The 72,089-nt window shown below is 44.2% G+C and overlaps 2 protein-coding genes across 2 annotated transcripts; both read left to right on the top strand.

Moving 5' to 3' along the window:
* The first annotated feature begins 32,602 nt into the window (after positions 1-32,602).
* On the top strand, positions 32,603-56,518 carry LOC311242701 (uncharacterized protein). The gene is made up of 5 exons (XM_084331704.1): positions 32,603-32,804; positions 42,601-42,701; positions 47,653-47,758; positions 53,017-53,037; positions 56,138-56,518. Exons 1-5 carry the CDS (start codon positions 32,729-32,731, stop codon positions 56,140-56,142), a joined length of 309 nt encoding a protein of 102 aa, XP_084187830.1. The 5' UTR covers positions 32,603-32,728; the 3' UTR covers positions 56,143-56,518.
* A 367-nt stretch (positions 56,519-56,885) lies between these two features.
* LOC311242989 (uncharacterized protein) lies at positions 56,886-64,885 on the top strand (the record flags this gene model as incomplete). Its single annotated transcript, XM_084332051.1, has 5 exons — positions 56,886-56,919; positions 57,302-57,820; positions 61,756-62,708; positions 63,059-63,106; positions 63,255-64,885. 4 exons carry the CDS (start codon positions 56,886-56,888, stop codon positions 63,092-63,094), a joined length of 1,542 nt encoding a protein of 513 aa, XP_084188177.1. The 3' UTR covers positions 63,095-63,106; positions 63,255-64,885.
* Positions 64,886-72,089: the final 7,204 nt, after the last annotated feature.

Below are 72,089 nucleotides of genomic sequence, written 5' to 3'. Positions count from 1 at the left end.
CATTCTCTTCGGATCAAACTACAAACTCAGCAAGACAAACGGCTTCTCTGTTACAGTGGGTGACCAATATTGTCACAAGGAAAGATGAAATTACATACCTAGGTTCCATCCTAGAGGCAAATCTTTCCTGTGACAAAATGGCAACCAATGTAATAAAAAAGTCAACCAACGAAGTAGATTCCTGTACCGGATCTCCTCTCTGGTAAACAAGAATACCCTAAAGACTCTAGCAGGAGCACTCATTCAAGGGTACTACGACTATGCTTGCACCTCATGGTACCAGAGCACCTCAAATGCACTAAAAACAAGATTACAAACATCACAAAACAAACTGGTCAGACTACTGCTTGACCTTACTCCTAAAACCCACCTCACCCATGCCCATTTTGACAACCTAGGATGGCTTAGAGTAGAGAACACAGAGTAGAGCAACTTGCAATGGGCCTGGTCTACAAGATACACTACACCACCAAGGTACCCATGTACATGTCGAGGTACTTCCCAAAGGTCAGTGAATACCATGACCACAACACCAGAGGGACAAATCAGATTTGGCTCAAACAAGGGACTAAACACATTTCGCAATTATGCCACATCAATGTGGAACGCCCTACCCACAGCGTAATTTTTTTTGAATCCCTACCCACCTTCAAAACCGCTCTCAAAGAGCACCTATGGGAGGCTGCAATTCGAAACTGCCCCCGGAACAAACCCCCCCCCCCCCCAATGTACAGTTTCTTCCCCCTCAAATGTATATACTCTCTTTTAGAAACTCTGTCTCTTAAACAGTACTGTATATCTTGTATGCAGTGATGCCAGTAACTAGTTACTAAGTAACTAGTTACTCTAATCTGATTGCTTTTTCAGTAAATACTAATCTAACTTACTTACTTTTTACAAGCCAGTAATCTGATTACAGTTACTTTTCCAAGTGGCTGTGTGTTACTATTTAGTTACTATCTCATAATGCTGATGATAAGAGAGCCAGGGGTACAGTCAGCTAGACTGGAGATGGGATGTGCGCTCGTGCACGCACGCACACAGCCACACACGCATGTTTACGTTTATAGCTGATTTTAGAATGGCTTCAGCATGAAGTTAAATAAACTATCCAGTTTGTTTTATAGTGTAATTTGGTAAGATTCATGTTACGCGCGACTTGCGGAGTACGCACTGAGTCCGTTGTCTCAGAATGGATTTGGTAGAGAGAGACATTTTTTTTGTTGTCATTCTTATGTTGTGGCAGCAGCAGGGGGGACGACGACAACTTCGTAACCTTGTTACTTTCAAAGTAACTAAGTTACTCTGATAATCAAGTAATCAGTAAAGTAACTAGATTACTTTTTAAAGGAGTAATCAGTAATCAGTAATCAGATTATTTTTACAAGTAATCTGTGGCATCACTGCTTGTATGTCATAAATGTCTGGATGTAACAGTACTGTTTATCTGTATGTCGTATGTCATAAATGTTACAGGTCTGCATCCCCTTAACAATTGTGTGTATTCAGCAGTACTGTATTGTACCCATTCTGCAATCTGTTAATAAAGTTTTCTATCAATCAAACTGCGTGCCTATCAGTTTTGAATCTGCATGAATTAGTACATTTTTTTTAAATTTTGTGTTTTGCAGTTGGGACCAGATCTGCCTTCACAGCTTCCAAGCCAGACACGACAAACCCCAACTGGTTGCGGGTGGGCCTGGCTGTTGGGAGCACCGCTGTCGTCTGGGGACTGGTAAAAACAGACACAGCATAAACATGTTGCTACCTTGCAAACTCAACAAACGGATCAAAGCGGCCAGCTAAACTAAACTAATCTCCCACCATCAACAATGTCTGTACGATGAGCCGGTGCAGCTAAGCAGCACATTCAGCACATAGCCGTGTAAACAAACTCTGTGCTTTAACACTTTGAATGCCCATCACATGATTTTTTTTTATTTATTAGCGATCTGAATTCATATTTCATCAACCGAGTCTACGTTGGTAAATCAGCCACCCCAGGCGCTCAGATGTGAAAAAAGCGCCCCCTATCGTCTCCCAGATGGTAATGCACCCTTTTGGATTGAACTCAATGAAAATAGATGAGAAAAAAAACCTCCGGAATCCAAATTTTACTTCTCACGTATGTAACCGGAGCCGATCAGATTTATTTTGGACCCTCAGCACAGCGTGTAATATGTGTTTTACAGTATACATTTACATTTACATTTACATTTAGTCATTTAGCTGACGCTTTTATCCAAAGCGACTTACAAGTTCTGTACGACAAGACAGCAAGAAGGGTACAACTCTATCAGCTGAGTAACAATGTTCATCAAGTGTTGCGTGTTACAGTGTAGGTTAGTTTATTAGGACAAGTGCATGACAGTAAGGTTAGTCAGGGTTAGATTTTTTTTTTTTTTTTTTTTTTTTTTTTTTTTTTTTTTTTTTTTTTTTTTTTTTTTTTTTTTTTTAATCATTTCAGATAATGGTTGAAGAAGTGAGTCTTTAGTCGACGGCGAAAGATTGGACGGGATTCGGCTGTCCTAACTGGGATGGGTAGTTCATTCCACCATTGTGGGGCAAGGACTGAGAATAGGCGGCTTCTCTTTGATGACCCTCCGGGAGCTTGGATAGGAGTAGGTCTGAGGCGGCCAGAAGATGCAGAGCGTAGGGGTCTTGAGGGTGTGTAGTTAGAGACCATTGACCGGAGGTAGGCGGGAGCGGTTCCCTTTGCTGCACGGTATGCTAGGTCGAGGGCCTTGAAGCGGATACGTGCAGCAATGGGGAGCGGTGGATCAATAAAAGGATTGATTTTTGGAATGGCGATCAGGAATTGGAATAATCCATTTGGATACCATCTGATCTCAGGTAAGGAATCTATTTTACTAGTCTTAGGATAATCAGACCCGTTTTCACGGAGATATAAGCTTTTCCCCTATATGTGATATGGCTGTTTTGACTGTGCGAGTGATCAGGAACTAAGAGAATCGATTTACATCTTGCGGCACCAGCGTGCATACGTACACATATACTATCGATAATCTAGCGTTTATTTGAAAATGATTAATAAATAGGCCGAAAAATGACCGTTCTAGAATATTACAGTATCAGGGCGTTTATCAGGGATTCTTTTTTTCCCCCTTGAAAACGAGGGCTTTTCAAAATGCTATAAAACTGAAATGAACCGATAAAAAAACAATCTGCTTCGACAATGTTGACTGGAAATGAGTCATTGATAAGCGACGGGCAGATAAGACACATAGCCATAGTTTAAAACATAGATTAGGCGATATTAACATTAACATTGAAGTGGATGGTGGGCATTCAAGCACTAAATGTGCGCCCCCTGCTGGGCACTGAAAGTGTTAAGGACTGTATACAGAGTTGTGGTTCGGTTACCTTACAATTAGTTGTGACATTTCAAAACTCACCAGAGGGCACTTTATCTAATTAAATGTTCTCAAACATTCCACAGACGGTCCAAAAGTCGTTTTTAATCCACAATGAATTGTTTGTTCACCACCTCTGCATTTCCATGACTACGCACTTTTAATGTGCACAACTGCATAGATGCTTCAAAACATTCTATTGGTGGCAGTTAAATGTTCCAAAGCATCTAGTCTGATGGAAATACAAATGAAGAATGTCATTCTCAGAACCAAAGAGATTGTAAAAAAAATTCTCTAAAAATACCCTGTTTTAAAGTGACCTAGCTTGATATAAAAACCTGTTGAATTGCTTAGCTTAGATTTAAAAAGACCCTGTTAAAGTGCACGCTTTAGCTTGATTTAGAAAGACCCTGCTAAAGTGCTTTAGCTTAATTTCGGTGCATTCATTTGGAAAATAAAACTCAAATAAACGTAAATGTTAAATTGTCCTTTTTTTATGGAAGGTAATTGTTTAGATGCACTGATTAATTAATAAAATAACTGTTGGATGAATAAATTACAATTTTTTTAGCAGCTCTAGAAAAGTAATGAACGTTTTGGAATCTAATCTGAAAAATACGGGTGGAAACCCAGTTTAAAACCGATTGATTAAGAGGGGGGGGGGGGGGGGGGCAGCTCTACTGAAAACACTGCCAGACTGCTTGAATGCAGCTCAGGGAAAATGTGTTGAGCTCTCCACTATTGTGTCATTTGAGACACAGGGTTGTGGATGACAAAATGTGGAGATATTTTGAATGTCATGTGTCCTTCTCCCTTCCATAGCTTTTAAAGCAGCACAGCACAGATGTCCAAGAGTACAAAGTGAGGAATGGCCTGGAATAATCCATCCGCAACAGTTCGGTGAGTGTCCCTAAAATATGTTGATGACATGACAAATTAAGGTTTTGGATTCTTCAATTTTGACCGTTTGTGAGCAAGTGCAGAATTCCTGGAAAAGTCCTGGAAAATTATTTCTCAGAGTTGTAGGATTCTTCATCTCAAGAGTTCAAATATTACAGCTTCCTGTGATTTTAATATTGCACCAGGCCATATTGTGAAATGTTTATGAATTGTTCCAGCCCTACCCTAAATAGAATTTACTATGTTTCTGGGCGTATTTTTGTCAATGAAGTGGTGAAAGTGAAAACAAAATAATAAATGTATCCTTTAATTTCTTGTCCGATGCAGGATGTCCTGTATCCATCTGGGAGGTCTGCCTTGTTGATCTGAAGAATGCACTCGTTTCCCCACCAATATAAACATTTACACTGATTTCCTTAATTCCTGGCATTGCACGTGAATCTGTATTGTAATAAAGATTCTATTATGTATTGTATATGTGTCATGTAACTTAATTGCCTTCACAGAAACGCAGTCATTTTGATTTTAAAACACAGGGTAGTCATACTTTTTATTTTTGTATGGATCCTGAAGGTGATAAACTTCTATTTAGTAGTATTCAGCAGCAGCTGTATGAAGCATTGTATCAGCAGGAGCTGTATGGAGCATTGCAACATTGAATTAGCAGCAGCTGTATTAAGCATTGGAACATTGAATTAGCAGCAGCTGTATTAATTGAACCTTTATTTAACCAGGCAGGTCAATTAAGAACAAATTCTTATTTTGATGGACGGCCTGGCGAGAGGAAAAAAGGTCCCCTCGAAGGGTAACGCGAAGGGGACAAAAATAAATAAATAGAAAAGAGACTGATATATTATTGTTATTATTGTGTTGTGAGTTGTGTTGTTTCATGTTCGAAAAATGGAAAATAAAAAAGTTTATCACAAAATAAAAAAAGAGACAGATGGTACATGCATCACAGAGGTATGGGGAATAATAAAAATAACCAAATACAATCACAAAGAGGCATACATGAAGCAGAACAGTCAAATTACAGTTAAAAGGCTGGGTGACAGTTGCAGGTGTGTGTAAACTAAACAACTCTGCGATAAGAGTCCTTAAAAGTAGTGAGGGGGACCAACCATCTCGTTCCAACTGCTGGGAGTAGCAAATTGGAAGGAGGATTGACCGAAGGAAGTGTTAACATGGGGAACATCGAGCGAGATATGGTAAGCAGCTCTGGTGTTATAGGCCCTATAACACCAGAGCTGCTTACCATATCTCGCTAGATGTTCCCCATGTATAGGGAGTAGATGACCATTTGAACAAGTATCAAATCAGGAGGGGTCAGACTAAGGAAGATTTAGTAAACGAGTGCAAGCCAATGGATTTCTCGTTGAGTGTAAAGATGGCCAATTTACAGATGTGTACAAGTCGCAGTGATGTGTTGAAGGGGGCATTTGTAGCAAACCTAATTGCTCAGTGATGCAAACATTAAGATGATCAAGGACACGCTTGCTTGCATGCATGTAAATTATCGCCATAGTCATACAATGGGAGAATGGATATTTGGACTAGGAAGCGTATAGCAGTGTGAGTAAAGCAGGAGCGATTCCTGTACAGGAAGCCAAGTCTTGCTTTTATTTTTGATTGAAGATATAACATGCTGAGAAAAACAAAGTGTATTATCTAACCAGATACCCAGGTATTTATAAGAGGTGACTGTATCCAGAACTGAGCCATTAGTAGTTGAGATATTTCCAGGAGGGACACCCATTTCCAAACCACATAACTTTTGTTTTAGATGTGTTCAAAACGAGGTTATAGAGAAGGCAGTCTGTATATTATTGAAGCTGTCTTGAAGAGAGCGCAGAACAGCATCAGGATAAGGTCCAACTGAATACAAAACTGTCACCTGCATACAAATGAATACTTGAATTTTCTAATATAACAATGTTAATTATGTACAGTATAAAGACAACAATGACAGATAAGGGCTGCGACAAGTGGTGTTCTGATTTAACACAGTGGATTCTACCAGACAAATAGTTGGAGAAGGAATGGTGGTTAACACCAATGTTACCAAGAATCGAGTGGTCAACTGTATCAAATGCTTTTGCAAGATCAATAAAAATTGAGAACCTTAAGAGTTGCAGTGACACACAGCCATGCCCAGACCGGAAGCCAGATTGCATACTGGATATAATACTGTGAGAGTCAAGATAAGATGTAAGTTGCCTATTTATGAGATATATGGATATACAGGGCAAGATATAAATAGGCCTATAACAATTAGGATCAGTCCGATCACCCCCTTTAAACAAAGGTAAAACAATAGCAGCTTTCCAAGAGCAAGGGAGCAAGCAGTTTGAAGGGAGATAAGAAATTGGGGCTGCAATTATGGGAGCAGCAGCCTTGAAGAAGTAAGTTTCTTTATTAGTTGTCATACAGAAGTACAGAATACTTTTATATAAAATGCTTCTTTCTGTTTTGCTCCAGAGATTGTGCTAGATAAAAATAGATAAGTATAAAAAGTATAATAAGTATAAAATAGAAGTCAAGTACGTAGACAAAAAGTGTTCAATATATACATATATAATATATATAATGTACAATGCAGAGTAGAAAAGTAACTGAGTTACAATACAATATACTATATACTATACAGTACAATGCAGAAATGGGATGGGGTACAATTTAGGTACAATTTACAGTAAGGTGTAATGAGGTATAGGTTGTAGTGCAAATTCTTTGCCAATCAAATCAAATTTATTTATAGGGCCCGACAACATACGTTAATATCCCCATGGGCCGTACAGGTCTTCTTTAAACAAGTCAAGAAGAAAACATAACAATAAGTCAAGAACAGAACAAGAACACCATAAGGTCCAAACATTTTTAGATGAATGCAAATAAATGAAAGAATGCAAGCACTCCCAGACATACCCCACGCGAAGGTAAGGGAAAAACTCACTAAAACCTAACAATAGGGAAAAAAGCTCCACAGGCAGTGTGGAGGAGAGAAACCTTAGAAGGGCCATTCAAGGGGGGATCTCCCTTCTTAGATGTTGGTGATAGTAGTGTTGCAGACGGACAGTTGGTAAGCATGCACTCATGTGTGTAGTGAAACACAGATGAGTGCATGCAATAGCAACTGAACATTTTGAAAGATTAAAGATAGAGCTAATAGCGATAGCAACTGAACATTTTGAAAGATTAAAGATAGAGCTGATAGCGGATCTATTTGAGGCACAGGGGCGGCGCAAAGAGGGTCACATCCTCCCCGTCTTAGTCACAGGACATTCAACACTCCGGTCATTGCTCAGGGACAGCCGGAGACAGGGAGATAGGGGGCGGCGCAGAGAGGGTCGCGAACTCCCCGACATCATTGCGGGACATCCGGCACTCCGGTCACCACTACGAGACCTCCGGAGACAGGGGGGCACGCAGAGGGGGTCGCAACCTCCCGGCCTTCATCACGGGACGTCCAACACTCCGGTCAACAGTTCCATCGTTCCAACCGCTCTCGGTTGCGGCCAGTCTGAACTCCAGCGCGTAGTCGGTGACACTGCCACTGCCCTGCCGGAAGGTACCCAACCGAGCTCCTGGGTCCTGGCCACGAGCTGGGTGGTGGAAAACCCTTCGGAGCTCTGCCACGAAGTCTGGGTAGGAGAAACAAAAATCAGCACTCATAGACCAGGAAGCAGTAACCCACTGTGCTGCTCGGCCTGTGAGCAGGTTAGTCATGTAAGCTACTCGGGCTCCCTCTGACGTAAATCGGCTGGGTTGATGAAGGAAAACCAACTCACATTGCATGATGAATGTGGTTTGGAGAGACGGGGCTCCCGAGGTGCGAGGTCGGGAGGTGCGGGGTCTGTCGCGGCGGCGGGTGGTGATCTGGCTGGGACTCCTGGCACAGGTGGGGTTAAAAGCAGGATGTTAAATGCTGCACTGAGAGCCTGTAGCTGGTGCAGGATATCAGCCTGCTGATTACCCTGGGTTGTCTGCTGGGTGGCCAGAGTGTTAAGAGACTCCTGAATAGGCTGGACCTGGGCCCGGAGGTCCTGCACAGCAGCCGCAGCCGCACCTAACTGTTGGGTGTGGTCATTGGTTAACTCGATCTGGACCGCCAACGCTGCCCTAACTCTGTCTGTGTCGGCTGGGGTCGACATGGTCGGGTCGTAATGTTATGGTTTGTAAACAACCCCAACAGCACGGCACAGACAGGTAGTTCAGAGTTAGCCAAAAACCAGGGCGTATTTATTTACAAAACAGAAATGAGCGAAAACAACAAAAAGCACAAGGGGAGAAATGTTCTTGGCAGAGTTGTCTGCGGCTCTGCAGCTCGTCTTCAGAGCAGAGACGGCACTGTGGCGTTGCGCCTCTGACTCTGCGGCTCTGCAGCTACTTGACGATCCACTCGGGAAAACAGAGAGAGAGATAATGTCAACAAGACGAGCGAACGGAATAAAAGGCAGTCCAGTATTGTTTAGCTGAGTCAGTAACAACAACAAGCGGCTCCTCTTCAGTGTTACCCAAACACACAAAAAACAGAAAGGTCCCGAGTCCAGGAAAATGCGAGAAAAACAGAGTATCCAAAAAAAGTACGTTCCAAAACTCACCAATGCGCAATTGCGCAAAGCGGTCTATGAGGCAGAGATCCAACGGATGGCAGAGAAAAGCAACAGCGGCGACTTCCATAGACGTCCTGGAGAAAAACAGACGAGGTACAACACAAGAGGAAACAAGCAGCAGCCAGTGGTAATCCAAAACGACCCGACACAGAAAGTTAGGAACACCAGAGTATATAAGGGCTCCACCGAGCTGATTAGAACTCACTTCAGGTGCGCGAAGGTAATTGGTACCTTGAAGCGTGCGGAATCGGACCAATCCTCACACCAGATCTAATAGCATAGCATAATAAGATAAACAGATTACAGGAACACAGGTCACTATTATCTTGGCCCTGCATAATATTTGCCTCTTGTTATCAAGCTTTAGAGCATCTGGTAGGCTTCTATTTGGTATGTGACAGCATTACACGCTGATTGTGGATTAAATGGGTCTAACTATGCTCTGTATTGCAGGCTACTTCTAATTTACAAAACATTAGGAACACCTTTCTATTGACTGAACAGGTGAAGTGAAAGTTATCATCTATTGGTTTCACTGGTTACTTGGACAAACTAGAGATTGTTGCGGAAAGGAGGATGAGAAAAGTTGGATGCTAATCCTGGAGAAGAACCCCTCTCACCCCCTCTATGAGGAGCTAGCTAAGATGAGGAGCATGTTCAGCCATGGACTCATCCCCTCTATGAGGAACTAGTTAAGATGACGAGCATGTTCAGCAATAGATTCATCCCCCCACGAAACACCATAAATCACCTTGGTCAGTCCTTTATGCCAGTAGCCATCAGTCTTCACAACCATGGGCACGGACGGACCTGGCAACGGCTAAGAATGAATGGCTGGATAACTTGAGAACTAACTGTTTGACTCTTAACTACGGAACCCTGCACAGACTCACTAATAACACATTGTGTTATTATTATCAGTAGAGTATACATATGAGTATGTCTCAGCTGCCCGGTTGACCAGACCCTCACCATTATTTTTCATTAATATTTATTTTTCATTAATATTTTATCTTGTTTTTTACCTTCTATTCTGATATTTTTATTCTCTATATTTGATGAGAGCCGATGGGATGTCTCTTATCTATCTCAGATCACCTACTCGAGATAGAACCCTTTGGCCGCCCGATATCCCCCAGCGAGGTGCTAAACTCACTAAGTTCTCGGGTCAATTACTATTTCTGTCAAGCTTACTTCATAGTCACTAGTTTAGTTATATCCAGTTGATATGAAATGTAAGCATAGAAGAGTTGTTAACCTCTTCTTTGTTTGTAATAAACCGAATGTATGTCGGGGAGAACTCTTATTGCCTATAATAACAATAATATTATTATTATCATTACCATCATTATTATCATCATTTTACGAAATGCCTGTAATGCTGCTTCTCTGAAAGCCTGATGATATTACGTCACCATCATCACCGCCACTATCCTCATTTGTGAGGAAAGGCCTGTAATACTGCTAATTTGAAAGCCTGATTGTATTACTTCACTTTTAATAAGTTTTACTACTGCCAATAGTGTAATATTAGCGTACTAACACTTAATAATTTTTTGCAAGTCCCAGTACCCCTTATCAATTCGACAGATCCATCGATCCGTGGCACCGATCGTCCGGTCCTGCAGTGACTGGATTCTCAGTTTCCCACAAACCCGACGGAGCCCGTCGAACACAGAGATACCGGAACCCGCAAACAACAAACATTGCCATATGTATATATATATCCTTTATATAACTTTAGCTGAAAAGCATTAACCAGCTATTGATTCAATCTGTATTTCAGGCTACCGGAACATAGTCACCTCAGATGAAAGCAGGGTGCGGCCAGCATCGTGGCCCATTGCGGATAGAAAGCAGTCCACGAATTCAATAAGTATTTAAACAAAGTTATTTTAATTAGAAAAAAAGCAAGTTTACAAAAGAGACTGTATTGGAAATGTCCAATTCAGTTAAAAAAATTATAAAACAAAACAACATCTCTTCTCTAGTATAGCATAGCCTATACGCCTGGTGTCTGAAGTCAAAAAGTGAAAATCTGACAAGCTGAAAATCTGAGCTGGGATCCAGCGAGTTGGTCCTTATATACGGGCTCAGGACCTCTTTGCTATTGGTCAAAATACAGTGATGTCATAATGATGTCATTCTACCAGCCAATAAACGCATAACACATAAAGATGAACTCTCCTCCCCTTCTAGTTGTATCTTTGCCATTGGCTCCCGTCTACTCCACTGGGTTGTAACTTAAAAAGTAATTGTAACAGTTTTACTGGAACAGAGTACGATATTGTGGAAACTCCCTATCTGTTTCTAGCAGGCTAGCAGAGGCCCCCAAGGTCGTACACATTCCTAAGGGAGTCCAGCAGTATTGAATCAAGCAATTGCCCTGTGTAATATATAATACATGGTCCTTCTATCATGAATAGCCTATAAGATAAGATAAGATAAGATATTCCTTTATTGATCCCCTTGGGGAAATTCAGGCATCATAGCAGCATGGGGGGGAGGGGGGGAGGGGTACAGGTAGTAAAACAACACAGTATACAGGTAGTAAAAGACAACACAGGCAGTGTAAACAATTTGATCAATATGGTCAATATAATTTACTATCTGACTAGCTGAGGAATATTCACATTATTCACAGTGTCACATGAGGTGCAGTATGCAAGAGGTAGTGTTATAATAATTTACTATCTACTGAGTATACATTAATCAAAGTACCAGGGTAGTCTACTTTGTCCCCCTTGGGTTCCTATAAGTCCCAGGTCAATGTCTGGTAGCAGTCGCTGTCGCTGCCCCCTGTTGTGGGGCCTGGAGGCTGCTAGTCGCTGCCCACTGTTGTGGAGCCTGATGGCCGCTGGTATGAAGGACTGTCCGAGGCGGTTAGTTGAGTGTCGGGGGGGGATGAGTCTGTGGCTGAACGAGCTTCTCATCTTGACTAGCTCGTCGTAGAGGGGGTGGTAGGGGTTCTCCATGATGGCATCCAGCTTCCTTATCATCCCCCTCTCTACCATCACCTCAAGTCTAGGTAGCTCGACTCCCACCACGGAGCTAGCCTTCCTCACCAGCTTGTTGAGCTTGTTGGTGTCCCTTGAGTTGATGTAGCCTCCCCAGCATGCCACAGCATAGAAGAGGATGCTGGCCACAACAGACTGGTAAAAAGACTGCAGCAGTTTGTTGCACACATTGAAGGACCTGAGTCTCCTCAGGAAGAACAGCCTGCTCTGTCCCTTCCTGTAGAGGGCCTCTGTGTTGTCCGACCAGTCCAGTTTATTGTTCAGGTGTACCCCAAGGAACTTGTATGAGTCCACCATCTCCACCTCCACCCCTCGGATGGAGATGGGAATCGGGGGGGGTCTCTTCTTGCCCCTCCGGAAGTCCACCACCAGCTCCTTGGTCTTACTGGTGTTGAGTTTGAGGTGGTTGCTGTCGCTCCACCCCACGAAGCTCTCCACCAGGGCTCTGTACTCCTCCTCATCATCGTCGGTGATGTAGCTTACGATGGAGGAGTCGTCTGAGAACTTCTGCAGGTGGCACCCGCTGGAGTTGCGGCAGAAGTCTGAGGTGTAGAGGGTGAAGAGGAAGGGTGACAGCACAGTTCCCTGGGGGGCGCCGGTGTTGCTCACCAGTACGTCAGACTGACTGTCCTTTAGTCTGACGTACTGTGGCCTCTCAGTGAGGTAGTCCTTGATCCAGGCCACCAAGCCGTGCTCCAGCTGCATCGCAGAGAGCTTCTCCGCTAGCAGTATACGCTAGCAGTATACGCTTATATATATATATACAGATATATACAGATATATATATATACCTGTACTATTCAATACTCATATACTTAAACACTGATTGACATGCCCAAACATAATACATGTATCCTGTAGTCTACAGTGTACAATAATTCTCTGCCTCATAACTGCAAGGGTTAACTCTGCAGGCTCCTCTGGTCAGAGCTGTTAACCAAGGCCACATTCCTACACAGCACAGAGGCCTACTCGTCCTGTTATCAAGCTTATAATACATAGTTATATTTAATCCTTTATAATGCTTAATATATTACATCATACAAGTGACAGAGAGAACAGGATGTCATTATAAAAAGTGTCACTCGCTGTACCTGTACCTCCCCATGCTGCTATGACACCTGCATTTTCCCAAGGGGATTAATAAAGGAACATCTGATCTTAAACCCACTTCACCAATTTTGGAAGGGTGTGTGTAGATGACTAAAAGACTTGAGACAATTGACACAAACTCAGTATTAAGAAGGAATATTGTTCCTCATATTCTACACTGAGCGTATAATATATATATATATTATATATAATATATATATATATGTAGCAGGGTGGATTATCCCTGCTTCGTGGGAACGGGTGTGCACAGTCACTGGGTAGCGAGACACAGTAGAGCTCCGTCTGACTGCACCCTCGTCTTTGGGCCTGGAGGGTCAAACTGGAGGCTGGCAGTGGGAGTGGATGGGGCCCGGGATTTACCAACCTGGTCTGGTACTCTGGTCTTCCTCGCCCTTCCGGGGCGGTCAGCAGTACTCCCCAACTCGCTCTCACTTCCCCCAATACCTCCGTTAACCCTCCCACACCTAGTGACTGAATTGTAAATAAGTAACTTAGTTCCTCCCACAAGCAGTACCCTCCCTCTGTGACATTAGAGACCTTAATAGCTGAAAGGGGGAAGTGGGGTAGGAAAGGGTTAATTGTGTTAACATTACCCGCACCAAAAGGGTTAATATTAGGCTCAGGAATTGACACGCACACAAGACTCCCATCTACATTCTTTATCGTTATTGAATCAGTTCAGCTACAAATATTTAATAGCAATGGGTCAAATGGAAGGTAATTCTATTATTACTTCAATTGTAATTCAATATCTTGCAACCACTTATATCGTACACCCACACCGTATAGAACCAGGTATTGCCGACCCAAATATAATAGACCCAGATATTGTAGACTTAAATGTGTTTGACTCATTACCCACGTCTGGGCTAGTACCAACCGTGGGGATATTCAACACGCTACTACGCTTATATTTCTACTATAACCCGTAATATACTCAAGTCCATTACATTCACCCGCGTGTTCCACTACAGGGCTCTACAACGACACGACCATTCAGGTTTGCGTCCAACGTCGAAGAGGCTGGTTCTCTCCACTTCCGTTTCAGTTGACTTGCTTCTCCTGGGCGCCTCCCTCTTGCGCTCCGCCTGCCACCGCCGCCCCCTGCTGGCACCGCCAACTAGCCCCACAGGAAGAACTGGGTGAATTGAATATGATTCAGTTTAGTGTTTATAATCCATATTCCAGCCGGTGAGAGAAGGAGAAACTCGCGTCATTGTTCAGGAGAATATCAAGGGAAACTGGTTAACATGTCTTTGTGCACAAAGGGGAGATAAAAGGCAAGTCAGCACTTCTGAATAATAGTTGAATATTCAGGGTGCTACATATACATAAGTTGAAGCCACGTTATATATATATGGTGTCAACTTACATTTGGCTTGTTTCCATTGGTTCATAGAGAACAGTTTTCCAGGAAGAGGGGGTGGAGGGTTGAGGGTTGCTTGCTACAATGTAAGTGACAAGACAGCTGCTCATGCTATATACATCATGACAGTAGGAAAGGAGTTGCTAATTGGATCCTGGTGTAATTCAACATTTCTACCAGCCTTGCTGTGTCTGCATGGGGAACCCAGTCCACCCTGGTAGTCTGGTACCCTATCACCTCACTCTTGGGGTCACCTACAAGAACCTAGAAGACCCCCACCCCCCATATGGAACACCATACCCCAGATGTATAGGCCTACAACTATTATATAAACATGCCTATTTTATCAATAAAAAGCATTAATATATAGTTCCATAAATAGTTGAACTTCACCATAAGCCTAGGCCTAACCTATCACCATAGGCATAGCAACAAACTGAGGATGGAAAATATTTATTTAAAATGTAATTATAATGTCCCTAAATGATAACACGTAGAGGAAAAAATAGATAGTTTGCCCAAGTATTTATTTCGACCTTGCCGCCGTGTGAAGCGTGCATGACGTTTCATCCACCCCACCTACCCAACCTCCTCCAATGTACAGTTTATAAGTTCCCCCTCAAATGTATATACTCTCTTTTTTAGACTCTTTTTGTATCACAAACAGTACTGTATTTGTAGATCTGGTATGTCATAAATGTCTAGATGTAGCAGTACTGTCTATCTGTATGTCATGTATGTTAATTACGATGAATTGAAAATGGGGGACCCTGATTATGAGGGCAGACGTTCCACTCTACTGGTTAAAGTTGCTTACTCGTGAGTAGTACGTTCATTGATAAAGAAAAATAATGTCCACAGCCGCTCCGAGCCTCCAGTGTAAAACAAAGATATCCAAATGGTTTATTTCTCTTCCACAGCAAAGTCTTTCTTTACAGAAGTGATCCTAAAGCTATTTTCCTAAATATTCACGTCACTACTACAAGGTAAGAAAACTGTATTTTCCCAGTCTCCAAAATCACTGCAGACTCGACACATGACAAAATTCCTCCACACCTGAAAGCCGTAAATCAACTTGCCGGCTCTTTCCACAGCAAAACGGTAGGCAAGGCACCCGGGTCTAGAAATGCAGGCTTCAATCTATGTTGTTTAGTCTATCTGTTCAGTACTGCTCAGCACTGTTTCAAGATGCACACTGACCTCTTCTTCTTCTTATCTTCTTATTTGAATTTCCGGCAGAGTAGACGCATCGAGGCGTATTACTGCCCTCCGCTGAGAGAATTGTTGAATATATATAGATACACAAATGTTCTAGAATGTTTGGTTATATTATCGTATAGCTTACGCTCTGCTCGTAGTGGAACCCTATCCCTTTCAATCTAATTCTGAATAAAATTTCTCCACATGTACACATCCATCCGCCTGGCCACACCCACATCCGCTCCTCTACATAAGCGGGGACGTGGCCATACTAACAGCTCCTTCCCTATTTTCACCACCGACAAGTGTCTGTATACACCACTTGAGTTTAGTGCCGAAATAGTTGTTGGAAAGGAGCTACGTGGACATTGTATCTTATTTTTCTCTCTCTCACCAATTTACGAGAAAAACTAAGACATAATGTTTGCACCTTCGGAGGGTTTGGACGCTCACAACGTCACCCTTCACCAGCGCTTCTCCATTGCCGCGTCCTCTGCGTCGTGGGGCGTCTCTGGCTCCGCGGTCCTGGCAGTGGTGAGTTTGCCTCTCCGAGGGGCCGTTGAGCCTCCATCTCCCGTGAGATGGTCTGGTTCCGGCCCTGGTTCCCCCGCCAGTGGGCAGTCGGCCAATAGGCCGACAGCTCCTCTGGTGGCCGGGGATTTGCGACGCAGACTCTTCGCTTCTGCTCGCTCTCGTCTAAGGTGGCGAGCTGCAGGGGCGAACGGCCAGGCTTTGACGTTGTGCTGGAGCCGGACGAGAGTTCTCCGTTTCCGATGGAGACTGAGGATCATATGGAGGGGGCGAGAGCTCTCTTGTTCGAAGCCCCGGTGGAGACGTATCACTCTCCCCCTCGGGGAGTGGCAGGGAGTGTTGCGTCTCCTTGGGGTCCCTTGTACTCCGGTGTTGGGTTAGAACCTCCGACCCTGAGACAAGATGCCCAGCTATCTGCCGCGTCGGATGGTGGCGCCCGTGGCAGCCTCCCGTACGTGAGGGACGTGAGTGACGTGGAGGGAGGTACGCAAGGGGAGTTGCTTGCCTTGTTCCCCGAGCTCGCGGCGGCCTCTGCCTGCACCTGTTCCTGATGACATGATAGGTCATCTCTGGCAACGTCGTCCTGTGAGAGAGACGGGCGTTGTCTGCCCATTCTTCCCATCAATGGAGGCCTACGTGAAACAGGGACAGGTAATCTCCCGCATTATTGGCCTTAACCCCGCCTACGTGCCAGTCACGCGGGTGGCGGGTTTGGTCCAGGGGCTAAAGGACGGGGTGCCTCGGCTTGATAGCCCGATGGCATCCATACTTTGTCCCGAAATGGTGTGGGAGCCGTTGCGAAAGTTGGTTCCCCAAGGGAAATCGGCTAGGCAGATGGCTAATTGGAGTGACCAGGTGTACATCGCCGCGACTCAGGGCCTAGCTGCGACTTCCAACATCGCGCAGCTAGCGTGCTACATGTCGGGGATGATGGCGGGCGGGTCGGTATTGGATGACCATCAACAATATCTTCACGCCCAGGCGGCTGGAGCCATCCTGCACCTAACCCAGCTGCAGGCGATAGCCGCGGGGAAGGAGCGTGCCCTGGCCACTCTATCCCAGCGCCACCTTTGGCTGGAGCAGGCGTGGGTGCCGGAGCAGAAGAGGATTCCGCTGCTCACGGCCCGCCTCTCCGATGCTGGGCTGTTCGGGTCAGCCATGCAGCAGATGACGGCAGCCTGCAGAGAGATGGAGGAGGAGCGCTCTGTGCTCCAACCCCATTTCCCCCGACCCGATGCCACCGGTGATGTCCGGAAAAAGCAACGCCGGCAGAGGACCGCGACCGTTGCCTCCGCCACCACCGCCGCCGCTAATGGACCCTCGGCGAAGAAGGCCAGGAGTGGAGGGAGTGCCTCGTCCGCTGCAGCCAGCCGCCCCACGCCCGGAGGTAACGGTAGGGATCGACGTGACCAGGCTCCCCAGAACCGTTCCTCCGGGCCGGCTCCCCGTGGGGGCAAGCACCGCTCTGCACGCGTCAGGCGCCGCTAGTGACTCCCCTGTTTACCCCTGTCCCCTCCCCCCCAACATATAATTTTGTTATTAAATAAAAGGTCCCTCCTGGTGAGGGACTGTTTTTTGTTACAAAATGTGTGTTTATTCACCTAGCTGTGGGGTTGTGTGTTTGCTTAGAGAGTAGGACAGTTTTCTTGAAAATTGTTTCTGGTTGCTATATATATGTGTGCTTAGCAAGGCCTGTGGCTAGCACTCGGTCGAAAGACTTGTCTTCCCTCATCATGAAGAAGACTGTGTTCTTCTTGCAGTAGTAAGAGTGAACTTTAACTTTTTTATCTGAGGGGGTTGTGTGTATTCTGTTACGTTTGGGAAACATGGCATCGAGTCCACAACCAGGTTGGAGTGTTAGCCTACAGAAGTAATCATATATGTAGCTTGTACCGAGGTCTTTGACCCTCTCTTTAAACGTCTGTGTATTCTCTTTACTTGGTAGTACATAAACACGGGTGACGTGTTCGCACATGAGCCTAAAGCCTTGTATAAAAACTAGGGATGTCCGATATTATCGGCCGACCGATATTATCGGCCGATATCGGCAGTAAAATGTGATATCGGAAAATATCGGTATCGGTAAAAAAACAAAAAAAAACAATAAAATTTTTTTTTTTTCTTTTTTTTTTTTTACATTTATTTAACCTTTATTTACCCAGGCAAGCAAGTAAGAACCAATTCTTATTTTATTTATTGTCAAAAGTATGCATGTTGGTTTAATTCAACAACAAGAGATATGTAATGTTAATTTTTACTTTTTTAATTATCATATTTTGCACAGATAATGCTTACATTTAGAAAGCCTTTTGAATGCATCCAGTGAAATTATTAGTTACCTGAAATTATTCCGTTTTTTTGGGGGGAAACCCTGCATATATCGGTATCGGTTGATATCGGTATCGGTATCGGTATCGAAATTAAGAGTTGGACAATATCGGAATATCGGTATCGGTAAAAAAGCCAATATCGAGCATCCCTAATAAAAACCCATTTTCGCGGGGGCGTGGCTAGGCGAGCAATGGAGTAGTACGCTTTTCTGTTTTCGCTCCCGTCGAGCCTCTACTTTTTGTTGTTTTATCTTAATTTAATAAGCTTACGGATTTACATAACTTAGTGAATCTTACTCAGGGTACATTTGTTCAAACCGTTGGTAATTTTTTACACGGACAGATGGCATCAAACCTTCGCAAATTTGGATACGTCCCGACTACAAGTAAGCCTGAGAAAGCCTCGGGTTCCGCCTCTGGGCCACCACCGACCACACCGTCAAAGATGGCCGACGTGGATACCACAGCCTTAAAGACGGAGATTCTCCTCGCGCTGAAATCCGAAATCGCAGTGATAATACAATCGGAATTGAAAGGTGCACTTTCCAAGGAGTTCGACCTTATCAGAAACGATTTGAAAGCGATAAAGGAGGAAATGCGAAGCTGTGTAGCGACACTGCGTGTGGACATGAACAAGATGGAGGTTGCGGTTAAGGACGTGGAGGGTGGTCTCTCGAGGTGGTCGGACAAGGTGGCAACGCTACAAGTCACAGTCGACGACCTAAAGACGGAGATGACTGGTCTCAGGGGAAAGTGTGACGATATGGAAGGAAGGATGAGGAGATGTAACGTGAGGATACCTGGAGTAGCTGAGACGGACGGCTCAAGCTCTACTGCATCGGTCTCAAAGCTGCTGAAAGACGTGCTGCAAATGGACCATGAAGTGCTGGTGGACCGCTCGCATAGAGCACTGGGGCCGAAGAGGCCAGACGGGAAGCCCCGTGCTATCGTGGCTAAACTCCACTATTACCAGGATTGTGTCGAGGTGTTGAGACGGGCGCGCACTGAGGCTCCATTGCAGGTCAACGGAAAGTCTATTGCAATCTTCCCTGACTATGCCACAGGCGTTGCGAAGGCCAGGGCTGCGTTTACGGAGGTGAGGAAGCTATTACGCGGCCGTGAAGGCATTCTTTTTCCAGCCCGACTTCGCATCACGCACAGGGGAAAAGAGAAAGAGTTCACCGATGCAGAGGAGGCAATGAGCTATGTCAGAAAGAACATTGTGCACCCAGCGGCGGGGGAGACCACATAGAAAGAGAGATGTGTCGGTGTGTACGTGCTGCTTATGATATGCAGGCGATGTGAACAATGTATCATATTAACTACAACAGGACAATATGTATATAGAGGCTACTGTAATGTCTACTGTGTGATCATTTATGTGTAGCATCGTCTGCCTAGCATTGAGAGGACACCACTGGACACTATTTACAAAGCTAAGTGACTCACCAACCTCCAGCAAACATGTTGCCCTATACTTATGATGTACAGACGATGTGAACAGTGTATAATTTTGGCCCCAATAGGACAATGTGTGTATACACATACAGACATATAAATATGTACACACATGCTCACACCTAAGATGGCGCACGCGCCCGCATACCTAATGGAGCTAGAGATTCTAGGCGTACTACACACACGTGGGCGCGCACTACGCGCATGCACAGACACACATTAAGACACGCAAACACATTTACACATTATACAGACACGGGGGCACGGACCCACACACTCACGCATACACACCCATACGTTTACACCTTGGCTGTGTTCAATACATCCATATACACAGACACATGGGATCACGTGCACGCAAATGCACGAACACTGAAGGGCATATGCCCAGGTACACACCCATTTGTAGACGCACGTACACACGCACACTCCCACACCTCTTCCAATTCAATTTATTTTATTCTATATCACCCAATCAGGCACCATTTTTTGTGTTTAACGGGGCATGTTAGTCAAGGGACGTGAGCGGATCGGTGCGGCCGAGAAATCCGCTCTTCGCTCTTTAAAGCTTGGTCCGCTCCGCTAATCGCTCATGTTGACCCCGCCCCCAAGTCGCTCTCCGCTCGCTCCCCGCTCACCTTGAATCGAGCGCTCCCCGCTCCCCGCGCCAGATCGCTCGGCAGTTTTTTTCTTTTTCTTTTAGGAGCATGGTGTAAATTAGCTCAAACTACAACAGTCTACACCCCCTGGGCCCCTTAACAATTGTTTGTATTGAGCCGCATTGTAATTGTAGCCATTCTGCAATGTTAAATAACGTTGTTTATCCATTCAAGTTCAAGTTCTCAAGTTCTTTAATAGTTGTCATACAGAAGTACAGAATACTTTCATACAAAATGCTTCTTACTGTTACGCTCCAGAGACTGTGCTAGACAAGATAGTATCAAATAACATAATAACATAATATAGCATGAATTTAGAAGAAGAAAATGAGGTCACAGTGTTCGGTATAGACATATGTACAATGTTCTGAGTTACCATATAATATACATTCACTAGCTCTATTAAGCGATGATAGGCTAGCCGAGCCACAATGCTATGGTCGCTGCCATTAACGTTAGCATGTAAGCTAACGTCAACAACAATGGCGTCAAAGGAGTGAGTGAAGGAGGAGGAGTGAAGCCTGAACAGGATATCACAGGTTCACCCTTCTCATTGGTTGAAAATGGCCTTCATGTTTGTACATCGCCATCTGTTGCTTTGGCATTGTACTGCATGTATATTACATCAACAGTGTTAAACCACTGTGAGCGGCCTGGAGTGGATTGGAGCGGAGGAGAACTCTCGCTCCGGACGTCGCGCCAACTCATTTTAAAACCCACTCCTCGCTCACGTCAAAACCGGCCGCTCCGCGCCCCGCGCCGCTCACGCTCCGATCCGCTCACATGCACTGATGTTGGTTGCCCTTGCTCGGGAGTAAGATGTTTTTGCCTTATTTCAGGGCCTGCTTGATGTGAGGTTGTTAATGTTAATGTATTATTGTTATACTTACCGTTCACCGCTGCCACCTATATTACCCTACCTGGTTGGGTGTATCCCAATGGACAGCTGAAGACCTTATATAATACCAAGATCTGAGTAAGTTTTTTTTTATTTTTATTAAATTTTTACTCTTATTTTTATTTTATTTCTCTTTATTATTTTCTTTTACCTAAGGGGCTCGACGGGGCCTGAGCGGCTTGGCTCCATAGGTAGAACACCACCAACATAAACACATTATGTGTGGATCAGTTTCTGAAGGGTATATTGGGCACCTTGTTTTTTATAGGTGTCAGGGGGGGGGGGGGGGTTACCGGACTTGTACATTCAACATGCTTAACTGATCAGACGTCTGTTTTGCTTTTAACCTGCAGTTGTGCTGAGCTCTCTATAGGTTCCAGATGCATGGCCTCTCTCATCTACTATGATCGACACAGGTGATACCATGGGGCTGGAAGGGTGCTCTGTCAATTTCGTGAGTTGGAATGTTAAATCACTCAACCACCCAGTAAAGCGTAAGAAGGTACTTACACATTTAAAACAACTCAATGCAGACATAGCGTTTTTACAGGAGACGCATTTAAAAACTGCGGACCATGCTCGACTGGGGGGAGGATGGGTGGGACAGATGTATCACTCCAACTTCCACACAAAGGCCAGAGGAGCAGCCATTCTGATAGATAAAAACACGCCATTTACTATGTCAAGTGTAGAGGCCGATCCTGCAGGGCGCTATATTATAGTGGTGGGGAAACTGCATTCATTTCCGGTCATTTTGGCTAATGTCTACGCACCAAACTGGGACAACCCTACGTTCTTCACCAGCCTTTTTTCCCGCCTACCCGATATGACCTCGCACCATCTCATCCTTGGCGGCGACATGAATTGTGCACTCTCCCCGGTGCTGGACCGTAGCTCGCCCAGGAAGGCCCCCCAGTCTAGCTCGTCCCGTGCAATCCGGCGCTTTCTTAAATCATATGGGGTAGCTGACGTGTGGCGGTTTCGTAATCCTACATCCAGAGGATACTCCTTTTTTCCCCCGGTCCATAATACCTTCTCGCGCATAGACAGCTTTCTCCTGGATAAGAGACTCCTTCCCCTTGTAACCAAATGCGAATACGGAGCGATAGTTATCTCGGACCATGGTCCCTTAGTTATGAAAATGAGTATCCCGAATACACGGCTCGGCCACCGCCAGTGGAGCCAGACGGTTACCCTACAGACTTCTACAAACAATTCTCAACCCAGCTGTCCCCACTGCTGCTAGCCGTATTTGACGAATCGTTCTCGACAAATTATCTTCCTCCGACCATGCGCCAAGCGGTTATCTCCTTAATCCTTAAGAGAGACAAGAACCCCCTGGAATGCGGCTCGTTCCGTCCAATTTCCCTCCTTAACGCCGATGTCAAGGTTCTCGCTAAGGTTCTGGCCAGTCGTCTAGAGGGGGTTCTCCCCTCGATTATCTCGCCGGACCAAACAGGCTTCATCAAGAATCGGTACTCTTTCTTTAATATCAGACGCCTCCTAAATATCCTGTATAGCCCCTCTCCACCCGGAACACCTGAGGTGGTCCTCTCCCTCGATGCGGAAAAAGCGTTTGATCGGGTGGAGTGGGACTATTTTTTCCACGCTCTGGAGAGGTTTGGGTTTGGCCCTAAGCTCATAGCTTGGATTAAAATTCTATATACGTCTCCGATGGCTGCCGTTCGCACCAACAAAAATCTATCCACCTACTTTGAACTCCATAGGGGTACTAGACAGGGATGTCCTTTATCTCCACTCCTTTTCGCGATCGCAATGGAGCCCCTTGTACTGGCTCTGAGGCAGAATACCGATATCAAAGGGATCATGCGCACGGGCTCGGAGCATAAAGTCTCGCTCTACGCGGACGACATGTTGCTGTACATATCACAACCCCAAACGAGTCTTCCTCGGTTGATGACCCTACTTGCGGACTTCGGCAAAATATCCGGATACAAAATCAACATTCAAAAAAGCGAACTGATGCCCGTTGGCACCTCGGCGGATCGGATACCTCTGAGCGCATTCCCGTTTAAAATTAGCCCTAAAAAGTTCAAGTACCTTGGGATATGGATCACGCATGAACATAAGGACCTTTTTATGGCTAACTATCAACCTTTACTGTCCAACCTGGCGAGAGATATTGAACGTTGGGACCCCCTGTCGCTATCCCTGGGTGGGAGAATCATCACAATAAAGATGAATGTATTGCCGAAATTTCTATATGTATTTCAGTCTTCCAGTCTTTCTGACCAAAACATTCTTCGCCAAGATAAACAACCAGATATCTTCCTTTATCTGGAACAAAAAACTGCCCCGGATCAAAAGATCTATGCTGCAGAGACCCCGCGTAATGGGTGGGATGGCGCTTTCAAACTTTATTTACTACTACTGGGCAGCAAACATAAGATTGTTATTATACTGGGTAAGGGGGGAGGACACAGCCCCCTGGTGGACAGTACTGGAGGTGGTTAGGTCCACCTCCCTATCTGCCTTGTTATGTGCTAAGCTCCCGTTCACACAGCCCATATCTAGCTTTACCTCGAACCCAGTTGTCATCCACTCGATAAAAGTGTGGATGTGAGGTTCGCCTCTTCCCTGGACTTTTAATTCCTGTTCCCTGGACCTTTGATTCCCTGTCGCCTCACCTCTCCAGCCCCCACCCTCGCGTTCTTTTACTCTCGTCTGCTCTTCAGCAGCCCACACCCTTGGACTACCTGTCATTATGTGTTTGATTGGTCCGTGCCGAACACACACTTCTAGTCAAGTATCAATTACTATCTCGCACCTGATGTGTGTTCTAATTAGCGCCCCAGTGGGCTTTAAATAGCTCGATCTCCCCCCCAGTCCTCGTCGGGTCGTTCTGCAAACTCCTACGGGAGATTCTCTATCTGTAAGCTCCTACGGGAGATTCCCTATCTGTCTGTATGCTGTTTCATCTACGGCGTGAGACGAGGTGCAAGCCTCGAGCCTTTTGCCTGGAGTGGGACACAGTACTGCACTCTCTAATTCTCTACGGGAGGTATTCCAGTGTTCCACTCCAGACCCCGCGCCAGATGCGCTCTCTGAACCGGCGTGTTCTCCAAGCAGACGCGCACCACTCCAGACCCTGCGCCAGATGCGCTCTCCGAACCGGCGCGTTCTCCAAGCAGACGCGCACCACTCCAGACCCCGCGCCAGATGCGCTCTCCGAACCGGCGCGTTCTCCAAGCAGACGCGCACCACTCCAGACCCCGCGCCAGATGCGCTCTCCGAACCGGCGCGTTCTCCAAGCAGACGCGCACCACTCCAGACTCCGCGCTGATGCGCTCCTACAGCAGACGCGCTCCTTCTGCAGACACGCTCCACTCCAGACGCGCATCGCTCTCTAATTCTCTACGGGAGGATGTGTCTCTCCGAGCCGGCGCGCTCTCCGAACCGGCGCGTTCTCCAAGCCGACGCGCCCCACTCCAGACGTCTAGCCTGCGCCCTCCTACTCCATCCCTGTAAGCAGCTCTGGCCCTAGTCTCCCCTGTTGGCTTCTTTGTTAGCTCCCCTGTTAGCTTCCCTGTTAGCTCCCCTGTTAGCCTGTTAGTCTCCCCTGTTAGCTCCCCTGTTAGCCCTTGTTTAGTTCCCCTGTTGACTCCCCTGTTAGCTCCCCTGTTAGCTCCCCTGTTAGCCTGTTAGTCTCCCCTGTTAGCTCCCCTGTTAGCCCTTGTTAGTTCCCCTGTTGACTCCCCTGTTAGCTTCCCTGTTAGCTCCCCTGTTAGCCTGTTGACTCCCCTGTAGCTTCCTTGTTAGCCTCGTTAGCTCCCCTGCAGCTTGCTAGGCCTCTACTTCCAGCATGGCCCCAGTCTGCTAGCTTAGCCCCGGCTGCTAGCACAGCCTCTATGTTAATGCAGCCCTTGCAGCTAGCATAGGCCCTGTAGCTAGCCATGCCCAGGCAGCTAACCCGGTCCCTCTGCATGGCCTCCACTTTTTGTGTAGTTTTCCCCACTGCTAGGACTGCCCCTTCAGCTAGCAAGGTCAGTTTTCTCCCACTGCTAGGACTGCCCCTTCAGCTAGCAAGGTCAGTTTCCCCACTGCTAGGACTGCCCCTTCAGCTAGCAAGGTCAGTTTTCTCCCACTGCTAGGACTGCCCCTTCAGCTAGCAAGGTCAGTTTTCCCCACTGCTAGGACTGCCCCTTCAGCCAGCAAGGTCAGTTTCCCCACTGCTAGGACTGCCCCTTCAGCTAGCAAGGTCAGTTTTCTCCCACTGCTAGGACTGCCCCTTCAGCTAGCAAGGTCAGTTTTCTCCCACTGCTAGGACTGCCCCTTCAGCTAGCAAGGTCAGTTTTTCCCCACTGCTAGGACTGCCCCTTCAGCTAGCAAGGTCAGTTTTCCCCACTGCTAGGACTGCCCCTTCAGCTAGCAAGGTCAGTTTCCCCACTGCTAGGACTGCCCCTTCAGCTAGCAAGGTCAGTTTTCTCCCACTGCTAGGACTGCCCCTTCAGCTAGCAAGGTCAGTTTTCTCCCACTGCTAGGACTGCCCCTTCAGCTAGCAAGGTCAGTTTTCCCCACTGCTAGGACTGCCCCTTCAGCTAGCAAGGTCAGTTCCCCACAGCTAGGACTGTCCTTCAGCTAGCAAGGTCAGTTTTCTCCCACTGCTAGGACTGCCCCTTCAGCTAGCAAGGTCAGTTTTCTCCCACTGCTAGGACTGCCCCTTCAGCTAGCAAGGTCAGTTTTCCCCACTGCTAGGACTGCCCCTTCAGCTAGCAAGGTCAGTTCCCCACAGCTAGGACTGTCCTTCCAGCTAGCTTGTTCTCTCATGCTGGTCCAGCCCTGTCTGCCAGCCTAGCTCCGGCAGCTAGCGCAGCCTCTATGTTAATGTAGCAGTACAGCTAGCATAGGCCCTGTAGCTATCAGTGCCCTGGCAGCTACCCTTTCCCTCTGCTAGCCCCTTCCCGGTTCCCCTCTCCAGTGCCCCTGTCCCTCGCCCTGTCCAAGGCCTTAACCCTGTTTTCTCTGTCCCTGTCTCCAGCCCGCCCCCGCGGGCCTCTGTTCCCGGTTCCCCTCTCCAGTGCCCCTGTCCCTCGCCCTGTCCAAGGCCTTAACCCTGTTTTCTCTGTCCCTGTCTCCAGCCCGCCCCTGCGGGCCTCTGTTCCTGTTCCCCTCTCCAGTGCCCCTGTTCCTGCCCTGTCCCTCGCCCTGGCCCTGTCCTTTAGCTTTCCCTTAGCCTTCCCCTTAGCCAGCTCGCCTCTTAAAGGCACATTGCCCTTTTCCCCTAGTTCTTGTTTTCCAGTGTTTTGTGTTCCCCCTTAAAGGCACAGTGCCTATTTTCCCAAGTTCTTGTTTTCCAGTATTTTGTGTTCTCCCTTAAAGGGACAGTGCCGCTTTCCTGTTGTATTCAATAAATGCCCAGTTCTTGGCTTACTCTCATACCTGTCTTGTGTTGTGCGATTGGGGTCGGTTACAAACCATAACAGTGGAACCAATTTAGAAGAACCTTCTCCCTCAGGGAACTATCACTGGCTGCTCCGATCACAAGAAATCACATGTTTGTCCCATCAACGATGGATAAGGCCTTTGACAGTTGGGTTGGGAGTGGAGTGATTACGCTGTCTGACCTCTATATAGACGGCAACTTTGCCTCCTTTGATCAGCTAGTACAGAAATACAAGATCCCTAGGTCACACTTCTATAGATACTTGATACTCCGGAGCTTCGTAACTTCGAACTCGGACTGCTACCCAGTGTGCCCTCCGGCCTCCCTTTTAGACTCAATTTTGAACTGTAAACTGATCCAGAAACAGGCTATAAGCAGAATTTATGAACTACTTAATAGAAGCAACTCGACACCTTTAGACCTCCTCAGGGGCAGATGGGAGGCTGACTTAGGTGAACCAATCACAGAGGTCACATGGGACAAGATAATACAGGGGATTTTCTCCTCTTCCATTTGCCTTAAACATGCGGTTATCCAATTTAAAATTGTACACCGACTGCATTGGTCTAAAGACAGGCTCTCTAAGATATATCCCGACATGCGACCGCTGTAGACAGGCTCCAGCCACTCTGCTCCACATGTTCTGGACGTGCCCTAAATTGCACACCTACTGGCAGACCATCTTTGACACCTTCTCTAAGATATTTGGAAAGGAAGTGGAGCCATCACCATATATTGCATTGTTCGGAGTGGCCCCAGCGGACATCCACTTTAGATGGTGGGAATCTAGAATGTTGGCCTTCTGCTCACTCTTGGCCAGAAGGCTGATACTATTCAAATGGAAGGACCCGGGACCACCTGTCTTCGGCCACTGGATGACAGGTCATGTATCATATTAAATTGGAGAAGATCAGGTATACTATCAGAGGCTGTACCGAAAAATTCCACAATATTTGGGATCCTTTCCTGACTTTCTTTGAGGGTATGGAAGCGGATAATGTGACAGAGGCGATCTGACTGGCTTCCCTGGTCTCTCAGCTTGTTACGGTTTATTTTTTCTATTATGTTCTTACTTTTCCTCTTCTCTATCTGTAGAATACAAGGGATATGTGACTGCTGTCGGGTGATTTAAAAGCTAAAAGGAAAAACAATGATTAACAAACGATCTAAGATATTGTAGAATGATTTTGTCTGGTATAGGGGTGGGGGGAGGGAGGGAGGGAGGGCCTTATTTTATTTTTATTTTCTTTTGGCCCATGTGGGACCACCTGTAAAAACCAAATCTCAAATAAAAAAACCTTGATAAAAAAAATAAAAAAAAACACTTGTTTTCGCAAACGAGTTATCGTCTGTGGCTGGCGTGCAAGGTCTCTCTGGGGGTTTCCTGTCCCCTCTCTTTATATACAGAGCAGGGTTGACAGGGTTTCTTTCCCTCAGACGCGTCATATGGGGCCCATATCTGTGTCTTTTGGCCAGCTTCCTACCGCTCGTCCCAGGCGGCATGGAGGGAACGTTATCTGGGTTCTTGTTAGAATTACCATTGATGTGTTTTGGGTCTCGACGTGTACATAGCGCTGGCCCTGGGTGCTTCAGTGTGGAACCACACATGGGCTGGCGCGCCTTGGTTGCTCATTATAGAAACAGCGTTTTTTATAGAGCAACTGGGATGGAGATTTTATCTCTTCCGAGCGCCAGTGTACTAGGTTAGTCTCTACGAATTCTCGCTCATCTCTGGGGCGAGATGACGGAGTAGAAACATTGGCGGAGGGGTCTCACGCCCATGAGGTGGGCCACCGGGCATGGTGCGTTTATGTTCTGACCATCTTGGTGGCGCCCTCTGTGATGTTTTAGATCGACACGCGTACCTACCCCCCTCTTAGAACTGGGGATGGTGGCGTGATTAGGACACGGGACTGATTCTGGTCACGCCGGACCAGGTCAGTTAACCTGTTGTCCGCCGGGGCGCAGATCTGCTGTTCTGGTACCCTGAAGGAATTTTTTGCTTTTTCTGGGAAAAAATGCCGGGTTGGCCCGGGCGTCGCAGGGTTTGATGTTATGGAGGTGTGTTCCTGATTACGTCACTACGTGTTATCCTTCGCAGTTGCTTGGTCCATATTGTGTTGTACCTTGCGCTGTGCTAAGGAGCCTGGTCCTTCTCCATTCTTTTTCACCCCTCCTTTCCCCTGCTCAGCAGGGCTGGGAGGGGGTTGTCGAGGTGGTTCTATTGTACCCCTCTGGCATCCGTGTGTACGTCCCGGTTCGCCGGGCCCAGGTCTGGACTCGTTCTTGTCGACCTGTTGGCCTGGGTTAATCCCTTCTTGAAAACTGAAACGCTTGTACTGCCTGTATAGCCGGTGTATATGCGCAGTTGGGTTTCGTGGTTTTTTCTTGGGGGGGTTAAGGGAACAACCGCCTCCTGTTAAACTAAACATAGGGGGGTGGTTGGTTCCCCGGTGTGTTGGTAGCGGAGTCGACTCTCGGGTTAGGCCAGGCTTGACCCCGTCTGCCTGCGAGTGTGTCCCCGCACTTTTCATGACGTCTGCCAATCGTGTCAGCCTTCTCTGCCTCTCTAGGGGGTCGGGTTTTTGTGGAGGCTGCGACATGGTGCACAGCATACCGAACGCCCCTTCCACCGGGGTGATGTTCTCAGTAAACCCCTTAGGCGCCTGTCTAGTCCGCAGTGCTCCGGGCACAGGTCGAGTTACGCTCTTGACCTGTTGCCAGGATTGAGGGATCAACCACTTTGGGGGTTGTCTCCCTGGTGCGCCGACTGGCCCCACAGTGTTGTGGGGGTGTAGCCTCTGTGGAGTGCTTCAGGGTGGCATTCTGTAGGGGGGAAGGGCCTGCTCTTGGATTGGGCCCTGTCCAATACGCTGACGATGTGGGGGGTGGTGTCACTAGTGACCGTCTGGTGGGGTCTCGATGCTACGGCATCGTTGGCCTCACCAGGCCCCCTTTTTCCGGGGGGTCCTGACCCTCAGCCTGTTCCTGGGGCTGGGTCCTCCTCCGCGCTCCGCTGCTACGGCCTTGCCACAGGGTTGGGTTCTTGACCTTTGACCCTGTGATGTTAGGGGCTGTAACAGGTTTTTTTCCCTTCCCGTTCGTTCCCTAGTGGCATGTGGAATGCGCGCCTGTGTAGTCGCGGGTCCTTCTGTGTGAAGGTAAGTCCCACAATCTGTGCGTTGAGTTGCTAAACCCTCTTCGCACAGTTGGATCCGATTCCCTCCCGTCCCCCTCTAGGGGGGTCCGGGGGCTCGGTCCTCCCCGGTTCTGATGGTTGTGGGGGGCCTCAGCGGGTACATTTGTCGAGCTTCCGCTGTGCTCAGCTCCTGTGTTCCACTACGAGCAGAGCGTAAGCTATACGATAATATAACATACGGTTATCCTATAACCATAGTTATATGAGTATAGCGAGCGCTCTGCTGTGACTCACTGAGGACTTACTTACTTACTTCGCCTTCGGTGGTGAAAGACTTGGGAAGGAGCTGTTAGTATGGCCACGTCCCCGCTTATGTAGAGGAGCGGATGTGGGTGTGGCCAGGCGGATGGGTGTGTACATGTGGAGAAATTGTATTCAGAATTAGATTGAAAGGGATAGGGTTCCACTATGAGCAGAGCGCTCGCTATACTCATATAACTATGGTTATAGGATAACCGTATGTTATGACATCATACTGTGACATCACAAATGTTCTAGAATGTTTGATTATGACATCATACTGTGACATCACAAATGTTCTAGAATGTTCTATTATGACAAATAAGACGGTTCAATGACTTTATCTAAATCCAATCAATATTCCTAATGCTGTTTCAATGTAAGGTTATAAAAATAAACATATAAACATTCATATAATACAACAATAACCTAAATATATAGCTTTGGCTCCTCTACACTGATGTAAACAAGACGAAAGTCTTTCTCTGGTCTGCATCCCCTTAACAATTGTGTGTATTGAGCTGTACTGTATTGTACCCATTCTGCAATCTGCAATTTTCAATCAATCAATCAAAACGTGGGTGTGAGAGGAGAAAGGGGGTGGGACGTGAGACTACAAGATACACTACACGACCAAGGTACCCATGTACATGGCAAAATACTTCCCAAAGGTCAGTGAATACCACGATCACAACACCAGAGGGAGCTCCACAAATCATGTTAAACCCAGATTCGGCTCAAATAAGGGACTAAACACGTTTCGCAATTATGCCACATCAATGTGGAACGCCCTACCCAAAGCTGTAAAGGAATGTGGATCACTACCCACTTTCAAAACCTCTCTCAAGAGACACCTACGGGAGACTGCAATTCAACACTGGCCCCTGTAAATATCCTAACCCAACCCCCTCCAATGTACAGTCATTTACCTAGTATGGTTTTGTCAATAGTCCAATGTACAATTTTGTTTGTTTGTACAGAGTCTCCCCCCCCTCAATGTACAGTTTTGCTTGTTTATACAGTGTGCCCCCCCCCCCCCCCAACCACCTCCAATGTAAATTACCCAGTATGGTTGTCAATATCCCAGTGTACCCAACCCAACCAAATGTTCTAGAATGTTCTATTATGACAAATAAGACGGTTCAATGACTTTATCTAAATCCAATCAATATTCCTAATGCTGTTTCAATGTAAGGTTATAAAAATAAACATATAAACATTCATATAATACAACAATAACCTAAATATATAGCTTTGGCTCCTCTACACTGATGTAAACAAGACGAAAGTCTTTCTCTGGTCTGCATCCCCTTAACAATTGTGTGTATTGAGCTGTACTGTATTGTACCCATTCTGCAATCTGCAATTTTCAATCAATCAATCAAAACGTGGGTGTGAGAGGAGAAAGGGGGTGGGACGTGAGACTACAAGATACACTACACGACCAAGGTACCCATGTACATGGCAAAATACTTCCCAAAGGTCAGTGAATACCACGATCACAACACCAGAGGGAGCTCCACAAATCATGTTAAACCCAGATTCGGCTCAAATAAGGGACTAAACACGTTTCGCAATTATGCCACATCAATGTGGAACGCCCTACCCAAAGCTGTAAAGGAATGTGGATCACTACCCACTTTCAAAACCTCTCTCAAGAGACACCTACGGGAGACTGCAATTCAACACTGGCCCCTGTAAATATCCTAACCCAACCCCCTCCAATGTACAGTCATTTACCTAGTATGGTTTTGTCAATAGTCCAATGTACAATTTTGTTTGTTTGTACAGAGTCTCCCCCCCCTCAATGTACAGTTTTGCTTGTTTATACAGTGTGCCCCCCCCCCCCCCCAACCACCTCCAATGTAAATTACCCAGTATGGTTGTCAATATCCCAGTGTACCCAACCCCCCCCACCCAACCTCCTCCAATGTACAGTTTCTACGTCAAATGTATATACTCCCTTTTCTTGACTCCTTCTGTATCACAAACAGTACTGTATTTGCAAATCTGGTATGTCATAAATGTATAGATGTAGCAGTACTGACTATCTGTATGTCATGTATGTCATATATGTCCTGATGAATTGAAAATGGGGGACCCTGGTGGAAACAAGACGAAAGTCTTTCTCTGGTCTGCATCCCCTTAACAATTGTGTGTATTGAGCTGTACTGTATTGTACCCATTCTGCAATCTGTTAATAAAGTTTTCAATCAATTCAATCAATCAGACGCGCAGCCTCTCTGAGCAGGAGGGCAGGGCTTCTATTGACACGTGGTCGGACACGGCTCCTCAGCGCGACACTAGTATAGCCCCAGAGCAGCGCTGTGCACTTGCAGCCGTTCACTACTCTGCCTCTCGAGACGAAGAAGCAACGCTCCTGTATCATTCCTCCCGTGGTGGCTCTCGGATAGCGCGACGCGGCAATGTTTTACTGCAGAGCGGCCTGGCAAAGATGTGGGCTTTTGGCACGGAAGGCAGCCTACAGGTTACCTAGGGATGGTGAGTTTCACCAATTAGCAAACAAACAACGACTTGATTTGTATGTTTAGCTTAGAATAATCTATTGTGGTGGAATTTGCCGACGGTGACCTCGTTGCTGTTCAATGATGGCGAGCAGCCATGGCCCGCTGTGCGCCAGTCAAGATCGAATAGAACATGTTGTCCCCGGACAGGGTTCTGTGTTGCTGCAATAGAAGCTGCATCTCCCAGATTAAAAAATGGCACCGCTGTTGTGGGATATAGGGGGACGTGAAGGTCAACTGGAAATTCGCTCAATAATTCACTGAATCTATCTTGTGTCCCCTCTCTTAAGTTCTGACTACTACTCCAATTGGAGTCATTCTACTCCATACTGCCCTGTGGTCAAACCGGTGGTGTTTGTTGTAGGCTTTGCAAAGACCCAGCGATGACATTTTGAAACTAGTAACATTATTATCGCCCGAACGCGCATCCGATATTTACCTAGCGCGTCTATCGACTGCTGCTTTGTTATATAAAATATATATTTCTTTTGTTTATATGTTTTTGTTTATATACAAAACACCCTTTATCTGACCTTCATTGGGCCTAGCTAGACCAAAGTGACATGGAATATGGTTCCTGCTGTTGCTCACGTCACGTGGTATGAAGGTATGACGGTGGCTAGATGTATACTGACTGCTGAGCCGTGCGGGCTATAAACTCCTATATCCAGTTGCGTGTGCGCGCGCCACGAGCTGGCAGGTGGTTGTAGTTCTCTTTCGAACAGAACATCGCTGCCGCTTGCATGGATTTAGTCTTCCAATAGTTTAAACATCGGAGCCACAACAAGAATGATCGGTTTGAAAAGGGTTTCCTCAGTCTTGTCACTTCACCTGCACCTACCCTTCTCTGTAGTGCTTGGACGTTCCCTTGCTCTAGTTTTGCTTGACCACTGCATAGGATCAGAGGGCAATGTGAAGATGGTAAACATGACATAAACTGCTTCACCTTTTTTTTTTTTATTATTTTGTATCTTGCCACACACAAACATAGGCTCTCGAGCACCAGTGTGGGCCTCTTGAGAAGATGACACTGCTTCGACAACTGTCCCTGATTACATTCTCCACATGCTGTCGCCTATGTAGAGCTATTCTCTACACCTCTACATCACACAGTATGCAAAACGGTTTCAACGTGTTTGTTTTGACAGTGGAACATCGTCCAACTCTGTGTAGGAGTGCCCATGCTTCCTAACATGCCTTCCGTGCAGCACTGCAACACAACAAGCAAGCCTGACCCCGCTCACAACCAGCTGCACTTAACCAGAGGAAGGTGTCATGGCATAATGCTGTGACCTAGTGACCCCTGTCCCTTCCACCAGTCACAAGCCTCTCCACCTCTGCCGCTGACGTGAGCCGATTAGCTGGTATAAATAACAGGGAGGTGAGCCGTGTCCACTGAGAGGAAGGATTAGTGCGTGAGAATATGAGGGGTTTAATAACGATGATGACCATATAATAATAATGCAGGACCTGTCGCAGAGGTCTTTATTCGGCATGCAATGACACTCAATGTTTTAGCGGCACACACAGTGGTTCGTTTTTAACACACACACACACACCGGAACACACGCATGCATTGTCTTTTTTTTATGATCGCCGATGCGATACTCCTCTGCGACCCATCCCGTCGTCCTTCCCCCCCAAGGGCAGCCGGGAGCAGACGAGGGCTGTGGCGTGAGCTACGCCCGGGGATCATCCAAGTGTTCCTGCCCGTCTTCGTCACGGACACGACGGCGTTAGCGATCTGTTGTTGTGCATGTTTTTCCATTGGGTTTCTCTAATCGGGGGGGGGGGGGGGGGGGGGGGGGGGGGGACCCTTGCGAGCACGGGGAGAACATGCAAACTCCACACAAAGGCCTGGGAGATCACCCACCTGGGTACCTGGCATTGCGGAAACCTGGTCCCCAAGCGGGAATCGACCCCTGGACCTTCACGCCACGGTGACTCATGCCAACGATGACTCATGCCAACGATGATGTGATCATTATAAGAGATGAGGAGCTTTAGTTTACAATCATTGAAGTGGGAAGAATGATGTCACGTACACTGTGTGGCAGACTAGGGATTCACCGATTGATTGTGAAATTCTGGACCGATATTCATGTTTAAAATAACAATTTGGCCAATAGCTGGTACCAATGTTTTTAAAGGTTCTGTGTCTTATAAATGGCCTTTTCCAGTGTTTAGCATTGTTTCCTAGCAATGGGGGATTACCGGTATATCAATGTGGTCTGTGTCTCTTATCATTTTGACTAATCAGTCGAGTCTCGAGTTCACGAGATCTTCCCTCACTCAACTAAGCCATTCTGATTTGACTGTTTTGCTGACGTGAATAAGGCACTGGTTGTAGTCACCGCCCACAATCAACAATTTGCTCAACAACAGAGCGAGTGGAATTACTTCCTCAAACGGAGGGTGCCGACAGACGGCAGAGAACGAGGGAGATAGAGAGAGGGGGACACACAACCTCCCGACCGTGCGGGAGAGTGTAAATGTGTGCACGTGGGAATGGAGCTTCTCTTCGCAGTCGGGAGCACTCGCATATCACTGTAAAAATATCGTTGCGCCCACTCGCACGCCCATATTCCGATCCGTGCAATAATATTCACAGGGGTATATGTTGTTATTTGAAACAAGTTACCAATGCATTGTCCCGTGGGATTATGCCCCCCTGCGGTGAAATTAATTAGTATCCCCCTCAATCTTTCTATCTCTGTCTGCCAGTCGCAGACTGTGGGTGACTGTCACTCAAGCGCTTATGGGCGGAGCCCAGCACAAAACAGCTTGAAATCTTGAAGTGGAAAAATGTTGCTTTAGAGTACTTGATTAAAAATATAAAACAATGAATAAAAAAAATAAACTTTACAGATGTGTTCCATAGACTCGCAGGAATTGTGTAAAGTTGCCCAAATGACTTTTTTCGGCACCTAAGGGTAAAGAAAAACGGAAAGCAATTTTTCAGTCGCCACACATCCTTGAATGAAAATATAGTATCTGCATACCAACCAACACAATGTTTAGCCAGACAAATAACCAACACAAGGTTTAGCCAGACAAATAACCAACACAAAATAACCATCAGCAAAACTGATGCGACACAATAGATAAACATTGGCCACTGCCATCTGTGAATTAGGGCTGACCTGAGAATTATTTTTTTTGGAATTCAAAGCTTCGGGCCGAGATTTTAATTCGAAGCTTCGAGATTAAAAAAAAATTATAAATGTTGTGGGACTTGTACAGCACTTTGTTCAACTTTGGCAGTGCTGTAAAGTTTAAATCTTAAGGGCTCCGCACACGGCGGGCGATTTTAGCCGGGCGACCGACTTTTTTTGCTAGGTGACCGACAGAATTGTATCCCCTCCATTGTTGTGAATGAGAGCACCCACACGGCAGGAGATTTTGAAGCGACGGTCACGCAGCTATTTCTGTCGCCTGGCTAAATCCTCGATCCTATTTTTTGAGGCGACACAGAAAGGACAATGAGGAAATAACATGACTTCTACTGGTGTATCATTTGTACACCATTAATGTATCAATACATTCATTGATCAATAACCTACGTATTTTTACCATACTACTTATGTTAATTATTATTAACAGGAACAATTTAAATAAATAACGTTAGTTGGAGAACTTAAGGTTTAGTGGCCGCTTGTCATTAACTAATAAATTGACAATGCGCCACAGTGCACGTACTAGATGTTTTTGTACTCGGATAACAAAATAAGTTGTGGATGTTGACGGAGTTTAATGTCCAGGCTGCAGCTGATGTGGTTTATAAGGTTTATTGTCCAAAGAAATTATGGTTGATAACAGCACGGCGTCTTCAGTGAAAAAACATCCTCTCTCAGCTGCATAACAATACTTGTCCAATCGGTGCCTAGTAAACGTATTGTAGCGATCAGTCATGCAGTAATGTCAGGAAGAATGAGGAGAGGTTGTATTCGTATATGGTGGTTTAATTCCAGCTCAATGTGGGTTTTACAGGTTAATATTCCCTCGTAACGCACAACACAGCTACCTGCTAGTGCTAGTGAAGAGCTGCTAATACGCTCTCTTCACGACAACATAACGTCCGGTCCCGGCGGCGCCGCGGTCCGTCCTCTTATATCTCCCTCCGGGGGGAAACAAGTAACCACACCCAGCTAGACAGAGCGACGGTCGCCTCTGGTGTGGGGGGACAAGCGATTGTCGTTGAGCGCCAGACGATCGCATCGCCAGGGGACGTCGGTCGCCCGCCGTGTGCAGACCACTTTAGACAAACTAAACACTTTGCTTTCATGAAATATTGTAAGCCATCATTTGAGGCTTTATAAAAGCAGCACAATGAACACAAATCTGTCGGTACCGAGTCCGACCTCATCTTAAATAACAAACAGCATTACTGGTTGTAATTAACAAAGAGAGGCAGAGTTGATTTTGCACAAAAAAATACACATATATATATATATATATTTTTTTTTTAATATATTCGAATTTTATTTTCATATTCGAATCCCATGCCCATCGAAAGAAGCTTCGAAGTATTTAAGACAGACATGGATGTAATCTTATTTGCAGATGGCGGTCAACAAGGTGAATATTGCCCAATCCCATTCCCGATGGTCTGCCAATAAATCGGTGCATCCCTATGGCAGACTAATTGATTACTCAAGACAAAGTGATTGACATTATTGCAAAGTTGTGCTTTTTTCCTCGATCATGGGAAAATGTTACTTATTATTACTTACTGAATTGTTAATACCATAGGAGTTACTAATTTTCCCCTCGAGTTTTTGATGTGGACAATCAACGTATTTTAATATCCCTTGTGATTATCAGGGTTTTCTTGGATGTGAAATAGCCTTCCTCGATCATATCTCTTGTTTGTTGGCTGCAGTGTTTTCCTCTAGAAGAGGGGGACAAGATAATAATAAATTAAACAAGAAATAACCAATCAGTACATTTATATCTGTGTTAATTTGTTACATTTAGTTTCACTAAGTTAGGAAAGTAATGTTTTAAGTCAAGATAGATAGTCTGCCTTGCACAAAATAATGATCCCAGTCTCTTCCACACAGTGACAGTGAGGCATACAGTTTATTAATTGAATGAAGTTTATTTTCTGTCTTTGTTTATAACAAATCAAAAACACACTTGTGATCCTTTACAATTCTTAAAAACAAAAGATATTTTAATAAAAAAAAAATAAAATGATTACATTTTCTTTTTTAACTTTTTTGGAGAAAAACATTTGGACAATGGGTATACGGATCGGTATTGGCCGATACCCAAACCCAGGTATCGGTATCGCGACTGAAAAAGTTGGATCGGTGCATCCCTAATAGATACTTATGAGGATATCTGTACTGTATGTGCTTAGGTATGTACTATATAAATACATGGTTCCCAAAGTTTTCAAGGCGCGACCCCCGAAATAACGTTTCAGAGAGGGAGTTGGAGGCTATACAGTTTCACTATTAATCAGGTTTTAATCTGTTTCGGACATCATCCATACATGCATTGAATTGATTAACCTTTGGTTTATACCAGTGACACCAGTCATGTTAATCACCCTCTTGTTCATCATCAGATAACAGTGCTTGAACAGATAAATGCATTTTCTCAAGTTCATTCATCAAAACGTCAATTGCTCATTCACTTTCTCAAGTCACGTCCACCTCATCAAATCCATCAAACAGTGCATCTCCTCAAACATTTTAATCCCAGTTACAATATCACAATAACGTGAGTGACACAATTGAGTGATACAATTCAACAATCCACATATTCAGATTTGTCGTAATTCACATCACAATCCACGCATAGCCGCTTCAATGTATGCTTGAATGAAACACAATCCGGGCGCTCCGTTAAGCAAATACATAAACCATGGAGAATATTAAACGAAAAATGAGAGCCAAGTGCCCGATAGGTTTCATAATCATTCATAAAAAATATTAAAATAACCACATTGTGTGTGTCGCGACTTGCGAGTGCCGTATCCGTATAACTATGACGTGCATTATTTAGGACAAAGTAAATCCATAGGCTGAATATAATTTATTATCAGAATTTTACGTCTATTTTACATTTCAAAAGCCCCCTCTAAAAAAAACGAAGCACAAAAACATAATTCAGATTGAATGGTATAATGGGATCTAGACTGTGAGGAGAGCTGGCATTTCTTTTTGCGAGGGCGTGGCCATGCAGGTTATCCAGCTAACTGAACTTAACCCTGCCCTCGACCAGGTTCAAACTTTTTGATCTGTTGCCATAGTGATTTAGACAATCTCGCGTCGGGGAACCGACAGGTCTAGCTTAAGTCAAGTTATCCTGAAAATGATCCGGCTAACTCAGGCCCCGTTTAGACGGAAACGCTAGCAGGTGAATCCGCAATTTAAAGTGAAACCGTAAGACGACTTTTGCGGTTTCTGTTCAGACTCTCTCCGTCTAAACGTAGCTTCAGTTAGCCAGGTACGAGGAACAGGCCCCTGATTACCAAACAACCACTCTACCTCCTGAGCCACTGTTGCCCTCACTGTCATGAGCAACATCAAGAATCTGACGGTGTTTTCCTCTACATTAATTTAGCTGCCACAGCAAGAACACCACCACAACTGGACCTACTGGGAAATGAACAAGATTCTAGAGCTGTCCCCGAAGCCTGTTTTTAGGATTCAAAGTTCGGCATACATTTTCCGGCTCAGTACTGTCGAGTCTTGACTTTAGGCACACAGCGCACATATGCATCTAACGTAGCGTAAATATGCACATATTGCTGCGGTAAAAAATGGTTAGTAAAAGTAGTAGTATCTACTTACTGGTCACAGGAGTCTTCAAAAACGTTTGGATGGTAATCCATTTTGTGAATGCTTTGTTGAAATAGCATATTTGTTGGCAGACGGCTCCTGCTATCTTAACATTGGCAAGCTAAACCTGCATAGCGCAACTAACGTGCTTAGCATTTTGATAAATGTCCTGATGTATGACTGTGACCCCTCACGTGACTCGTCTGTGTGTTTGTGCGTGACTTTCGAATGATTGTAAACACAATACAGTAGTACTGTGATATTCTGATATATATATATCACTTTCTCTTTTTCCCTTTCTCTTTTTCCCTCTCCCTTTCCTTCTCTCTCCCTTATTTATTGTTGTCCTTGTATACTATTGCTACTGTCATTTTGTATTTTATTTACTATGCATGTACATAACCTTGTTTTTGTTACAGCCTCCCACCCCCCCTTCCCACAAAAGGCCTTTGCTTTTTGGACAGGCTGCTTTTGTATATAAGAATTTGTTCTTAACAGTTTGAGTGCCAGCCATTAACATTGGAAACCCCGTTGAATGCCAGCACCCACTTCAATGATAGCGTTGTGAACGCATAATCTCTCTCTTAAATTATGGCTGTGTCTAATCTGCCTGTCGTTTATCAATGACTTGTTTCCAGTCAACATTGTCGAAGCGGATAGTTTTTTTATCGGTTCATTTCCGTTTTATAGCATCTTGAAAAGCTAATAAACGGAATATTGTAGAATACACAAAACATTCTTATTTTTCGGCCTATTTATGAATTGTTTTAAAATAAACGCTAGATTATCGATAGTGTGTGTATGTATGCACGCTATATAGGCAATCTGATATCTGATCTGATATATTTCCTGATCGCTCGCACAGCCATATCACATATAGGGGAAAAGCTTATATCTCCGTGAAAACAGGTCTGATTATCCTAATACTGGTAAAATAGATTCCTTACCTGAGATCAGATGGTATCCAAAAAGATTATTCCTATTCCTGATCGCCATTCCAAAAATCAATCCTTTTATTGATCCAATGCTACATGCTCCACAATGAATCCGATCGGCTCGGGGTACATGCGTGAGAAGTAAAATGTGGATTCCGGATTATTTTTTTCTCATCCATTTTCATTGAGTCCATTCCAAAAGGGTGCATTACCATCTGGGAGACGATAGGGTAGGGCTGGGCGATATAACGATAACGATAAATATTGCGATATATTTTAATAATCGATATAGAATATCGAAATTAAAAAAATCGAAATATCGTTTTTTTTTGTTTTTATTTAATTTAATTTTTTTAATTTTTTTGTGACCTGCAACAGGGCAGTTTTAAAACCAGAGACAGTGGACAGACTGCCTGTACGTTAATGCCAAGCAAGCAGTGCAAAAATGCTTCCGCATTCGTCACCGCACGCTAGTGCGGTAAAGCGCCCTTCTTTTCAGACAAATGCTACCGTGCGTGCACCGGCGGCGGCGTGCTCGCTCAGGTGCGTGCGTGCGCGAGGTGCCCGCGCATGCGCATGAGATCCCGCCTTGAGCGGAGCTCAATATATATAAGTCACCGCCCCTTATTCAGTATCTACCAATAGCTCAATTGGCAAGGACACATGGCTGTGGATCCTATGGCTTGTTTGCTGGCGAGTTCGAATCCCATCGAAAATATTTTTTAACGTGATTTTTTTTTAACGTGTATTATTTCGCCGGTTAAGGTTATTTCGCCGGTTAAGGTTAGGCATGGTTAAGGTTAAGGTTAAGGTTAGGCATTGTTTCGGAGTTGGTTAAGGTTAGAACGGTTAAGTTTAGGCGCTGTTAAGGAGCTGGTTAAGGTTAGAGTTTGTCAAAGAGAATGGCAATATAATTTCTATGGTTAAGGTTAGGCATGGTTTCGGAGTTGGTTAAGGTTAGAACGGTTAAGTTTAGGCGTTGTTAAGGAGCTGGTTAAGGTTAGAGTTTGTCAAAGAGAATGGCAATAGACAGCCTATTTCCGCGCGACCTGGGCGCTGGGCGGCGGAAAATGAAAGGCGCATTACTGCATGCCACTACGATAAATTTTTGCACTGCTTGCTTGGCATAAAGCTACACGCGGACAGACTTGTCTTTCTTGCCTGCAACTTAAAGTAATGGCTTTGCTTGTCCAAATGACAATACTGACCAAATTGAGATTTATTTTTCTCTTGTCCATTTATTTTGTTTGCTTTCTAATTTAAAATACAGTTTGAAACCGTCTGTACACAGTAGGCTATGTGTGCTAGCAGAGCTAGACTCCAGTCACGAGTCACGGTGCACATGTGCAATGGTTTGTCCACCAAAAAAGCGCCAAAAGATAGAAAATAAACTAGCAGAGCCAGAACTGTTCAACTCCCCTGCAGCCACAGCCAGCAGAGAAGCCGGTTTACTTTCGCTTTTAAACCAGATGCAGCCTGAGAACTGGAGTGTGAGGGGATGTAACACTAAAGATGGCGGCAATGACAAAGAATTGCTGCAAAAGAATCATACATCTGTTGTTAAAAAAAAAAAAAAAAAAAAAAAAAAAATTATACTTATAACAATTCGATAATTATCGATATCGAGAAATATGATAACATTATCATATCGTTATCGCGATATGATTTTTTTCCATATCGCCCAGCCCTACGATAGGGGGCGCTTTTTTCACATCTGAGCTGATGGGGCTGGTTTCCCAACGGTAGACTCGGTTGATGAAATATGAATTCAGATTGCTAATAACAATATTTGACGTCGTGGGCATTCAGGGGGCGGGCTGATAACGCGTGTCATGTCGTCCGTGGCATCCAAAGTGTTAATGTAAATATGTTTGATACAGAAATATTTTCTGTAATAGAAGTGGTCACACGCCCAGTCCTTTTACACCTTCTCCAGTGCATTTATGAGACCCAGAGCTGGAATAAGGGATGAGGGACAGACTTCCTCATTGATGATGGATTTGAGGATAAATCCTTTTAACAGGTGACCTTTGACCCTTTGCAGTGGTGCAGCGACGGCAGATGTCATCGGTCCCCGGCGGGTCTGGGGAGAACATTGTCTACGCTGTACTGATGGGCGGAGCCTTCGTTGCCTCAGTTTCATATGTAAGTTCCTGTATTTTGTTTCCCGCTATTCATTTATTCAGAAAAAAATTATTTGTCTTTTGCTACCAGTTATATGGCATAGAAGTGAACACACACACCTACCTATCTAATATCTAGCCAGATATACAAATTGCAGCTGGCCACTTTGCCTCCGCCTCCAATTAATGTGTTACAGTGGAGACATTTTAAATGGTGAAATAACCCAGATTGTCATTTAGGACATTTTAAAATGTTACCCACACTGTTATATATGGGTACAGACAGACATGCCAATGGTGGCTTGGGATCACATCCCTGCTTGGCCATTCTGTCCCATCTCTCTCCTTCACAGGCTCCCTCTCAGCCTTGGTTTGTTGATAATGGTGGTAGGGCTGGGCGATATGACGATATTATATAAATATCGGGTACAGTTCATTAACGATACACTTTAACGTATCGTGGATATCGTGATGTTTTGCCCAAGAGGATTGTGTTGCGTCAATCTGGTCCACACTGTAAGATCCTGATCAAACTGGCCAGTATCACGTCCATCTGTTTTGGCTCTCCATCCAATTCCTCTGCGTTGTGTCATTTTAATGGTCCTGACGTCTCTCCGACACTGGCTGATAAGATCCTTATCTCCCCCGTTAGTGCAATCCATAAACCATACTAATTCTCCACCTCCGTAAGAATTCGACACTTCGACACCGTGAAATACCTTATGAGGAAAAGCGTTGTTTTATTGCTATAAACAGAACCTCGTAATCAGATGTTATCGGATGTTATCAAATTGTATCGTCCTTGAAGAGTCTATTCTAATGATCTTTCGGTGTGTTCGTCTATCGTCCTTTTGTTATTCAGTCCAATAGCGGTCAGGCCTGTTCGTTAGCCGAGACCATCCTCGTGGTAGCCGAAGCTAATGCTGATGTGGCATTCTTCCTCCCCCTCCCCCCCTCTCAATGAGAGGAGAGAGTGTCCTCTGTGTGATCTCAGTCCTACTCGCTCTTGGTCAGATTCTAGTCTGCCTTACACCCGGAAACACCGTTCGACTTATAGATGTTCGTCGTTGCAACGACGGCCCCGCCTTCTGGTTGTCATGCGACTTGTTGTCATGACAACTGCGTTAATAACCTTTAACACCATTAAACTTTCATTAAGATGAACCTCTCTCCCTCCTGCTCTGGGCCTACAGTACACTCTAATCTCAGATGTTCTTACAAGGAATGTCAACAAACACCCTCGCTGGCAGTGTATTCAATCCACTGGTCACCGTTCTATCACCGTCTTCCATGCACATTTCGATCACCGTTTTAGCTGTGATCCTCTCCCCCCAATCTATACATCACATACATTGAAAAAGCACCCCAAATCCTTCAACACGCACGTTCAAACTTTTGAACAACGCCGCCCCCACACACGCACTACTGCATCAAAGTTACTACTTATGATTAACAAAGGCATTCGTTTTGTGGCATTAACGTTATATAGTTACACGTTCAATAACATCAGCGTATTCACCCGAACATAGCAACGTCCGAGGACGACATAGATAGCAAGCATTACTCGTTCATATCTCAGCCCGTGCCGAGTTGTGCCCATTCTGCGGTCTGTTAATAAAGTTTTCAATCAGACAGATGTATGGAAAGGCTTTTATTATAACATTCGTTGCAGTAAAATCATTATGCCTCGTTTAGTCATGCTGCGGTGCGCTGGTAATCTGAGTCGTCGGCCGCGGGGAGCTACCGTTGTTGTTGTTGTTGATGAGCTCTCGTCAAAATCAATGGAGGACTATCTGGAAAGTAAAAAACGATTGCAGATTGGTGCTAAGAACAGCAGGGCGGGTGCAAGCGGTGTGACGTAATTGGCAGACTCGACTGTCAATCAAAATTATTCTGTTGCCGGCTGAATGATTGAATGAATGAGAACTTTATTAACAGATTGCAGAATGCCGTACAGCTCAATACAACAACAGTGGACTGGAGGATGAAGACCAGAAAAATACTTTTTTACATAAGGGTCCTCCATTTTCAATTCATCAACACATTTAGAGACATACAAATATACAGTAGTTTCATAAAAATGCTAAAGTTTCAAGTTCAAGTTTCTTTAATAGTTGTCATACAGAAGTACAGAATACTTTTATACAAAATGCTTCTTACTGTTACGCTCCAGAGACTGCTAGACAAGATAAGTATGAAATAACATAGTAGAGCATGTAAATTAGAAGTAAAAAATGAGGTCACAGTGTTCAGTATAGACATATGTACAATGTTCGATGCAGAATAGATGTAACTGAGTTACCATATAATATACAATATACTATGCAGTGTACTAATATACAATACTATATAGTGCAAAGCAGAAATGGGATGAGGTACAATTTAGGTACAATTTACAGTAAATGCTATTTATTGATTGATTTAAAACTTTATTAACATATTGCAGAATGGGTACAGTACAGCTCAATACATACAATTGTTAAGGGGATGCAGACCAGAGAGACTTTCGTCTTGTTTACATCAGGGTCCCTCATTTTCAATTCATATTTCATATCTAAATCATATAATATCTCATTGCTAAATATATGCAATATATAATCTAATAATCCAATAATCTAAATCTAATATATAATATAAAAATGCTAAATGCATGGGTATTTTATTTTGTCTTTAATGTTAGCTTGCAAACTCAAATACTGTCTTGGTAAGCCTCATAATGAATTGTTTGGGAAAAAAAGAAAAACATCGTGATGTGTATCGTGTATCACCGAAAGGTCAGAAAATATCGTGATATCATATTTAGGCCATATCCCCCAGCCCTAAATGGTGGTCAATAGAGATGCACAGATACTATTACCGGTACTACTATCATATATATTGTATAGGGATAAACAGGGCATCAGTATCTGAGAATTTCTACAATGTTAAAATCCGATACCAAAAGCTATTTTTGTCACATGAAGAATAATGTATCATCAATCATTTCCCCCAGTGACTCCAAACTAATGGTGTATCAGATAACTACTCTATTGAGTGATGAAGACAATGGATTAGATCAGTACTCTTATCGACTCGAGTGATGATGATGAAATGGGTACATCCCTAGTGGACAAGCTTTCTCCTTTCCTGAACACACAAAAATGTGAATCTCATTCATAATAAGGCCATGGCGATGAATCTCATTCATAATCAGGCCATGGAGATAAATCTCATTCATAATGAGCTCATGACTATGAATCTCGTTCATAATGTGGTCATGACTATGAATCTCGTTCATAATAAGGCCTTGATTGAAAACTATATTAATATATTGCAGAATGGGTCCAGTACAGCTCAACTGCTAAGAGGATGCAGACCAGAAAGACTTTCGTCTTGTTTAAATACGGGTCCTCCATTTTCAATTCATCAAGACATGTATGCAGGGCACGAAATTGGAGCCCGCCATCCGCCATTGGCGGGCAGATTTTCTGTTTGGCGAGTGACACAGAGGTCTGCCCGCCACCTGGCGTGTAGTTCATATCGATACTCTTATTTTGAAAATCCTGTGCGGGTCTCATTTCCGCCCCAAGCGCAGCGCCAGTCATAATATCGATGGCTCCGGCAGTTAGCAACGTTCGGTTCATATGATACTCTTATTTTGAGAACCTGTGGCAACGAGTCATATCCGCCCCAGTCCGTGCTTCTGCGCGCATCAACACAGAGGCTCCTATTGCCTCGGGCAGTCTGCGGACCTCCGTGAGCTACCGTTACTGTGACCCAGTCAACTATTCACTTTTAGTTTAATACATGAGGCATTGTCTAACAGTATCTAGCTGGCTAGCTACTGATAGCTGCTGATATCAACAAATGCTCCAGCAATAGTCGAGTGCATGATACCTCCGTTCGCTCGGTAGGCAACGTTAGCTCACGTTAGCTCACGTTAGCTCTATATGTCCCAGTAAACTAAATAGTTCACCGAGGCGTTGTCTTAACGTTATCTAGCCGGCTAGCAGTAGCTACAGATAGCTCCTGATATCAATGTCTTATAACATTGATTTGATGTGTATTAGAGCTGAGGGCATGCTGAATGTGATTTGACCAAAGCACAGTATACCAATAGGGTCCAGCTGCAGCGCCGGAGAATCCTGGCTGCATCTGGAGGCTACTAAGTATACACACAGACAGTGGAGCTGTTTGCAGATAGCGAGAAGTCACTTCAGAGAGAGAGTACAAATTTAACTCTGGCCTCTTTAAAAGGTGTCTATTCGTCAACGTAATAGCTTATCTACTTGAAATGTACTGAAAAAAATGTATATATGTGACACAAAAATGCGTTTTTTTTTGGCCGGTAAGAAATATGCTTGGCGGGTAGAATTTTCCCATCTACCCGCCACTGGCCGGTGAGTCAAAAAGTTTATTTCGTGCCCTGCATGTATGACATACAAATATATGGTACTGTGTAAGAAAAAGAGATCATAAAAGAATATATACATCCGAAGGGGAAGAAACTGTACATTGGAGGGGCTTGGGTGGGTTGGGGGGATTTTGACATTTACCAGGGCCAGTTTCTAATGGGAGCCACCCGTAGGTGCTCTTTGAGAGTGGTTTTGAAGGTGGTTAGGGATTCACATTCCTTTATGGCTGTGGGTAGGGCGTTCCACATTATTTTGGCATAATTGCGAAACGTGTTTAGTCCGTTGTTTGAGCCAAATCTCATCTGGGTTGAACATGATTTGTGGAACTCCCTCTAGTGTCATGGAATTCACTGACCTTTGGGAAGTATTTCGACATGTACATGGGTATCTTAGTGGTGTAGTGTATCTTGTAGACCAGGCCCATTGCAAGTTGCTGTACTCTGTCGTCTACTCGAAGCCATCCTAATCTCGTTCATAATGAGGCTGGCCATGACTATGAATCTCATTCATAATGAGGCTGGCCATGACGATGAATCTCATTCATAATGAGTCCTTGACGATCTTCTGATCTTCTTACAGGCGTACTCCACCACGGCATCGGATCACCACCGCTTCAATGACCGCATCGCACAAATAGAAGCCAGACCCAAGAAAGAATGGGCGCCCAAACCATGGCCACCCAAGAGTAAGTCTTTTAACCCACAATCATCTCCCCCTCACCATCTCAAAACTAACGCAAGTAATCGTCACAATGTCTCCCAGAGAAGAGATGGTTGTTATAGGTACTCTAACCCTTAGGTTAAGGTAATGGTTATAAACAGTGAGGTTAAGGTTAGGGTTATAAACGGTGAGGTACGGATTATGGTATGGTTAAGGTGGGAGTTAAGGTTATAAATGGTGAGGATAAGGTTGTGGTTAGCGTTTTGTTCAAATGGCATTTGGAATCCCACGTTGAAACCATGGGGCATAGCTAGCTCCAGTAGTGCTTCTAGCTTCCAAGCTCACAGCGAGCTATGCCTCTTAGTAGGGGTGGGAATCGCCAGAGACCTCGCAATACGATACTATCGCGATACTCGATATATCGCGAATATTGCGATAATTATTATTATATTTCTTTTTATCAATTTTTTTTTAACCTCAAAGTAAAACGGTCGACATGTTTTATCTAATAAAATAAAGTTCAGTCTGTTCATCTCACTTCAATAATTTTTATTACAGAACATGGTATTTTCTCAAGCAGACAGATGTAAACACTGTAATCTGTGTTGCATGTACCTGACAAACTGAACTGTTTGTATTCCAGTCATATTCCAACTTAACTGAATGCACATGTGTGTTGGACTACTGTACTATTACAGGTATTGAAATGAACAATGCAACTTCCGTATACAATTTTTTTTTTAATTTTATTTATTTTAATTTTTTTATTAATAATTAAATATCGATACTTGGCATCCCTGTATCGATACAGTATCGCCACGCAAAGTATCGCGATACTACTACGTATCGATTTTCCCCCCTACCTCTTAGTTGCTACCATTAATCTGTTTAAGGGAAAGTGAAGACAAATGCCAAAAAAGGCCTAAGTACAATTTCTTTAAAGAAATTCCCTGTTCCTAATGACTTCTCCATGATGGACTTGAGATATATATACACATTAAATTTTCAAATTTCTTTATTATTATTTCTTTAGCAAATTATATAAACTGCTCAAACACAGCCATCGTTCATTATTTCACTCTGTACTGCCTATGGTGTGACACAGTCAAGCAAAGGATTGTCGGACAGTTGGTTAGACATGGATTATCCTCCTGCTTAGTTCCAGTGTCAAGGGGAACGTCACTGACTGATGACACACATGAATCTAAAGCTGTGGCCTGCTGCTGAGTCTCTCTCCCCTTTCCTGAGTGAGACATCTTGTTGGAACGCATGTCCCGTGGGGTTCTTGTTGGCTTTGCAGTGACACACACTTGGCACCTGACTATCTAGGAGCCGTTAGTATGATTAGAACATTATCTCACACAGGTGAGTGTGGACAAGAACAGCCCAGTTTCTCACTCACTCATGGGTATTGTTTGAAATGTCTCTATACAAAACATGCCAACGGTGCCAATACCAAAATTATACTTTCTCTTTTTACTTTTGAGTTATGTGCATTGCATGTGCTTGATTTGCCAATCGGAAGCTTTGTTAAATGTTGGATTGGTTGAACAGAAGAAACGGCCACTCATTAGCGTTGCATCTTGGGACAAATATGCTTATTGGTTCACTAACGCTGATGAGATTAACTACTTGGGTATCGCAGCATGATAGTGATACAACTTATTTTTATACTCTATAGTATTGAAGCAGTACTCACTACTCACTCCCAGAGTAGTCGGTTGTTGTCTGACCAGTAAATGGAAAGCTTTTCAATTTCCATGCGGCAGAATTGTTAGCCGATACACACGGTCAAATCACTTCCTGTTACGGCCTGTAAACACCAACCCCCTCTGGTCCTTCTTAACCCTTTCACTGCCGCACTACCAAAACGGTTAACTCTTTCACTGCGACAATACACAGAGGGTGACCGTCGGTTGTGTGATAGTAAAGGGTTAACGTCGTGTGGCAGTGAAAGGGATAATCAGCTATTATGTCAGGATCTAGGATCTGTAGGTTATTTATTTACTCTCTGGCAGAAGCTCCAACTGGGACAGAGTAACCACAAGACAGGCCAGTGCTGAGGTGAGATTAGATGTGAGCACTAATTATAGGGGCTTTTTTTTGTCCACTCAGGAGTGGGGGGTTTATTTTGACAGAAGCTTTGGTTAAGCAATCATTCACCCGCAATAAACATAGACTAGCTGATATTATTGGCAGCACATGGCCACTGTGAACACTGGCCTCCTGACTGTTAATGCATGTAAACGGAATGCCACACAATGGAAACAGTTTATTCATGAACAGAACGCTTCTTAAATCATGTGCTAGGCTGGTTTAAAACATACATCAGAGGGAGAAAATTCTATGTTAAACTAGGAGATCACATGTCTGATATATACGACAACAACTATGGAGTTGCACAAGGGAGTTTCTTAGGTCCTTTACTCTTCTCCCTTTACATGTTACCGCTGGGTGATATCATCAGAGAACATAATGTAGATTTCCATAGCTATGCGGATGATACACAACTGTACATATCTGCTGAACCAAATGATACAGCGATTAGCTCCATTACAGACTGCTTACTGGCAATAAATAAATGGATGAGTAATAACTTCCTGAAACTAAACGAGAACAAAACTGAAATTCTAATTATCGGCCCCAAAACTAAAAAAGAATCACTAATAAAGAACCTGGGAGGACTAGCCCCTTGGATAAAATCTGAGGTCACTAGTCTCGGGGTTATCATAGATTCAGAACTGAACTTCAATTCTCATATTAGCAAAGTGACGAAAACATCGTTCTTCCATCTCAGAAATATAGCAAAAGTACGACCATTTATTAATCAGAATGATGCTGAGAATCTAATTCATGCATTCATATCTAGCCGGTTAGACTACTGTAATGCACTTTTCACAGGTCTCCCTAAGAAAACCACAGAGGCTTCAGCTAATCCAAAACTCTGCAGCCCGACTGCTAACTAGAACCAAAAGGAGAGAGCACATTAGTCCAGTCTTAGCTGCTTTACACTGGCTTCCTGTAACATTTAGAATTGACTTTAAGGTCCTTCTCCTTACATACAAAGCTCTAAATGGACAGGGACCTAGCTACATCGCCAACACTCTTAATAAATTACACACCAGCAAGAACACTGCGATAATCAGCTGCTGGACTACTAGAGGCTCCCAGAAACAGTCAAGAGGATCGGTAATGCAGCCTTTATCAACTATGCCCCAAAACTGTGGAACAAACTAACTACCCCATAACATCAGGGAAGCCAACTCGCTAGACATCTTCAAAAGACAGCTTAAAACCTATCTCTTTGCTCAGGCATTTCAATGAAACATCAGGGATATCCTGACACAAATTGTACTTACCTGCACTATTCTTACCCTGCTTACTTTTATACACTGCCTATCAAATTCATGTGTCTGTTCTATGCTAATTTTATATGCACTGTAATTTTAAGAGAACTATCTTATCACACTTTTTACTTCTTACTGATGCACTGCTCTGTTGTATGCTAAATACCCTGTTGTATGTCTGTTCTTTTTTTTATAATTTTTAGACTATTTATAAACTGAATCATTTTAAACTATTTTAATTATTTGTATTACTGAATGAAACTGTAAACAGAGAGCCTATCGGGATGCTAGATCCTAATGTGAAACACTGTGATTTACTATACCTGGCTTGCTACTAGGGATGCTCGATATTGGCTTTTTTACCGATATACCGATATTGTCCAACTCTTAATTTCCGATACCGATATCAACCGATACCGATATATGCAGGGTTTCCCCCCCCCCCAAAAATTGAATAATTTCAGGTAATTAACATTACATATCTCTTGTTGTGGAATTAACACATTATGCATACTTTTGACAATAAATAAAATCTGAATTTGGGCGGCTACGTGGCGTAGTGGGCAAGGCGCTCGCCACGAATGACTGAGACGCTGGGCTTGCCTGTTCGAGCCCAGCGCTCCACATTGCTTTCAGTTTAGCTGGTCGTTCATACTAATACACATTGGCCGTATTAGGGGGTGGGAAACTGATGGGTGGGGATCGGGTGTTGTGGACAGCGACTCCTACAGGTCGGTTGGTGCGCCTGCGCAGTAGAATCAGGAAGTGTCGGGAGCAGCGTGAGCCTCCCACGCGTTACTCCTCATCACTGAGAGATCGAGCTGCGCAGGTGAAAAGATGCGACTGCTGTTACCTCAAGTACCGGAGGGGACTTGTGCTATGTATGACTTAGTCCACATTGCAGCCGGCTTGTGGGAGGCAAGAAACGGCGTTCGTGATAGGGGAGGGTTGAATTGGATGATACGAAATTGGAATGGGAGAAAATAAGAGAAGAAGTGGATTAAAAAAAATCTGAATTTGTTCTTACTTGCTTGCCTGGGTAAATAAAGGTTATAGAAATGTAAAAAAAAAATATATATATATATATATATATTATATACCTATATAGGCCTATATATTTTTTGAAAACCGATAACGATATTTTCCGATATCACATTTTAATGCCGATATCGGCCGATAATATCGGACATCCCTACTTGCTACCCGTCTATCTTTTTTATGCTCGCTTATGCCTCTATTTTTTACTGTTGTGAAGCACTTTGAATGGCAACCTCTGTATGAAAAGTGCTATACAAATAAAGTTGTTATTTATTATTATTAAATCAACGTTTCAATATTGCATCAATGCAATTATCTCTCTGGGATAATAAGTTATCTTTTTACAATATTTTAATTGCTGTCTCTCACGATCGCCATTGGTGATGATGATGTTGACGTGTATTGCAGTAGCCACATGCATATTTATGTATTTAAAGGTAGAATCTGTAATGTCGTCGGCGACTTCTAGGCAAAAGTGCCCTGCTTGGTATTACCTTTTTGAATTAGTTGGAGTTGAGTGGGGATAGGGGGTGGGCTATTGCTGGTTACACCTCAGGCCAAGAGAGATTTGGAGAAATTCACATTATAATAAGTTATTATATGGCTATAATGTGTGTGTGTGTATATATACACACCATGTATACTGTGAATTTTTCCAGACCTCTCTTCCAGCAATAGCCCATCCCCACCCAACTCCAACTAATCTAAAAACTCACATCAGACTAAAACAAAAAATTTAAACAAAGGTATTACAGATTCTACCCCTCAACCACTATACCATAATAATCGCATACCTTATTTTCCATACATGGTTATTGCATACTAAACCTTAGTTGTATGCATGCCAGTGATGCAGAGGTTACATGGTGACACTGATTGTTCTGTGTCTGTTTTACAGGCAAGGACGATGAAGAAGAGGGTGAGAATAACTTCAAACTTTACTTAAAACCACTGCCTGAGAATGAATGGCTTCCTGAATAACGACCAAAACATCCTTACTTGGGCTTATGTTTGCATGGACTTGATGCTCACTATAGTGATTCTCACACTAGTTGCAATGAAAACTCACTAATCACAGTTCTGTCTTTAATTGCACTCACCTCACTAGGATCTTTCACCGCTCTTAACCCTTTCACTGCAGCACTACCAAGCGGTTAACCCTTTCACTGCGACAATACACAGAAGGTTAACCCTTTCACTCCCGCACAACAGCAGGTTAACCCTTTCACTGCCACACGACAGAAGGTTAACCCTTTACTATCACACTACCGACGGTTACCAGTCTGTAGTGTGATAGTAAAGGGTTAACCTTCTGTAGTGTGGCAGTGAAAGGGTTAACCCACAACTGCATTTCCCAGAATTCTTGACAGCCAGCAACAGAGCGCCAAAATGTAGGGCTGTACCGAATGTCATTTTTTAATATTCGAAGCTTCGATTGAAGTATTCGAACGAAGCTTCGAATGTCTATAAAATAATAAAATTACTAATAAAATAATTTTTTTTTTTTTTTTTTTTTTTTAACTGAATCCTCAATTTGAATAAAGTGATTAATCTGATTAAATTAGTCTTTTTCTTTTATTAAATCAACTTTCTTTAATGAATATAACTATCAGTTTTGTCAACTTAAATAATCCAATAAGGGCACGGTTGGTATGAAAGTGATGGTGACGTCTTATAGTATAATATTAGTGTGTGTAGCCTAATCTTTAACTGCAACTGTGAAGAAAACCCCCATTGGTTTAAACAGATTGCATAGACAATTTTTTTTTTTAATTAAACATTTGAATGTTGATTTAGAATTCGAATGTCAACATTATGATCGAAGCATTTGGTACAGCCCTACCAAAATGTGTTTTCTTAACGCTATGGAGAGTTGCTTCATTGTTTTAAAGGTAGAATCTGTCAAACCGCGACCCCTAGGTAAAGGGGCCCGCTTGGTATTTTACTTTGTTTACATGTTTTGTTTTTGTCTGACATGTAGGTTGGAGTTGAGGGGATATAGGGAAAGGCTGCTATTGTTGGCCACACCTCAGGCTCTGCCAAGAGAGGTCTGGAAATATTCACAGTATTAGTTGCTAAATCCCAGCCCACACATACCTAAAAAAGAAAATGTTCACAAAGTGTAGTACTAAGCGGGGCTCTTTTGCCTAGAGGTTGCTGTTTTATGACATTACAGATTCTACTTTTGAAACCAGTCCTTACTGAAGGGCATACAGTAATTTGTCTCCAAGCATGTTTTTGATGAGGCCACTCATTTTCATGGCTCCTGAATCCCCATTGGCCGTTCTGTAGTCACTGTAGCACACAACCCAATCACATTTCCTGGCCCATATTTGGATGCCCCCCCTTCCCTGTTCTGATTAAAAGGCGGTTGAGGGGTTGTCTTGCTCGTTGGTGTTATAACAAGGTTAGAAGAGCTCTGTTCAGTGTCAGGAAGGAAGTCCAACAATGTACAGTTCCTTCCGGTTGTCCCCTTTAATGTTTTCCATAAACAAAAGGACTTGATGTTTCACTCTGCGACGGGTAAAACATTTAAGCATGCGTACCTTCCCCCATCAGATCACCAACAGTCAACCATTGACATACTGTTGTAATCTGTTTAGCAAACCTTTCATTGGAGCCTTTGTTTCCGGTGCAGGGGGGGAAAATGACTCCTCAAAATAACTCCCTTATATGTATAATGGATTTATACTGTGAGCTCTGGTGGACTTGTTGTCTTTATGGACAGGCTATGCAGTGCTGCTGCTCTCTACAATATATTAACAATGCTACATGGTCTATCACACTATCGTGGCTGCTTTCCTACCCTTGGCCATAGTATACAAGTGGCAAGTCATGCTAAAGCGCATCATCAGCTTAAACTCACATTGATGACTGCTACCCTTGACCTAACCTAACTGAGACCATGGATTGAGAGAGTAAAAGATTATTTCACTCTGTGCTGTAAAAGTATTGTGATGTGACAAATATTCTGATTCTGATAAATACCAGTCTTGTCAAAGATTCAATTCAAATGGCAAAGTTGTGGCATTTCAACTGAGGAGTGAGTTCATACCAAGGAGCTCTTTCAGGGTGTTTTATATACATTACCATTTCCTCCTCCCTAAGTTGTAACGTTAGTTAGAACTATGTGGGTCTGGAGCAGGTGATACTTTTTTAATTTATTTTTTAAATGCATAATTAAGAATCCTATCCCACATCTTCCCGTGTGACCTCCCACCTCCTAACTTAATCATATTGTCCAAGAGCCCTGTTAATCAGAACAGGGTGGACGGACATCCTTCTTGGCACATCTCCTCCCTCACACTGGGTGTTCCCTTAAAAAAAAATTAAATGGAAGACCACCACTCAAAGTCCCTCCTTCCCACTTTCAGTCCTCTCTTGTCTTCCCTTACCTCTAGTTCCTATAAACAATAGGTCCTCTATTTGAATCAAACAAAAGTAAATTTGCTACCATTAACTGTAAGTCCACTTCATACTGATTATATCTATGGTCAAAGTGAGGCAACAGGTGACTTTCTTTTGTCATCATATGCCAGTAGCAAAGGCTTGTCTTTTTAAAGGAACAAGCATAGTTTACATTTTGGATTAACGGTGCTATAGTTAAAGGAACACGCCAACATTATGGGAAATGCACTTACCGTCCTCTCCAGACAAGAAGATGGATACCAATTTCCTCTGTGCGCTCAGTAGAAAGCTATCCTTGAAAACATTAATGGAAGCGGATACGGACCACCTAGCTGATGGCCAAAAACACCTGCGTTTTAAGCTAGGCTAGTAGTACATATCCACTTCCATTAATTTGTGCTAAATTTGGCTAGCTTGCAGCTGGATAGCTTTCTACTGAACGCACAAAGAGGAAATTGGTATCTATCTTCTTCTCTGATTCTGGAGAAGGACGGTAAGCACATTTCCCATAATGTTGGCGTGTTCCTTGTGTAGAAACTGTAAAATGTTCTTGTGCGTGAAGATTATACCATCCCGTTTTTCTAACCAATTGTATCTTTTATTCTTTTCAGTGTAATGATATGGCTAAAGCTAAGGTCCACTGAGACCGGTTGGCTACACGTCATAGAACGGGACTCTTCCGAACAGGAGAATGAAACCCTTCCCCCTCTTCTCCTCTCTTTCTTCTCCTCCTCTGTACTGCTAAGAACAAGTCCTTACATTGGACCTAGAACATCTAGTCGAAAGATGCACACTGGATATCACTTCTCTTCTGTTTTTCCCCCCTTTCATTGGACTCCAGCCACTTCCTGTATTATAATGATATCATAAAAGAGGATGTATAAAAAAATGTTGATTGGCTCCTGGCTAGTTCAAAAAAAAAAGAAACATTGTTATTGGATAAATGTGTAACCAAAAAAAATAAATCCTTAAATTCTGAGATCAAACACAAACCGCCTGGTCTGCCACAGTGTCTTGTTTCTCAGTTGGACTTGCAGAGTTCCCGATAACTGGTAGCTTGTAATTGGATGGTAAGAAAAGAGTGTTTACCCTCACCCCCTCTCCCTTAACCTCTCCTCCCTTATTTTTATCTCTTTGTTTTTCACTTTCCCTCGTGCATGCAACTGTGTAGTAAATCGGGTTTCTGTAGTGGTCTTTTGCTGTGTTGGGTTTTTTTGGCTCCCCTGCAGGTGAAGTCGGCATGTTCTTGATCTGAAGACGTGGTAAGGTTGTGGAGTGGTTTTTGGCATGGCTGTGATTGGAGCTGCTCTATGGGACGACTGTATCTAGTAATCAGCCAACCAGGACGGCAAAGGATAGATGGAAACCTACTGGAAAATGGACCAACTGTTTTGTGAGATAATTGAAGATTCGGTTTGTGATTATGGTGATTTAGCTTATTGCTACTCCAGATGATTTTAGCAAGTTTAAGCTTTTGGAGATGGGAGATAAAAAAAATATGTACTGCAGCGTTTTTATATATAAATGATCAAACTGAAGTTGTAATAAATATATTTCCCCCCCAGCAGTCAGGGCATTTGACAACTTCTCTGTCGGAGTAGTGCACATTATCACACCATTCGTGGAGCAAGTTTGACTCTTAAAAAAATATGTATATTTAAAGTTTTTTATTCAGTATTGTTTGTGGATAATCTTCAGAAAGTAGGAACCAGGTATGTTGTCATTAAATCCAAACCAATTCCCTTGCTGACATTTTCTTTTCTTCTGTGCCCCAGGTGGTGATGGAGGAGAGGAGGAGGAGGAGGAGGAGGAGGCGGCGGAGGCAGCAGCTGAGGAGGCAGAAGAGGCAGGAGAGGAGGCAGCAGCTGAGGAGGCAGTAGAGGAGGCGCCAGGTGAGGAGGCAGTAGAGGAGGCAGGAGAGGAGGCGGCACCAGCTGAAGAACTACCAGCAGAGGAGGCTCCAGTGGAGGAAGCCAACGGAGAGGTGGCAGAGAGTGGGGCAGAGCCCGCTGCTGAGGAGCCCGTTGCCGAGGCTCTTGAATCGGCCCCTGCCGCAGAGACTGTAGTGGAGGCCGTCGCTGAGGTTGTCACCGTGGTGGCGGAGGTCGTCGTTGAGGCTGCGCAGGAAGTGGAGGCGATGGCACAGGAAGTAGAGGTGATAGCGGAGGAAGTGGAGGCGGTAGCGCAGGAAGTGGAGGCGATAGCGGAGGAAGTTGCTGAGGCCGTAGCCGAAACTGTCGTCGCCGTGGAGGAGGCGGCTGCCGTGGAGGCGGCCCCTGAGGCGGAGAGCAACGGTACGGCCCCTCCCACTGAGGCCTGAGGTTGCCCACACACTCCACAGGGAGGCGCTCATACACACACACATGGCTGAACCCCCATCACAACAGAAGAAACAATCCTATAATCAATATAACCACTAACAAATCAATCAAACCACTAGCTGAATTTAGCCTCTACTCCTTCTCACCAAACAACAAATTATTTGTGTTTTTCCAAAGGATATATTTTTCTTGTATTTATTGGTGTGGATGTGAAGGACATGGGGGCCTTGTAGTATTCATATAATATGTTAATTCTATGTGTGAAAAGCGAGAAAACGGTAGATTATTCTGTTATTGTTCCCCCCCTTTCTTCACACAAGATGATTTTAGCAATTCTTCTGATGTGCAGAAGTAGATGACTTGATGTTTTCCATGTAGCGCTCGACAGCGGAGGTGTCTCAGTATCGCTCCCTTTCCCGGCTTATGTACAGAATATTATGTGCCTGGGAGATTAAAATACTACTGTTTCCCACCAGAGGCTTATCTTCTCAGATATTCCCTTCCTAGCACCACAGTTAGTTAAGACAAGTGGCAGTGATGTCGTCATTAATCATTATGCGACACTCATTTGCAATTAAGAATCTAATAATAATTTATTACCACCACCACCCTCCTTGTGAATATAAATACACCATTTCATCTGAATAACTTGAATACTTACCATTTTAATGTGACCAAAGTTCTATTCATCTTCCTTTCTGAGCCACCTTGTTTCTTTACCCTCTCATCCCTTTTCTGCTCACTCCTGTGGTGAATACGCATTTTTAAAGCTGCATTGGATAGTTTTGGGGAGAAATTAACAAACTTCTGAAAAGTAAAAATAAAGTATGATGATTAGTATTGAATACATAGTGTTGCCAGAGGAAAATAATAGAAATGATCTGTGGCTGTGGTGCTCCTACCTTCCCACCACCTTTACCATACAAAGAAGCATCCTCTAAGCTAAGGGCAAGGGGGCGGGGGGGGGGGGGGGGGGTTGTGTCAAGATTATAAACAATATCCAAGTATTTGTAACTCTTGTAGAGGTAATTTCTCTGCTCAAAACTATCTGGTGCTTTAACTCGACTTTACCTACTTCTACCAGTCACTTTGAAACTTTGCACCTTTTATATACCCTCATTTGCATGCACAAAAACATCAGACACGGATAGACCAAAACAGAAAAACACTTCAAATGTTCATTATTTGTATTACTCTTTGTGTTTTGCAATTCGTAAACCATCAAATCACATGTTGTTCAGTCCCCCGCCCCAGTGATTTGATGACACTGAATCTATTTATTTTTTCTTTTAAAAGTATCTTTTAATCGAACCATAAGCTTCTCTGCCAGATATCACAGAGTTGGTACACGCCTTTGTAAATGTAAAAGAAAACAAATCGTTTGCTGTGTGTGCATCTAGCTAGCTTTCTGGGTAAATGAGATGGAGCTGAAATCCTGTGCAAGCTGTGTTACTGTTGCGGTGTGATTTTTATCTTTTAAAGTATTAATTTAAATTTGTATAGAGGGAAAACAACTACCCAAGCAGGTCAACACCATGTGTAGTCATTTACATTTAGATATTACTTTTAGTACTGGATAATGACTAGTGTCGGTACTGGATGAAGGGAATTCAACAGAGCCATACAAATAAAGGTATTGTCAAAATGGAAAGACTTCCTCCCGTCTGTTTTTAATTTGTCTGGATTTGGTCTTGCTTGAAAACACGGCTACATATTTTGGTGCAGAAAACGGTAGTCTTGATGTCGGCGTGCCTCGATCAATGCGCACATTTCTGACTGCAATGTTGTGAATATGTTGGCCTTGGAAATAATCCAGCATGACTTGTAATTTGAATTGCATTTTATAAATACATTTTTGTCTTTGCAGGATTTTAATGAGTCAATTCTACAGTACATGAAACTCAAAACGGCACACATTTTAAAGTTGTTTTGATTTTACCTACTTTATTCTGGTGTTGTCCATTTCTTGTGATATTTGGCAGATGGGTCCATTTTGCTTTTAAAGAAGAAAAAAAAACGTTTAAAAATTTTAAGTGGCCTGTTAATTTGTGTTTTTATATAGTTTTAAGTGCAACATAACCATCTTGTTTTTATAAATGACTTATTTCATTCTCAATCTAACGCTGTAAAGACACAAACCTCTTTTCCGTTTCCTTCATGCACCTTGTATCCCTCTCCTGTTCTCAATGGTTGGTTTGGGCATGTTATTGTCAGGATTTTTCCATCACTCTATCTGCCTGCGTCACCCAACTGTACTTCCCTATGAACTGCACCTGCACTTACAGGCTACATTATGACTTCCAAACACAAGCCTTTTTCTTTTAACTAGAAGCCGACTGATACTGTTATTTTTTTTGGCGATAACAATAGGCAATATCGATATATATTGGCCAATATTCGCACACATTCTGTAATTTTTCTTTTTGCAAGGATACCTCAAGCTTGGAAACGGTTGAACAAAATCTATGTATACATTATAAGAAAGGCTAAAGTAACTTATTTGTACTGCCTAGTTTGGGCCTAATTATGCATATGACTAGCATAAATTAGACTGGCTGTAAAGAATGGTACCCCTTTGAAAATAACTACCGGTATGCACATGGCATTTTCCTCCCATCAAATATAAGTTAGCTTAAAATGTTTTAACTTTTAAACGGAATCTCTCCCCTTTTACCAGTAAACAGTCGTATGATGCCAGTGTCTTTGTGCTATCTTAAAGGAGCACTTCACCCAGAAATGATCATTTGTATATCAATTACTCATCCTGTGATGCCTTGAATTCGTTAAGATAATTAGTTCTTCTCCCATGCCTGCACGGTGAACGTAGAATGCGAAAAACAATATAAATAGTTGATTAATTGAAGTTAATGGAGATTTGGTTTAACAGTAAAACATAACTATATCAAAACATCCGTTTACAAACTCACAACTTGTTCAGTATAATGAAAGTCTCATTTATCCAGCTCAGTACTTCACAAATGCATGCATTTTTGCTAAAACTTTGCTAACGAAAACATTTCCAGAAGTGCTGCCTTCAAATGGTGTTTTACGTGTTCACGAGAAGAGTCCATATCAACACTGTATTCACAATGTTGTAAGTGGAAAATTGTTAGTGACTTCAAGGTGCGTTGCCTAGTAGCAGTGTCCTCACGACTTCAGCTCACTTGAAGTCGAGACCACAAACTCACTAGTTCCATTTGAATGCAACATTGATTGAACCTGAAATGTTTGTTAGCTATGTTTTAGCAAAAAGTCATGCAAAAAGAGATGCATGCAGGCAGGGGTAAATTACACACACACATATGCAGATGTACATCATGCATAACAAGATTTGACTTTATTTCAAACCTAGCATTTTACAAATACAAAACATTGGAAATTGGAATTGTCCTTCACCAGTTAGACCTACGAAAGTAAAGTTCTACCATATCTGTCTTATTAGACCTACAATAGTTCTACCATATTTTCCTATTAGACCTACAATAGTTCTAACACATCTGTATTAGACCAATGGTTCTACCACATCTAGTGTCTATTTATTTCTGTATGTTTTTGCACTTAGTAATGTAGCACTAGTTACATTAGTAATGTAGCACTAGTTACATTAATAAGTTGCACTGTCTACTGTGTCCCTGATAACTAACATTGCTCCCCTTTAATGCTTCCCTCTCGTTGACTGACCTCTGACCTTTCCGTTTGTCAGACAGTACTCCTGCATGTATTCACTCTTCACAGAAAGTTGGCTGTTCTGTTACCACTAAATCCACTATCACCACTGGGATTTTCACTCTGTTAATAAGCATGGCTAACATTCCTGCTTGCAATTCTATCATAGTTGTGTTTGAGTCGAGAGTCCTTGTTGTAACAAGAGTCAGTGATATTTTGGGTGCATGGGTTCTGTGTTGCAGCGCTACTGGCAACTGCCTCTACTTTAGAGGTGGCAGAGGTCATGGAAGAGGTGACTGCTGCTGTCGAAGAGGTCAAGGAAGAGGCACCCGTGCCAGTAGAGGCTGCACCTGAACCAGCTGAGGCTGCAACAGTTGAGGCCGCACCAGTAGAAGAGACCCCTGCACCAGTAGAAGAGACCCCTGCACCAGTAGAAGAGACCCCTGCACCAGTAGAGGCTGCTCCCACACCAGTAGAAGAGACTCCTGCACCAGTAGAGGCTGATCCCACACCAGTAGAAGAGACCCCCGCACCAGTAGAGGCTGATCCCACACCAGTAGAAGAGACCCCTGCACCAGTAGAGGCTGCTCCCATACCAGTAGAAGAGACCCCTACACCAGTAGAGGCTGATCCCACACCAGTAGAAGAGACCCCTGCACCAGTAGAGGCTGCTTCCACACCAGTAGAAGAGACCCCTACACCAGTAGAGGCTGATCCCACACCAGTAGAAGAGACCCCGGTAGAAGAATCCATTCCAGTAGCAGCAGCTCCTGTCGAACCTGCACCGATTGAGGCCCCTGTGTCAGAAGATGTCGCCTCAGTGGCCGCTGAAGCGGCCCCGGTTGAGGAACCCCCCATCCCAGAGCCTATGGCAGGAGAAGCTATCCCTGAACCAGCCCTCGTCGCTGCAGAGGTAGCCCTGGAGACTCCCGTTGAGGTCGCAGCAGTGGCCCCTCTTGTAGAAGAGGCTAGCCCTGTAGCAGACGAAGCTGCGCCGCCTGCTGTTGTGGAGATCCCAGCTGAACCCACGGCCCTCATGGAGGCTCCGGCAGAGGAACCCAAGAGGGAGTACATTGTTGTGGTGCTGGAGGGAGCATCCAATACGGAGAAGAAGCTCAAGGTGTTGGGAGTAGGGCCCATGACGGGCAGGATCATCCCAGCCCCTGACGACGACGATGAAGTTCCTGCATCTGAGGTACCAGGTAACTTGACTAGTAGACTAACGAGGGCACCCACTGCATTCTAACACTTTATTTAGATTTTTCATGCTCAAATCTAACGGATTACATACTAACTTTTAGAAGATGCTTCTTTTATTGTAAATATGTTGCGAGGGCAGGACACTACAACCAAAACGGATCATTTCTAGCTTCATAGTGTTCCAGGGATCAATCATTTATATCTCAAAACTACATCGTACAGCTTTAAAGGGATCCTAAAACTATAACTTAAATTTTATCTCAAGTGTTATGTGGGATGGCCTAATTTGCGGTGTCATCAAAATGGTATGCTCCCTAACAAGACTTTCTCTATTTTGCTCCTCAGGGCAAGCGGCGGCTGCTTAAGATGCAAATGCAGTAGTTCAGCTAGTAGGTAATGAACTCTCTGTCATGTCTGTTTACACAACATAGTAGTGACGTGACTTTTTTAAATGTCCCCTTTTTAATATGTTCACACTTCACAATATTACATTTCTAATTCCACATTTTGTACCTATTTTCCCCTCTACTGTCCATCACAGTAAAACCCCATGGAGCTCCTGAAAGATGCCTTTGTACTTTGAAGACAAGGATGTGCCTTTCCCCAACCCCTCCCTCTCCTCCTCCTCTCCCAGCACACTTACAGTATGTGTCCCTAAATGTATAGTCCCAAACATGTCTACTCCCTTCCTTCCTCATCTACCTTGGTCCAGAGAATTGTCTTGTCTGTGTTTTCTTAAGCTAAATGCCTGCTTTACAGAACAATGATCTGGTATTATTCATGACACAGTCCTCCTTCCAAAGTGCATGTTACTTAGCGACCGCACATACAGTATAGTCTATCAAACAGCCACCGTACTTGATGGATTATAGTCCTTATAATATTCCTTGCTCCCTGATGAGCATGTTCATCAGCCTGGCATTTGGATAATGGTTAATCTCAAGAAAAAGGATCATTTGCTTACGGATAACATCTGTTTTCCAACCTAAAGAGAACTGAGCTGTTGGGTCACTTCAGTCGAGCCATCTTCCTTACTTTTTTAAAGTCCCCGTTTACTGCGCCAAGATTTAGCTGCCAATGGTGTTTCCTGATTATCACCCAATCGTATGCAACACACTGCCACCTAGCCACTCCCAAGTGAATCCTACACTACACAGGGATGTTTTGTGAAATTACCAGCGTTCATTACAGTAGTCAGCAAATCAAGTTTTAGCTCTCGAATAAGCTACTTTTCAATGTGAAAACGTGATTTGTATCACAAAAGGCGCTAGAAGTCGTTTTAAGAAAGCGAAACAGGAACTCTGGATCATCCTGATGATCTGGCTTCTTCACTACCTCAGTTTTTTCTTTTTAGTTTTCCTTTAAACTAACACTTCACTGACCTCCAGGAATGCAGTAGCAGTTTTACAATTTCTAAGCCAATAATCTTCTCAGAGTAAGACTGTGGATATACTGTAGCATGTAAAAAAGCTCAAACTCCATACCATTTATCATTGCAGTTACAGTTCAATGATGCGGCTCTTCACAGAAACATAAGGCACACATTTATATTTTTGTCTTTATTTTCCTTTCCTGTTTTTTGCAGCTTCTCTCCTTACTTTTCCTTTGGTCAAATATCTATAGAGTCCACTGCTGCCACTGCCAGACAATCTAACTATAGCACATAGTTATGACTTGTGTGTTCTGTGGAAAGGGGTAATGTTGCTGATGTTCAGAATTTTATTTTAAATCTTGTTGGTTTATGAGTCAGATCTGTGTCATTGTGTGATGGACGACTTGCAGCATGTGGATCATGTCGATTTTTGATGCAAAATACTGACATTTCAAGTGTTAACAGTATATCTCTTTCCTGAAATTTCCATTTCTCATCACAACCAGCTTTATCTGTAGAATGTCTCCATTATAATATACACACACACTATAGGTTCTGATGTAGTTATTTATCTCTCTAGGTCTGATGTGTTTACCTTCTCACATGTTCTATTTACTTTCTTGCTTTGTTAGCTAGGCGTATTGGAAAAGGGACTGAGAAATAAGTGAATGTAATTATTAATTATACTCCTACTTAGAGGAGTGGGATTATTATGTCTGTTCTGTCCTTATTGCCCACAGGCAAGTTTTGTACATTGGGGGGGGGGGGGGTTGTGAGTCGGATGCCTTTGCAACTGTATAGCAAAGGACAAAGGGACCGGTTGTCACATCATTTTTTTTTCTTCTTAAATAAAGGATTCCAAATGAGTTGTTTTGGTGATGTTCTTTATTCTATAAATAAACACTTTGTGTCAAGAACAATGATTAGGTAAACTTTAGATTTCATGAAGACATAGGCACACGGGTAAAGCCACAATGTAGCCATAATATGTACAAAGTGACAATGAATCTAGCATATCTGATTACAAATTATAAGAAATGTTCCCAGTTTATGTACATAACAACTAAGAATACATTTTATATAGCAAAATAGGCATTACCTAATTAAATATGCACTCATTTGCATCTATCGCCAGGAACAATCGCCAACATTGGATGATGCCAGATATTAAAATGTTTGTTTCATTACAACACAATGAACTTTTTACAGAAGGGATTGTGGCTGTCTTTTTATCATCCCATAAATCAGGAAATACTCCATTTTCACCAGGTTTTCTGGTATAAATGTACTATAAATCAGGCTATGAATGATATATCAACAAACCCCTCTGTAAGAAGAAGCAGGATATAGATAGGAAGAAATGTGGAAAGTATTGTGTGTAGGTGCTAGGGAAATGGAACATTTTAGCTTTTGTGTAAGAAAAACGCATGAAAATGAATTTTTGGTCAAACACCCTCAAATGAAGTAAACAAAATGTAAAATAAATAACTAATTGTGTGTTTTCAATATTGTATTGCCACTAGTTTGAAATAAGACATGTTAAGGAGGCAAAATATTAAATAAAAATCTAGCAACTTTTTTATATTTGCCTATTCACCTAGGCTGTCTCGCCTTAATTCATTTATCATTGAAAAAGAAAAAGTGTGTGGGTCCAAAGTGAATGTTTACATGTTGGAGGCATGTATCCTCTCCCTACTTCCCATTCTCCCATGTGGAATGCACCTGATTGGATAAATTACATGCTGGTGCTCTAGTTTTGACATCTTGAATGTTATCTATAGCACCTTTAAGTATCAATGTCTGATTTTGAAAAAGAGGGTGGCTACTGTTAAAGTCAGTGCAGATGTATTTCCCTGCTGAATAAATCAATGTTTAAAGGTATAATCTGTAATGCCGTCAAACCGTGACCTGCCCCACTTGGCATTGCGCTTTGTTTGCTTTTTTGTTTTTGTCTGTGTGGGTTGGAATTTAGTAACTTATTGTACAGTGAATTTATTCAGACGTCTCTTGGCAGAGCCTGAGGTGTGGCTAGCAGTAGCAACCATTGATCTCATTCTAACCTCGGACAAGTCCAGGATCTCCAATAAAGGGATTATAGTATGCGGGTTAAGCAATCATTTTATGATATTCTGTACCCGTGTGACGGATCATATTGGGTCTGCGTTGTGTTTGATGTTAAATGTTAATGTCCCGAGGGGGAGTCGAACAGGGGGCTCCCGCGGGCGACGACACAGGCCGCTGCACTAAGAAGTGAATTCACTTCTAACTACTATACCTATGCGTCTGTTAACCCTGTTATGGGGAAGTGAGTTTAATTTACCAGCCCGCACTGCCACAGTCACTCGTCAACACACCTGTTTCCGTGACTGTGGACATACCCACAGGCTTCCCCGTTACACCCACAAAAAAATAAAACAAAAGGCCGGCTGTCACAAAACAGTCACATCTAGGGACCTTAAAACCTACTCTAGTGAGGCCTTTAACCAAGGACTGGAGAGCCTGGACTGGTCAGATGAGCTCAGTGGTACACTAGTTGAAGAAACAGGCTTCAAAACCAAATTCTCATCAATACTAAACAACATGGCCCCCCTGAGAACCACCAGGGTTAAAAATCGCCCTGAGCCATGGATGCATCCGGACATATTGACAGCTATGAAAACCAGAGACACAAAATGCTCTGAACTTCATAAAAATCAGTCAAAGCTTGCCAAAATCTTCAACAGTGATCTCCAAGCCCATGCGGTTAAACTCGGACAACAACGAAACAGGCTAAGAAACTATGTAAATACAATGATAAAATCTGCACACAAATTTATTTTCAATGATAAAACTGAGGAAAACAAATCCTGTGAGCTTTGGAAATTACTCAACAACCAACTAGGCTGCAGTAAGAAACTGAAAACCAGATTTACAAACATCAACATCAAGACAGACGACACTCACTTAAACATCTTCTTTACAAACAGCCACAACACTGCTTAATAAACTACCCTCCCACTCTGGGCATTTTGGTGTAGAACACATCCTAGCCTTCTACAAAAACCTAGGGGTTCGCAAAGATGATTTCAAACTCGAAATGGTAACAACTGATGAGGTGTTCAAAAAACTGAGTGCCCTCCTACCTAACAAGGCCACTGGCCATGACAATATCCCCTCCAAATTACTCAGAGACTCAGCAGCCACCATCACCCCAATCATCACCCACATAATAAACTTCTCCATAAAACAGGGACACGTCCCCCAAAGATTTCAAAATTACCAGAGTGACCCGCCTGCACAAAAAAGGCAGCAAATTAGACCCAGGCAACTACAACCCTGTTTCTATACCTCTATCTCGAAAGTTATGAAGTTAGTGAAGTTTGCGGATGACACAGTGGTGGTGGGGCTGATCTCGGACAACGACGAGAAGGCCTACCGGGAGGAGGTTGAGGTTCTGGAACGCTGGTGCCAGGACAACAGCCTGCTCCTGAACATTGGTAAAACCAAGGAGCTGATCGTGGATTTTAGGAGAAGACAGCAGGGGACACACACACCACTGAGGATAAACGGGGCTACCGTGGACAGGGTGAGCAGCTTCAAGTACCTGGGGGTCCACATCTCAGAGGATCTGACATGGACAACACACATAGACTCAGTAGTAAAAAAGGCGAAGCAGCGCCTCTACCACCTGAGACAGTTAAGGAAGTTCAGAGTATCTGGGAAGATACTGCAGTCCTTCTACTCCGGAGCTGTAGAGAGCATCTTGACTGGAAACATCACTGCCTGGTATGGAAACAGCACGGCACAGGACAAGAAGGCCCTACAGAGAGTGGTACGCTCAGTCGAGCGCACCACGGGTATTGCACTACCACCCCTGCAGGTCCTATATAACAAGAGGTGCAAATCCAGAGCCTGCAGAATAATGAAAGACTCACCACCCCAACAACAGCCTGTTCAAGCTGCTGCGGTCAGGAAAACGCCTGCGAACACCAGCAACTAGGACAGAGAGACTTCGGCTCAGCTTCTTCCCCCAGGCCATCAGAGCCTTGAACACTGAACTCTCCACACACAAGCACACATGAGCACACACACAACACACACACTGTACACGCTGACACACTAGCAGCCACTTTAACATGAGCACACACACTCATGCTGCACACGCTCACACTTATGGTCACTTTACAAAAGGAAAGGTCACTTTAAGAATAGTATAGTATAACTTGAGATTGTATAATATATAGGGATGTCCGATATTATCGGCCGATATCGGCAGTAAAATGTGATATCGGAAAATATCGTTATCGGTTTAAAAACAAAAAAAAACAATAACAATATTTGTTATATATATATCCAGTGAAATTATTAGTTACCTGAAATTATTCAGTTTTTTGGACGGGGAAACCCTGCATATATCGGTATCGGTTGATATCGGTATCGGAAATTAAGAGTTGGACAATATCGGAATATCGGTATCGGTAAAAAAGCCAATATCGAGCATCCCTAATAATATAGCATTGTATAGCAGTGTACATAAAGACCCAGTGCCTCATCCGTAGCTAACAGTGTATTGCACTATCACAGGACCTAGCATGTCCTACCATGCTCTGTAAAAGCTCATGTACATATACCGATATGCCCTACTTTGATTACTTGTATTATTGCACAATGTCGTTCTATTGGATTCTTATTATATTATTATTATTGTATTATGCACAATCGTTGCGGGCAAGACCCCCCGCATTTCATTGTATACTTGTATGCCGTGACAAATAAAACTCTTGACTTGACTTGACTTGACTACTGGCCAATCGCGTCTCGCTCTTCGCCATTAAGCGCTATCTCTTATCTCCTAGCACCTACTGTGCTCACGAACAAACAATTGCACTCACATGCACGTGCCCAGGCCACGCCCCCGCGTCCTTCTATATGACACCGGACATGGTCACACTCTACCTTCCTCTTTTTTGTTTCCAACACGGACGTTGCAGTGCACTCCGTGAACTAGCTGTTATGAAACGCAGGGAGAAATTACACAATGTTGGGTTTTCGCGGGAGGTTCACCAGCCCCTGGAATCTTCTCGGCACATCCTAACAGCGCATCGGGCCTGTCCTGGGGTTCCTCATCTCGTGACAGCGGATTGAGGGAAATCGCGCGACGGTTAGCAGTTGAGCTACGTCGCGCACGGGTAGGGCCTGCGCTAACAGGCATTGATACTAGCATGAGTGATACTGCTCGTTGTCCTGTGAGACAGCTGAGTGATGTGTTGGCGCGAGGGGCAGTATATTTGGGAAAACATGGTCGTGACTGTTTTGGGTGTTTTCCCAGCTATCCTAGAGCGCGCGTCTAATGCTAATGCTACAATGCTAGGACGCCGTTCCTTGTTCCCCGCCAAGGGATGTACTAAAAGGTATTCCCTCCTCTTAACCATTCATGCTGACGGTCAATCGGTGTCTAATGTTGGGGGTTTAACGGGGGCTTGTTTACCATTTACATGGGTGGATGGGCTGAGGCTCAGGGCTGGTGTGCTTTTTGTGAATCTATGAATTGTGTGCAGGATTGGTGTTTTTCTCTGGTCTGCATCCCCTTAACACTTTGGATGCCACGCCCGAGATTTCTCGGGTTTACCCCCTGACCGTTGAATGCCCATAATTTTTTTTTATTAGCGATCTGAAATCATATTGCATCAAGCGAGCTTACCGTTGGATATCCAGTCACCCCAGGCTCTCAGATGTGAAAAAAGCGCCCCCTATCGTCTCCCAGATGGTAAATCACCCTTTTGGATTGGACTCAATGAAAGTGAATGGGAGAAAGGATTTCTGACTCCACATTTTACGTCTCACTCATGCAGCCGGGGTTACCAGAGTTCATTCTGGAGCCGCTGAGCCGCGGGGATTATGTGTTCTACTGTATACACGGTTGATCAATACAATTATCGATTTTTTCGAATGGTGATCAGGAATTGGAATATACCATTTGGATACCATCTGATGTCAGGTAAAATAATCTATGTTATCAGTTTTAGGATAATCAGACTCGTTTTCACGGATATATAAGCATTTCCCCTATATGTGATATGGCTGTTTTGACTGTAAAAGCCATCAGGAAATAAGAGCAGCGATTATCAGCGCGCGGCACGAGCGTGCGTGCGCACACATATACTATCGATCATCTAGCGTTTATTTGAAAACGATTCATAAATAGGCAGACAAATGACAACGTTCTGGAATATTCCAGTAAAAGGCGATTATCATAGAATGGGTAGTTTTTTCCGCGAAAACGAGTGATTTTCAAAATGCTATCAAACGGAAATGAAGCGATAAAAAAACAATCTGCCTTGACAATGTTGACTGGTAAATGAGTCTTTGATAAGCGACGGGCAGATTAGACACATAGCCATAATTTAAAACATAGAATAGGCGATATTAAGTTAACATTGGAGTGGTGCTGGGCATTCAAGGGACTAATATACGGAATTAACCTCTGGCGCTCAAAGTGTTAACAATTGTGTGTATGGGCTAGCCCATTCTGCAGTGTGTTAGTGGAGTTTTCGTTCATTTATTCATTTACCACTTCATGGGTGCACACCACAGTGGAGGTTGCTGCATGCCTACTAGTGAGGCAGTGCTTCACTAGTAGTAGACTTTGGTCTGCAGCCACCACTGGTGTTCCGTGCTTGTGAAGCAGGTGGCATCAGTCCTTTGCCTCTGACATGGTGGAACGGTGTCCCGCCCGGCCGACGCCTTGGGCTGTTAAAGCCTATACCGCCGCGGTATAGAATTAGCAGCGACTGGCAACATTGTTCAAATTGCTGTTTTTTCTGTCAAAAATGGTGTCGGGTGGTGGGGCCTTAGGGCCAGCCGACGTCAAAACATCGCGCAAGGTTTTTGAGGTTATTTAGCTTTTGACCTAGCCGCAAGTTATAACCGCAGGGAGGGCTAGGATGCTGTCAACGCTTGTTCACAAACATCTTGGTTGGAACAGTCTCCCCTGGAGGAGGAGAGAAGGTTTTTTCCTCCTCAGGGATCCCCTCTCCGCAGAGGGACTTTTGGTCTTTCCGCGGGAGCACAGGCGGTATTTGACCTAGGCCCCACACCGCCTCACACCGCGCAGCCAGATGTGAGGGTGCGGCCTCGCCAGCAGCTGTGGCGAGGCCCCCGACCGGCGGCCATGTTTCCCCCGCCTGAGGTACCCTGGACACAAAGACAACAGGTGATCACAAGGCTGACAGCCTTGGCGGCCGAGGGATCGGCTACATTAGATGAGCACGCCCTAAAAAAACGTCGCCGTCTAGCTGTGTCTAGCTCGCTCTCCGGTCACTCCCCCCCCCCAACACCAGCGGGATACAGGCTCTGATTTGTTCTCTTTGGCTGCGGGCTGCGTGCCTTCAGTGTAGCACAAGCGGCCCCACGTTTCGCTTCTCATGGGGACAGGGGCTGACACCCAGGTGCTGGCTAGACCTGGGTCTGTCCGCGAGAATGCTGTGCTGTCAAGCGGCTCCCACGCCACACGTTCGGCGTCTGTGTTTGGTGAGCCTGGTGTTGTGTCTGTCAACGACGAAGGTTGTCAGCGGGGGAACTCGAGGCCCAGGGGGTCGCAGCGCGAGTTCCCCCAGCCCCGCCCTCGCCAGGCCGGGTATCATGTTAGTGCCTCCCACGGCCGGAAGACCGGCGGTGGTCAGGCAGGCGTGCGTGATTTTGGTGGTACTAATATCACTGCAGGGCTACGGTGTGTAGGAACCCACCCTATCGGGCAGTGTGGGGACCTCACGCCTTACATGTCCAGCTGTAGAACGGTTCCTCAGCAATCCATGCCGGGGAGGTGTTCTGTGGGGGAGCTTTTGTCACCCAGTGTGATGTCAGCTTCCCCTGTATCAAACCGGCCCTTTCTGTCGGGGTCCCCCCTTGGATGCGATTGCCTCGTTGGTAGTGTCAGGGTGCGATATCCCAGCTCTGCGAGACGCCCTGCTCGTGCGGTTGGCGAGTCCAGGGTTGGCAACGCACAGCGGGTGGGACCGGGCCGCC

This window comes from Notolepis coatsorum (genome assembly GCF_963971535.1).
Source record: "Notolepis coatsorum genome assembly, chromosome: 16".
Taxonomy (NCBI): Eukaryota; Metazoa; Chordata; class Actinopteri; order Aulopiformes; family Paralepididae; genus Notolepis; species Notolepis coatsorum.
The sequence above is the reverse complement of the archived record's forward strand: the minus strand, read 5'-3'. Positions and strand labels throughout refer to the sequence as shown.

Coding starts and splice junctions, on each gene's coding strand:
- LOC311242701 (XM_084331704.1), top strand. CDS start 32,729: ATGTTTTACTGCAGAGCGGCCTGGCAAAGATGTGGGCTTTTGGCACGG. Junction 32,805..42,600: donor CTACAGGTTACCTAGGGATG/GTGAGTTTCACC, acceptor GACCCTTTGCAG/TGGTGCAGCGACGGCAGATG. Junction 47,759..53,016: donor CAAACCATGGCCACCCAAGA/GTAAGTCTTTTA, acceptor TCTGTTTTACAG/GCAAGGACGATGAAGAAGAG.